This window comes from Megachile rotundata, chromosome 3 (genome assembly GCF_050947335.1).
Source record: "Megachile rotundata isolate GNS110a chromosome 3, iyMegRotu1, whole genome shotgun sequence".
Taxonomy (NCBI): Eukaryota; Metazoa; Arthropoda; class Insecta; order Hymenoptera; family Megachilidae; genus Megachile; species Megachile rotundata.
Genome location: NC_134985.1, coordinates 4,948,448 through 5,020,536, shown reverse-complemented (window position 1 = coordinate 5,020,536; position 72,089 = coordinate 4,948,448). Strand labels below are relative to the sequence as shown.

The following is a 72,089-nucleotide window of genomic DNA, read 5'->3' as shown; positions in this document are numbered from 1 at the left end:
TCCAGCTTCTTCGACTAGGAGACGAAGGCGTAATGGGTAAATAGGAACTTTCACGTCGGCCGTTCAAGTTCTTGAAGGTTGTCAATCTTCGACTCATTGTGCCCCCACTGTAATGGAGTTTATACATTGTATTATTTAGGCTTGATATTGGGGCAAGTATTGGCTAAGGACTTATAGTTGCTCCGGGACTTCACAATAGTATACTTAGGTCAACGAAGGTTGTAAATCTTCGTTCCACAGAAGGTGACAGGTATCCTTAACACCGTGAAAAGAGTTCGATTGTGGGCTCGTGGTGGCTCAGGGACCGTCACAAAAATATATTCAGATCAATGAAGGTTGCTAGGCTTCGTTCCACATCATACAAACCGTACCCTCGTGCCTTGGGTGATAACTGGTATCACTAGAATCTCTTTTAAGAATAATTCGTAAATGTGAATGCGCTTCTCAAGAGATTCACCAAGACTGTCCGAGTTACCCAAAAAGGAAGATCTGAAAAGAAAATTGTCTTGACGACGAAGATCTCCCAGGGATATGTTTATCATGCGAATCTCTGAGTCGAAGGGTCGTCGAATGAACTGAAGACACAACTGAGCGAATAGAAACGCAAGACCTTCACTCCTCGCGCACATGGTACTGAGTGCTTGAGCACGAGTGTGTCTGCCAGTCGTATGGACTTAGCTTTTGTAAACACTGTATACCGCAGGAGATGCACAGTTTAGAACACGAGAAAGAAACTTCTTTAAAGAAAAATATATTGACGTCCGAAGGATGGAATATATTTTAGTTCGTTAACAGGACTGTTGACAATAGTTTAGAAAGTTGAGTCAACTACCTGTTATCTTTTTGTGCGATTTATGTGTACATTGCTTCTCCTACACGATTATAATGACGTAATAAACTGGAAGCCTTTGTAGGTTCGAATTGGACACGTACGGCGAAAAGAGGCGATTTTATACAAGATTCGTCATGCACGAAATAATCCATTTGGCGCAATGGAGATAGAGGCCAAGATATTTATTAGTTAGCGATTTAAATTGTTTATAATATTCAAATGTTCAGGTGACGTCACGATATTCAGGGTTATAGCGACGATGCGATGCACATAATTTGCATGATTGCATTGTAAAGCAATGTTGGAAACCTAATTATTACTGGAATGAATACAATACCCCAAAAAAAGTCAGCAAACACCGAGCGCGACAATTAATGTTTATTCACTACGGTGTTTTCTTTATTGTAATTACCTGTGGTGCACTAAATTATTTTTCTCACGAGGCATCGACCCGATTGTATTTGGCTGCCGATAAAAGTAATATGCGTTACAAAATAATAGAAGTACATTATCAATCACCACTTCAGTTAATGATTTGCGAGTAACCGTCCTTATTGGTCCTGCGACAATGTACTTACGGGTTTAAGGATGTCCTACTACTGAATTAAAAAAAACACGATAAAATTTCGAAGTAATAATATAAAATGTAAGTGCAACAGTGATTACATTTTGGCAAATAAGAATAAGAATGGCAATAACAATAATATCACGCAATTCGCATTATCTTAACGTTCTCATCCAATAACTATTTTTTTCAGGTTTTTTTTTTTATAAATGGCGTATTATCGCCATCCTTTTTAACAACCGTGTAATTACTTTTTATAGAAATAAATGTCTTTTTTATAATGTAGATGTTTTTACTTTTTTGTTCCATATTGCAGTATAAACTGAATAGTTTACCTCCATTTGCAACAAACATTAAAGGTAGTTAGGTTAAAGAATTATATTTTATGAAGATAAATTAAAGTAGGGGAACTAGAACGGCTAAATTATCGCTTCTTTCTCTATTCCTTAGTCATATTTTAACATCTCGCATACATGTTCGTGTAACAATATAAACGTAGTATGAATTCAAGTGACAATAATGTTAAATATTATCATTACTAACATCGACACGTGAAATATTACCTTGCTGAACCTGTTAGACGACAAGAATTATTTTGTGTGGAAGGAAAAGGTTGAAGGTATATTGAGGTCCAAGAAATTCTGAAGAAGGATTCTAAGAAATCAAACCGCCGCGCCATCAAAACCAGAATCTTTCTGAACATCGGATTAACAATAAAGTATGGAATGAATGAGACGATGAGAAGTATGCAGAGAGAACTATTATTTTGAATACAATGAATAAACCACAACTGTTAAGGTATAGCAATGAAAGAAATACTGTTAAATTATGGAATTTAATTAAAAATAACATGACAATCGAAACTGAACAACTAAAGGCAGGATCTTTAGCTAAATTAACGATTTCTCGTACAAAGAAGGATGAAAGTGTGGATGTATGTATGAATAAATCTGAGTATAAATCTAAATATGACTAATAGGTAAGGAGATTAAAATAAGAAATTTAAGAAAAGCAAAAATTGTGTAGGGAACGGAGGTCCAGCATGGGAATAAAGCATTATATGTACACTAAAGATAAAATACAAAGTATTATTAAGGAAATATGAAATGGAAAAATTCAATACAATTACAACATCCATGGATATGAACGTGAAAATGGATAACGATGAAACAAGTAGAAAATGCAACGAAAAGCGGTGCTAGAAACTTATAGAGAATAAATGTATAGTGTGACGGATCGGTGGGGGGGGGGGGGGGGCGGGCGGAAGAAAAAGTCCCTGAGGTGGAGGGTGGCCAGGGAAAGCGGTCCTCCACGTCCCGATACGCACACCCACGGACGATTTCTTTAAAGGGGCGCCAGTGCAACGCACGTGTCCGGGGGAATCGCCCTTCCGGTTGCTCTTCCGGGAGCGATACTCAAGGGGGCACAGAAAATAAATAGAGAATCCACGAGTATCTATATAAATTTAACTTTATTGCGGGCCGAAGCGAGCCCTTCGAAAAGAACGAGAACGAGCCCCTTGTGGTACAGAGTTCGGTGAGGGAACTGGGTCGCGATCGCTAAGTGCGACGAAGGTATCGCGACACGGGGGCTCACGGTACGCGCGAGTGATACAAAATCAAAAAAGAAAAGAAAAACGTGGTACGCTTTGGGGAGCACGCCCTCTTGGGGGTCGTGGACAGCAAAGGGAACGCTGGATCTAGACGTAAAATACAGCGGGAAAAGAAAAAAGAAATAACCCGTACTGGGGTCAGCGGCCCAGAATCGCGGAAACGGAAGACGCAAATCGGTATACGGAATTTCCACGAGTACGGTCTCTAGGGTCCTCGTCGCCGGGGCTGGTGGTCCTATCACCAGGGACCACCCACACGCACACACGCTCGTAAACACGCTCGAAAATCTCACAGAAGGCAAAGATCCTACCTTTTCTTTTCCTTGGCGGATGGGTGTCGTCTCCTCCGTCGGACGGGTACACACGACAGCTCGGACATACGCACTCACGACACAAAAGAAAGGGGAAGAAAAAAGAAAAAGAAAACGAAGGGTTTGTCGCGCAGTGCAAAAAAACGAAAAAAAAATAAAAAGGAAAAGCGGTTGGTACTTTGCTCGCAGCGATTTTACAACTCGTTTCACGGCTCGCAGGCTTCTGATCTCCGTATCTGCGGTTCGGATCTTCGGTGCGCGGAGTTCCCCTCCCCGAGGATTTCGGCGCCGGGTATGGGCTAAGTCGTGTGTTTTGGCCAGGTCCTGGGGCCCCTTCGGGTGGCAGCTGGGGTGGCTCGTTCCCAGGCCTGGCGTCCTTCGGTGTTGTCTCGACCGGTCAGTAAGCGGCTTCCGTCGTTGAGTTCCATCCCGTGCCTCCGTCTCTCGAGTTGGGGTTTTCCCGCGACCGAGGCCGCGGATACCTCTTCTTTGGGTGCTGATTCTTCTGCAGGTGCCGGGGGAAAAGGAGGCGCGAAAATAATAATAAAACAAAATGAAAGATAAAACAGAAAAACCACTCTCACACTTCCATACGCCCCGCCGCGAGGGGTTGGCAGGGCGGAGGAGAGAGGCCGGCGGGCCTAGTGGCTACTCGTAACGAGGCATAAAAATATGCCTCATTTTAAATTCTTTATCACAACACAACAATGATCCTCGACAGTTTCATATAAAAAAATTAAAAGGTTTTTTGAAAGGTACCATTCAGTACATAATGAAATTCCAAAGAAATTCATATAAAAAAATTGAATGCGAATAGTCAATAGTCGCGTTAACATTAACAAAAAGCGAGCTAAAAACAATGGTGGAAGGAGTGAAATAAATTATATGGATTGAAAGAGTATTGAGAGAAATTGCTTTAGAGGAACGACTGACAAAAAATTGAATCGTAATTGTTCGAATGCAATGAAGTTGGCAAATGGAGACTAGTTTAAGACAAAATCAAACCTATTAAATTGTAGATGTTATTTCAAGTTGATATTATTTGATATAATTTTTCTAATCGTCTGGAGTGTGAGAGCGTGGAAAATTGTATGCCGTGAAACTAAGAGTAGTTATTATTTTTAAAATTGATTCGTTATTACTATTAACCTTAGTATTCAATCCTTAACATTTGTATCAATCTTTACGAAAGGACTTTCACTAGACCAAATTATCATTAGCCTTTAGATCGTTCACGCTATTCGGTGAGTAATTACTCATTATCAGCACTATAGTTGACACCAAAAAGGACAGTACGAATAGTATTCCTGGATAGTGTTATAAGATCAAGCAAAATCACGAGGTAATCAATAATAAATTACAGATACTTGGTAGAATGGAGAATTATTTGGCTGGTGATAGAAAAAATTAAAAAATATAATACCTAAGCGTAACAACAGTAAGTAACGTTAACATTTCAGTTCTAGAAGCATTATACAGTGGATATTCTATATAAGCAAATCTTTCGGGTCTGAGGTTTTGCGTATATCGTAGAGGTCCTACATTGATTGATGTCTTGCCGAACGTAGAAAAGGACAGAAGAGAAAAATATCACTGTCGCCGTTTGCGTATATCGTAAAGGTGCTACATTTCGAGCGAAGGAGACCGAACAAGAATAAAACTTTTTTATTTTTGATTTTTTTTTGTTGAAATTTTTTCCATCATATTTGTAACATTTTTCTCATTAAAATGAGATCAAACGATACAATTATATAACGATTAACGATTATATAACGATTAAAATGAGATCACGACATACTTCGGGACATATTTACTTGTAATTTCAAGTGTTACGTGTACATCGATGATTTTACTCTAATAAGATATTGCAAGTAAATATAACTCAAATTACGTCGTGTTTGGTCTTATTTTAATCGGAAAAATGTCAAGAATTAATTGGTAAAAGTTTGATAACGAAAAAGTTAAAAATAAAAAAGTTTTATATTTGCATTGGTATTGTCTCACGGATACACTAAGCCCCGGATCACGTTACATTTCCCGGCGAGCGAACCTCGGGCGTCTCGAGGGGTCTTCCCCCCCAGTGGTGGGAATAACATTTTTGCTTATATCGGAAAAGACATTTTTGCGTATATAGAATGAACACTGTACAATGCAACTAAAACTTATACATTCTTTATTCGCTTATAGTATTGTAATGACAATTTATAGTACTTTTAAGGTTTTATCATAGTTTGTTTTATGTACATCTTCGTTACATCATGTTACATGAAATGTATAGGGTGTTCGAAAGATTTACCAATATTAACTCACTAACTTAATGTTCTTACAGAAAAATAATTCGTTTATTTCACATTCATTTTGTTTTAGAATTGAAAAACAGATTGTTAAATATTAATTTATCAATTTATGATTTTCACACCGTATTTGATGACAAATTGCTTTACATTATAACACTGTAGAATTGGACATACTGTGGAATCAACATCGTGCAACAAGCCGAACATTATTATAAGGATAGCAGTACCGTGAAGTAAGATAACGAAGATTGAAAAAGCTGAAATATGAAGATCCGTTTTAAAATATTAATATAAGGGGTAAGTAATTTTTTAATAGAATTTATAATAACATACCACCGAGAAACCTCGTAATGATGCATCGAAGATATACAGCCTGATAGCAGCAATGTTGTTGCTTCTTAATAGGACCATCCGCAGTAATTTCTGTGTAGCTATAGATGTTTCATACCAGTTGGTATTGTATCTGTGAATATCAACGAATACCTATGTAATCATTCCACTGTAACAAATTGTTAGAAGTCCTTACTGATAATTTAAAAGTATATTACATTTATGTATTATATAGGGTGTTACCTGTAACGCTACTCACGATATTTCTCTCACTTGCAGCCTTATGAAAAAAAAGTTTACAACAATATTTGCAGGTTATGAAATGCGCAATAGATATTAGTAAAACAAATTTTGAAAACAATTTATCCTCTTCGCAAAGTCAAGGTCACCTTGGGCTGTTTAAATAGGAACATACACTTTTTTTTCTTTAAAGCTTTAAAGGACATCGAGACGAAGTCAAAACACATATTACATAATATTTTTATTAATATATTGCACGATTTGCAGAAAAGGAAATGTGAAGTACTTAGCTTTCGATTTTGGTAGTGTAACCATTATTTGATTCCGAAGAGATTACCGAATGTAAACACGTGACTAGAAATGTAAGAAAAATACACTTTATTTAATTACATGTTGCAAATGTATGCCGCCTTCCATTGCGCAATATTCCGGTCTTTTATTTCATATTTCTATTTCTATAAATCGAGTAATATGTTAATAACAATATCATGCAATATGTGCTTTGAATTCGTCTCGATATCCTCTAAAGCTATGAATAAAAAACATATATGTTCTTATTTAAAAAACCCAAGGTGACCTTGACTTTACCAAGAGAACGAAGTGTTCTCAAAATTTGTTTGACTAATACCCTGTAAATATTGTTCTAAACTTTTTTTCGTAAGGTGGCTGCAAGTGGGAGAAAAATCGTGGGTAGCACTATATGTAATACCCTGTATATTATACATACAGGATGTTTTACGACTAGTGTAACTTCCAGAAATAAGTGTTAACGGATGTGGTTCTGAACAACATTTCCCTTTGCAATAAACACATACCAATCAGAGAGCGAGAATTGCGCGCACAAAAGCGAGAGAGACAGCAGCAATAATGAACAAACACCTACGCACCGGGACAGTTCTAAAGAGAAGCTACTTTCGTCAAAACTCAGTTAAATATAATCGTTTACACGTTCTCGGTTGTTTACCGATCGTTATTTCGTTAGAAAATTAGTGACAAGTAACAACAAAATGTTACAGTAACGAATGCTAATGAAAAGTAATAGTGCAGTAAACGGATTGTGGCGTCAAGCATTGTGGGACGTGTATTACTTTTATAAATAGGTCAATAAAACGATCTACTTACAAGAATCTATTTTCAGTGATCCTGTATTATTTTTAAACAATGGTGTGTCTTATTTTAATAGTTTATAAATTTTGTGTAACTTTAAACATACAGATTAATTTCCTCGGTTTCGGTTAATTACACATAAATAATTCTGTTCCTTATTTATGAGAAATGAATTAGTGAACATTATTTTGAATTGGTCTGTTCATTATTTAACTGATATTTGATAGAGGGACTTATTATTATACGTTTCGATGGCTTCGGCGCGGAAGCACTTGATCATGAACACACGCTCACCAGCCAGGCTCGAAACTGTCGCCCTCCCTAATGGGCACGCGCAATTTTCGCGCTCTGATTAGCCCGTGTTTTTACTTAATAATTAAAAAATGAAGCTTCAAACCTTATTTTAGTAAAGGCAAATGTTGCTTATAACCACGTCCTGTACCTCCAATTTCTAGGAGTTATACTAATTGTTAAACACCCTTTTTATTTATATCTTGCTGAACCCTTCAAATTAAAATAAAAATAATGATTTATCAGATTACACATAATGTTATGTTACGTGTTTAACGAGAGAATGAAAAACCAATTAACATGTTTCGTGCTACTATGCCGCTTCCCGTATGCTTCACGCTAAAATTTCTGTTCATTTCATTCAGTATGCTCATTGTAAGACGTTGTAAATATTGAACCTCGTGTTTGTTAAAACAATTCCTTGAAACTTAATTGTATTACATTGTTGTCTTATGGAACTTAAACTCTTCCACGTTCCCTTGATAACTGTAGCCACTGTGTAACTGTATAAATCACAAACCCTGTATGTGAAGTAAAACTATTTAATAACACAGTATACAGGGTGTTCAGAGATTTACTAGCCAGCGTTTTTCTCGTAAACGACTGGTACGAGAAAAAAATAAAAGAGGAAAAATTGGTAGTGCTTTTTATAATCAACATAAAGAAGTATATATTTTTTTCGTGTTTATACTATTTTTTAAAATATGAAGGTAACATTCAGTTTTTTTAATGGAATGGTATATATTTTTTTATATCATATGAAAGAGCGTATCGAAACGAATTCAACGATGTATTATATCGTGACCTTGAAATCCATTCTGAGTCAAAAGCAAACGAAATATTTGAAATATATCGTATTACTGTACATACCGGTATTTCTTACTGATATGTTTACATTTCGTGTTCAATGTGGTTTCCATTATCATAACACCATTATCATCACCTAATCATAACATAAAACCACCGAATATGCTTTCTAGCTAATGAAAACCACATTAAACACGAAATGTAAACATATCAGTAAGAATTATCGGTAAGTACAGTAATACGAAATATTTCAAATATTTCGTTTGTTTTTGACTCTGAATGAGTCTCAAGGTCATGATATGGTACATCATTGAATTCGTTTCGATACGCCCTTTCATATGATATAAAAAATATATATACCATTCCATTAAAAAAACTGAAGGTTACCTTCATATCTTAAAAAATAGTATAAACACGAAAAAAATATATACTTCTTTATGGTGATTATAAAAAACACTACCACTTTTTCCTCTTTCATTTTTTTCTCGCACCAGTCGTTTACGAGAAAAACGCTGGCTAGTAAATCTCTGAACACCCTGTATATGAAGACTCGCTCCGGCATGGAATATGTTAAAAGGTCCTATATTTTAAATTCATTTTGATATTTTTGTAAAAATAAAGTAAATTAATTAATTCAAAATATAAAGGGTCAGCATTGATAAAATTAATTATAAAAGTTGCAAAAAGGACATGAATGGTTCCAATTATTTATCACCGAATATGTAACAAGTTATGATTAAAAATTCTGTATACATATAACATCAAAACATGTACACGGTTATAGGAATATTAGCAGCACCATCCACCACATACTGAACTGCAAGGTTTAACAAAAACATGTATTGCACTATAGCAATAACTAATATTAAGTGAAACATTGTTTCTCCGACACTTGCCGAATAGAGCACACATTGACACAGCTAAAAAAAAAACAACAAAATTAAGTAATACCATAATTCTCGTTTTTACTACATATCGTTTCTTCCGAATAACGCTGGAAACATAAGTTACTTACGAAAAATAAATTTATGCTCAAAGATGTCACTCCGAGTATTATAAGAGGAATATACGATAACTTTAAATAGGTACCACAGTCACTAAAAAACCTTCGAAAACAATTGTACTGATTCAGTAGAGTATGACCATAAGAATAAAAAAACGAAGTGAGCTAGTAATTCACACTGTACATGTTCCAAATGTACATAAATTACTTGGTATACTTTAAAATTAAAATAATTTAAATATACAAAATTTAAATGTCTTCTGTTCTGTTTATATTATGTAGTTTACTAAAACCGTTAAAATTTGTTAACATAGGTGTGTAAAGATACTTACTGAATTGTCTCTTGCTGCATAATTATACTTTTAATCAAGTGACTCATATTCTTATCATTCGTACATTTGCGTGAAATATGTGAGTCAGTTATTTCGATGGAAACAGCTGTATGGAAATAGTAACTGAAACAAGTTTTCTTATTAGCTATAAATTGCATCTTCCTTGAAACTATTCTTACAATTAATATTTTTGGATTTGTTTTTAATATTTTCAAAGTTTATATTTTGATCAATTTAAATGGGATATTCTAAACATGAATAACATATACATATTTAATTATGAATAATGTTTATCTGATTTAATTACCATATAATATTACCTAGTAACTTCAAATAAACTCGCGGCATGTAAGCAGATCATAATCGTTAATGATTCGGTTCCAATATATATAACCCCAATTATCATTACCCAAAAAAAGTGGAAAACAGTGGAGAGAATAGGATATCTCTCTGTATTGAAAAAAACTTTCACTTCTATTTCATACTTTATTGGATGAGATTCATTCAGGGGCGAAATTTTATCCAAAATAATAGGTGAAAGGTGATATAACATTATTATACCCTCCGCCATGTAAATAAATGCTGTAAAACATATAACATGTTCATTTTTTTACTTTCAAAATTACGAACCTTAAAATCTTTATTTACACGAAAAAAGTGTTGACAGCTGTTTTCCCAAATAGTTGTGTTTCTGCATAATTTGAAGTACCACATCGTTATTTGTTTTGAAATTGAATTTCATTCGATTCACAAGTCCTTTCACCTGCATTTTACAATGGTACTTATATTTGTAACATACTGTTATACTTTTTAAACTTACTATATTAGCTTGATACCAAATTGCATGATATTTTACAAGTGAACCGATAGACACTATAATACCCATGAGGTTTCGAATCACGCCATCCAGCGCCAATTCCATAGTGGCAAGAGCTAGAATCTAAATATACATGTATTATACTGTCAATTGTTACTTCAATTGAGTACGAACTATAATATATACAGTCGATTTACAATAAAAAAGTAGGTATTGTGTAATATCGTTACACAAAATAATGGTCCCATATGAGAAACAGAATCCGCTGACTTTTGATATAAATAAGTGCTTCCCTTAATTTAAAATTATCTAAAAGTGTGGGAACACTAAGAACACTCCGCATAAGATAACGATCAACATATGATAGTTCTTCCACATCCCTCAGAAAATTAGTTTTTAAACACCACATCAAATATTTATCAGCATATTTCTAGAAAATGTTATACTTGGACAAATGTCTTCTTTATTCTATAATTATAATAAATATTAATCACTCAGTTTCTATTATTATATTGCTAAATCCCCTCTTTTTGTCCAGTTTAATAAAAGTGTTCTACTTTCAAGCAAACTTTTTAGAAGATCGTGTCCGGAGAAGTACATAAGTAATTACTGATTTGTAAAGATTTGTAATTCTTCTCCACAGTAGATCCCTCAGTAAAAGTGCAATTAAAATATTTTTAACTGTAATGGTGTAAGACTTTTTCGGTTATTTTAATTAACATTCAGAGAAGAATGAAATAAACAATTGTTTACGAAAGAATTCATTTGCTTTACTCCACTACAGAAGACAAACTTTAGGGATATATGAATTAATAAACTAAACAAAGGTGATAATTGATACCTGAATAAATGTGCAAAACCAAACGTTAAGGCTGATAAAAATATTTTTAAGCAATCGGAACTGTTTGCTTCCATACGGCCAAAGTCCCAACCCTGATAAAAGAAATACACAAAGCTTGTCGCATTCGGTCAGCTCAACCATCGCATGTGTGGGCTCAAACACAACTGATCTCCGAGTTACTAATGCACCCTCTATTTTCCTTAGCTCCCCAAGAATATCACATTTTTAAAGAATATTTTTATAAAATGTTGCAAGAAATTTCTTGGCGAAGCAAAATGATTGACAGATTCTACAATTTTAGAATTACTTATTCATACTTAAAAAGAGCGTGAGAAAATCGATGGATATCTACAGCCTGAATCTATATCGTGGGTCATTAAAAAAATTATTAGTTGCAAAAAGTCGTAAGGGAAGAAACTTTCCCGAATAATGTTTATATTTTATATTTCTACGAAATAAGTCCAGGACGGAGGATATTGTTCGATCGCCTTCAGTCGATTGACTTCCTTCGAAGAGAGTAGACGTATTCACCAACAAACAAGCGTCAGTAGTGAAAAACTATGAAGACCGATACAAGTGATAGAAATTGGTGAATTTATATTGCATTACAACTATGTACGCGATATTAAATTTGAAGATTCTGCTAGGGATGCGCGCTATTGACAGAATAAATTCTGAAATTAGTAAGATGTACTTACTTCGTACAGAAATACGGTAAGTAAATAAGCTAGGAAATTGTTATTGTCATAAAATGAGAATTTTACTATTAGTAATAGTAATTACTGTTGTAGCTATGGTAACAAATATTTCACAAGATATTAGGTAATATTAGGTAATAGTAAATTAGGTTTTACAAAATTCCATAATTCCGTTTGCACATGTTGAAATCGCGTGAGGTTAATGAGCACAATGAACATATCTTTGTTAGGTTAATTATAATTATTATACATTTCAATTCTTATCTTCTCGATAACTATGACGTTCGCAATTCTTAATCACTCTCATTTGTTAATTCTAAATGATGTAAATCGCAACACCGACCACGAAAGGTCTCTATATGCATAGTCAAATTTATATTTCAACATTTGTTATACTAAATACATGTTTTGTTTGCTTGACTCGTTTTAATAAAGCATTCAAGAAATGTGTTGCATCGCCTTAGAGTGCAATGCAGCTATCTTTTCACAGTTTACAAGGTAATAGACCAAGGATCTTGAACTGACCGTACCGGCAATAAGTTTATGAAGCCATTGACCATTTTTCGGTAGATAAAATTACTTTCGCGTCAGCAACCCAAGTTTATTGCTTGGGACCAGCATGTTTAATTTCAAATTCCGTTATTTTCAACCATCGTCGTCAGGGTCAGAGTGCTTTTTCACCTTATTATCTGCTACGGGTTTTTCCCAAATCGCGGAATCCCTCGTGCGTCACCCCTTGGTCGCGACTACTTCCAGGGGTGACCATTTCTTGTACGAGGGCGGAAATTTCTTTAAAATCAACGACCAATGAACATATACACCCCCTTCCAAATCACCGATCCCGAAGTAACGTCGACAGCTACTTTTGCAGAAGACGTCAGAACACAATAATATCTCATACAACACATATCTAAATCACGAAGAGAATCTTTAAACATCTCAAACATCACATATCGAAATCACGAAATGAACTCATTTATATATCGAATAATAAACACTTAAAATACGAACCGAATTTACTAATATCTTGAACATTATAACACGAAATAAATCGAATTGTAACTGTAAATAAATCGAGTTATAATTGAATCAAGCTCAGAGCTCATTAAGTTGTGACTGAGTCAGAATAGTGTCGGATGCTCGAATCCGCGCTGTTCACGCAACAAAATGCTATGTCCTTTCTCTATCGATAGAAGTCGAGACATTTTAACCGAAATCTCCATGTCATGAACGTTCAAGAACAAACTTCAGCATTCCCCTCCTATTCTCCAGGCAGGTACCCAGGTATTATCGCCACTTTCTGTTACCGGAATATAATTAATTAAGTATTCTTTAAGCATGTGTCCAAGGTATTTTCGTCGAAGTCGCCTACCGGAGTCTCTAAGCTGGTCCAAGAGTGACCGTTGTTGCACATCCTGACTCTCGGAACAGCGAATTGTACCTAATTACTATATGTGGCTTCATAGTCTCCTGTTTCACGACATATAGGCTACGACCTCGCTTAGCCTACATTATACACACTTCTCTGGTCTTTCCCGAATTTTCGACAATCGCATTATTTACAATTATCTGCACCGGTACACAATTGAAAATAGCGGATTGCATTCGATTTTTAGATTTCTGTACAATTTTCTTTCTGCATACTATACTAACATATTGCTGCCTTAATGAACCACGTTACTGTTTGTAAACACTTCGTTGTTCAAAATATACATACATTTATTGTTAATTACATTCCTGTTTGGACAGAATACATTACCGATGCAAATTCGGTTCTTTATTTAAGCGATTCACGAACATAGGATGGACAAAGTTTATGCATCATAATAAAAATGAGATCAAACACGATGTAATTGAGGTCATATTTACTTGCTAAGCTCAGCTTTTAGAATTGTTGGAGTACGGCCTAATTTATGGTAGGGACTAAAGGTTTCCAGGGGTGACGAAAAACAGTTTTCTTGGGACTCTTAGTTTCGCCTTGGGTCCAACTTTCGCCTACTCTGGCTTTCGTCTTCTCCTTCCATAAGGAAGAGCGCTAAGGGCACACTGAAAGGGAAAGTTACAAGGAAACTAATATTTTCCAGTTCAGCTATTTCCGTAAAAATCGTCAACCAGATTAGTCGGTTAAAATCAGTCAGTCAACCGGATCAGTCGGTTAAATTACTTAGTTCAGGAAACACAAACAGATTGTAATTAATACTTTATACACACACAGCTACACACGTATACACGACACCACACACTAAAGACAAATAAATAGTTATCTAAGAATTAGCTTGGATATCATTTGTTCCCAATTCAGCTACTGGGTGGTCTTTGAGCTTTATACGGCACTACTGTGCAAATAATTTTCAGGAGTGCTTAGACCACTCCTTTCCAAGAATTACAAATAAATACATACCGTATTACGTCATCTTCGGTTAATTTTAATAAAGAAAATGCCACAAATTCGTTGGTAAAAATTTGATGAAAAAAAATTTGTTAAATGTTTTATTCTGGTATTAGGATTGTCCCACCGATACTGTTTACGTTCGGTTTCCTTCGTTCCTTATCATTTACTACGTACGGCAAAACATTTATCAATGTAGATCCTCTACGTTATAAGCAACTGTTCAGATCCGAAAAATTTGCTTATATTGAATAATTTAATAACTTTTTTAACTTTCAATGGATTAGAGACCAACATCATTGTATGTTAATTAGGAGCCACAGTTTCAAAGGACTTTTCCAAGAATTTATCTTTTACCCATCGTAAGTCGTGAAAAGGTGTTGCATTTTTGATGATTCTGAGCCATTTTTGTCTTTACAAAATGAGATTTGAAGCTTAGTTTTTCAATTATTAACGAAAAAGAATGACTGGAGCCTACATAACTGCGAGAGTGACAAGTATCAGTATGAAGTGTAACTGTGTCATGAATAAGTACCTTTGCCCTGGGGTAGTGTAATTGTTCAATATGAAGCTGTTGTGTAAAAATTCAGCTAAATAACGAATAAAACAATTCAGAATAATGTTGCGGAATTATTCCACACTCAAGAGATTTCTTTTTGATGTCGCTATTGACGATTTTATTTTAATTAGATTATGTTGCAGCCCATGTGAAATTGGGGGGAGGGGGGAGGTTACTTCATCATTTTGTCGGTTTGGAATTTGTTAAGGATTGTCTTTTGGCAAAAACGTATTTCACTTACAACTTTTTACCTCCAAAATTACTTATCTGATTTAGCCACGTCTTTTTCTTTTTAACCGACTTCGAAAAAGGAGGAGGTTACTCAATTCGATCAGTATATTTTTTTTTTTTTTTTTCTATGTGTGCCCGCCGATTACGCCTAGCTGGATGGACCGATCTGAACGAAACCTTTTGCATCTGGTAGGTTCTGACTCCCCATTGGTATCATTATCAAAAAATTTTTCATTTTTTAATTGCAAAATATTGTTATTGCAAAAAAACCGGCAATTTTTGAAATAAACTTTTCTCGATTTTAGTGCGCTTTTAATATCTTATCACGGACATGATTCTGAACAACTTTTTCCTTATCCACAATTAAGGGGAAGCTTTAGTTTTCGAGTTATTAGCGAAAAACTATTGTTACTAATATATTGAATTCTACGTATGCCTCCGTGTCTCTGGTGGTGAATGAGTCAACATGCAGTCGCCGATTTTCTACTGTTTCTACAAACACGTCTTGTCGGCCGATAAAAAGCGTGAAATAAAATAATTTTCAGAAAGAAAATATACAGACTTCGAAATGCACTAAAAAGTATAAAATAATTTCTATTTCCTAATGAAGTAATTTCTATTTCATTCAATCATACAATTACGTAACAGATATGAATGAAACCTATTTACTCGTTAGGTAGTATATTAAATACATTTCAACTTTTTCGGAGGCGGCGCAAAATTAAAAATACCTCAGTAAACGTTGCTGCCAATAATCAGTTGATTGTGGTATGGCATATTGGAAATTAATAAATCCTGAGAAAGAATACGTACCATTATATATATATCTGGTAATACACGTAAATGTAACGACTACATCTTCATTTTGCAACGTTTCTGATATAAATGAAATTGAATCGACTTCGTTCGCATGTGGAAGCCATGGATCTAAGAACCTATAAACGGAGCCCACGACGGGAATTACCAAATTCGCGGCAGATAGGCTCTATCTTTATAGAATATACGGCGATCGAGTCTTTCCGTCGCATACTCTATGAATCTAGATAGACCATAGTTACATTCTATACACACTAACACTAATACTTCGCGGCGTGTTGTCGAGTTATATGTATAGAAAAAAGATAGCTATTCAAGCTTTGCCTATGTTCTTTTAATTAATTTTGCGCCGCCTCCGAAAAGGTTGAAATGTACTTAATATACTACCTAACGAGTAAATAGGTTTCATTCATATCTGTTACGTAATTGTATGATTGAAGGAAATAGAAATTACTTCATTAGGAAGTAGAAATTATTTTATACTTTTTAGTGCATTTCGAAGTCGGCGTATTTTTTTTCTTAAAATTATTTTATGTTTGTACATGATTGCTTAAAAATATTTTTGTCAGCCTTGACGTTTGGTTTTGTACATTTATTCAGGTATCAATTATCAACTTGGTTTAGTTTATGACATAAATTGTAAACAAATATGAACGGCGCGGAAGTCCTAGCGAGTTCTCGCCGACCCGGTTGACACCTATATGGACAAGTATTTATAATGACAGTAAACGTCGAGGAACTAGGAAGGAAATAGGGCGTTTATTTTATGTTTGCTTCATTATGCGAGGTAATCTGCGTCCCACCTCGATGAGTCAGATTAACAATAAATCCGATTAAAAAATGGGCCCATGCCTACGCATTTACCCTGAATGTAAATTACTCATGTAAGCAATACTCTTTTTAGATGAACACCGAAGGCACTCACCATGATATTTCTTCCACGCAATACTGCACGCAAATAACATATGTTGTCCACATTCTCGGGATCTTGGCTCGGATACTAGGATCAAGTCGCGATACCTCAAACAACGGCCTCGTCATTGAATGACGAGCCTAGTCGCAGAAACGCCCAGTGGCACGCTTTTCTCATCCACCACACGTACATACCACTCTTTCTAGGGATCGCGGATTTTAGAGATTGCATAGCATTATGTCCAACGGTTTTATGGCCCATAGCAGTGTGGTCTGGCCATAGACTCACTTGACTTTGGAGTTATTCAGTATCCGGCCGACCGTAGGTGGACGCGGATGTGTTATCTCACCCGGTCGGGTATACGCTACAAACACCCCATTTCTGAACCCCGAGTTCACTACCCTTAAGAGTCCATCTCTAAATAGACATGGCACCGGTCCACATCCCGGTGGGGCTTTCCATACCGCCCTTAGTACCTGTGATAGCGAGAATGAACCTCAAGCAACGTTAGGCAGGTTACCGTCGAGGGCGTGGTCCCGAAGGGCCGGTATCCTCTACAGCACATCAATTTCTGCTGGTGACATCCGTTGCTCAGAAACCTAAGATTGGGTAACTCCGTAACGACAGTTTTATGGGTAGAAAGTCGTGCTGTCTGCTTCACGGACTCCCCTCGGATACTAAAGTGACTGGGTCCATCACTCCGACACCTCAGCGACGGTCGTGCATTCACTCAACGCACAATCCGATATAAGTAGGACTCCTCCTATGGCGCTTGATGAGGAACCGCCGAGGACACTCATCGCGACACCTTTTCCACGCAAATCTCCATACCAAAGGCATCTGCTACCCAGACATTCTGGAATTGGGTAGCCCCAAGGCGGCTTTTTAGGGTAAGCGGTGTGTGGTCTCCAGGATCTCGTCTCGGATACTAGGTTCAAACCCCAACAGCTTAAACGACGGCTCCGTCACGCAAACCCTTGGGTCCAAATTCGAATTACAAGAAACTCTACCACACATAATTATATTCTGTTGCAGTTTGCACTTTCTCCCAGAGTCCTGGAATCGTGCAACAATAAAACGACGAGGCGCCAGACTTGTGGATGATTTTCACTTGTTGGCGTCTGTTCCTAATTGAATTTTTTTGGTCCATCCATCCGATTACTCACTGGCAACGCGTTTTTTGGCGCCATCGTTCAGATGCACCGGGACAAAACTGTAATCTGACGATCATCTATGGGACCGCCTCCGCTTCCTTTCTGATACTTGGGGTTTTGAATAGCTGACAAGAAATCACTTCTCTCTTGGAGCTATTGCGCTGCAGAAACGCTGCTGACAATAAAAATAAAGCTTGAGAGCTCAGACGCAAGTTGATCGATATTCTCCAGGTAGGAGCCTCCAAGCTGAGCAAATGGGTTTCGAATTTACCAAAGTCCTAAGACCCCGCTAGAGTAGAAGGTTAGGGGAGGGAGATATTAGTCAAACTTAGAAACACTTTTTTGAGGGAAAGGGTGGAGGGGGAGGGGGTAATTTTTCTTCGCGGATTCTCTTATACTATTCCTAATACATAAAGATCGCTGCAATAACGATATATACGTGAATGCTTCGGACGAAATTTTTTGAGGAGTTGGCGGGAAGACAGAAGCGTATTTGTCTTGTATTAAATAGGAAGTGCAATGTGACGGAGGGAGGTCGCGGTCTTAGGACGGTACGTGCGGGTCGGGTGGCAGAAGGCAAACAGGTGGCGTTACAGGTTAAAGCTAGAAGTTAGAACATTCGTGCAAAGACTTCCTTGAGGAACTTGAGGAATCCACCTGGGCCGAGAGCCATCACGCACGTGCATCCTCCGTTCGTATGCAGAGCATACACGTGGCAGAAGGGAGGAGGGGGATCAGTCTCTGTTCAACGAATGCAAGCGGAGGCCTAGAGCGGGTGAACCATGTCCCACTGATGAGGAAGCTCGTCGGGTCTCCGCTAACCTCACCCTTGGGGGGGGGGGGGGAGAGAGTTTTAGTGGGTAGGCGCCGAAACCGCCCACACTAGGTGGGTGCCGGAAGCAAGATTCTCACACTACCTGGGCCATCTTCCCAGGTGTCCATTAAGGATTTCTCTCTTCCGCAAAAAAAGAGTCCTAAGATCCCGATGCCTCCGATGTCCACCTATTCCACAAATTGAAGGGGCTAAATACATTGAGGATCAGATAGAGACCGTAGGATGACACTCCGACGCTTCGGGTTATAAATCCCGTGAGTGCTCCCCGAATGTATACCAAATAATCCATCCTGTTTGACGCTAGTCTTTTTGATTCCTTCGGATGGGCCGCTCCAGTTGTAATCATTGCGAAAATTTGAATGCAGAATCTGTGGATGATTGGCGTATGATGAAATGACCTCCCCATCGAGGACACAATACTCTTCTGTGGTGTAACACTTCTTCCTACCCCGATTGGTCGAGCGAAAGAAGATGGACACGAGAGGAGAGTTCGGACCGTTTTTAGAATAGGGTTCGCGTTGAAAGATTTCAAGCCAAGAGGAAGGATAGCAATTCAGCCAATGACACACTCGTTGAAATCTGATACACACGAAATTTATTAAATTTTGGTATTGAATATGGGTGGTTTATAAATTCTTTGTTTTTATGCCCCGAGCGCTTGAATGTGGCCCCGCGATACTAACGGCGAAATTCTTCAAAAAGCAAATCCGCTGATGGGAGATTGCGATATCCGCTTTAGACTTGATTTCTGTTATTATTACTCCGGAAAGTTTACAAAAACGATTTTGGAATTCGCTAGCTACCGATGTTTATACCCAGACGAGCGTTCGTCACCTCGCGTGGTAAATATATATTCGGCCTTGACAAGGCCGCGGCAAGTGACACGCGAGATAAAAACCCCTTTTTTTTTTTGACTTTAACACTTTGTTTGGAAGTTATTCTAGCTAGGATGCTGGTGCTCAACTTGCGGCGCACTATCGTTAGACTACGCTCTTTAGAGCGTGTGACACGGGAATGTTCAAAATATGATCAGTGGGTTTTTTAGCCACTCAATCACATTTGACATTGGCCACGCTACTGTGGCTATGAGCTAACAGTAAGAGAAGGAATGCACACTCGAGAATTGTGTGGGTTCCGGCCCCTCTGTAACTCACAACACGCAAGGGTAACGATAGCTCCAAATCCTCAATTCTGGTTCCGAGTCACGCCAAAAAGAACTTCCAAATTGCAGTAAACTGCCCGAGCTCAGGAGAGAGTGAATAATGAACCTGAGGGTTTCTGGGGCCTGAAGGCTTCGTTATCACCCCTGGCTTTGCTCGTTTGTAATTCGTCTATACGTAAGATGGGAGAGGCACTCGTCTGAGCGAGCGGATCTCGTTTCTCCGATTTTCAAATTTACAATAACTTGGAAGTTTCCTGTCTATTAGAGTTATCACGTTACCTACTTCGCACTTCAAATTGCATTAAAATGCCTAAGCTCAGGAATGGATGAAAAACGAGTTTTTGGGATCTAGGGCCTCAAACACGTTATCACCATTGGCTTCACTCGTACGACATTCGCGAGTACTCGAGATGAGAGAGGCACCTTTTAGAAATAAGTGAGTCTCGGTTCTCGGATCTTCGAATGTACGTAAATCTGGAGTGGCTTCCTAATTGACTCTGATCCCCCGGTTGCAAAATCTCCGATTTTCCAAATCGCGGGAATAACGCGTAACCGTGCCGTGATACAGTTTGGATCAACGACTCCTCAGTTTGAGGCGCGAACAATAACTGCGAGCACCAGCCGTTTTACTGCGTGTTCGATAGTCAGTTTGACTCAAGCTATGTTCCGTTTTTCGCTAGGCGGACCCCCTTGTTAGGATTACGAGTGACCTAGAAGCCGATAGAGATCAGAGTGACGATCGATCTCACGGCTTGCGGGTCGATCGCTCACCTGTTACCTGGAGGGGATCACACGCATGCGCTATTTGGACGCGTGACGAAATAGTTTGCCTAATTGCTCTCTACCCCACACCGCAATCCGCGAACTATGAATCGCTAATATGTGAGCGTGCCTTGTACGGTTACAGTGGATACCCACGAATTGCATGAATTCTGCAACGCAACTAAACGTATTTATACGGCCGTCGCGCAACACAGAGTGCCCAAACGTCGAATTGCCAAAACCACAGCTCATATTGTTAAAACCAAGATGGCCCTCATTAAGACGATCAGCATTCCATGGCTGGAATTTACCTGTCACGATAACTGTGTGAACTCCAGCATTGTTTTGACCTGCATCCGTAAGTACGCTTCCCAGCAGAAACCTTTTATCGCTCACCGGATATCTGCCGTTCAGACCAATGTTTCCGTGGAACACTGGCGAAACATCAACTCCACTATGAATCCAGTAGATTTTGCTACCAGAGGCATCATCCGAATGAACTTGAGGCACTCTGATCTTTGGCAGCACGGACCGTCGCATCGCGGTTTCAAAGCCCTCAAAAACTTCGGTCGTCCCAGGTTCCACAGCCTGCTGAAGAAGCCGAGGCGGTAAGACAACAAACATGTGTTAACATCGTAGTCTACACTCTAAATAAGTTGTTATCGAGAGATTATCTTTTCTCTTGTGACTGGTGTCTGTTATCGCATGCTGTTTCAGATTTGTACTAAATACACACGACGGCGATCCTGCCACGCTGGACATATCAGAATCTCTGAACGATCATTTGCACTGCGGGTACTGTTGCAGATATCCCAGATGACGCACTTCAAGCCAGAGCTCTACCTGCTCCAGAAAAAAGGAGATCTTCGCAAGATTTTACTGTTGAACTCAGTAACGTTCATCATGAATAAGCATCTCCTATAGGGATCTCCTATAGGGAGGAGCATCCGGTGAACATTGCTGGAACCTGCATACTAGGAAGATTCTTGGTTCTGAATGCTTACCTGCAATCTCTTTACAGTGGTCCACAGCTTACTAGCATCATCCTCGTCCGGAAACATTGGATTCGATGTCGGTGACTGTGTCCGATATCGGCGCTTCTCTGACCAGCTTGACAGTCAGCTGATGGGCCAACTTTCAGCGCAACGTACATCTCAACCGTTCCTTCCAGATATCAAGGGTTGTTTACGCAAGACTTATCATGCTCCGCACGGAGCCAGGTCGTGGCTACAATGTTTACAAAGGATACATAGTGTTTTTCGTCTGTCTTGAGACAAAGGCGATTCATGGCAGCAGTATTTGATCTAATGGCATTTCATTGTTGCATTCCGTCGCTTCGTCGGTCGCCGAGGATACTGCACAGCCCTATTCAGCGACAATAACACAGTATTCCATGGCACAGATCGTGAATTATGCACGATGTTTAATCAAGCATCCGACTTTTACAAGGATATTGCTCGATCCCTGGCCGCAGACGACACCTACTAACAGTTTATTATGTAGGCCTGAGGGAAGCAGGGACTAATCAGCTAAGAATCATCTTAGATGAGACATCGGAGATACCAGACTCACCTTTCAGGATGTCTCTACGCTTCTTTGAAACTTTGCTAAAATCGTTGCGTAATTGCGCCACTGTGTTTTGCATCTACGATAATTACCGTAATATACAAGATGTCTCGTAACTAGTGTTACTCCCTGTTCCATGCAACGGTACATCTGGGTGAGGTTTTCGAAAGTTTATTTATGATCGGACCGTTAGGCAGCCGTTTTTGAGCCAAACATTTCAAGTTTTTTCCAGTTATTAATTTTACTGCACGTTCTTGTCATAAGTTTAGAATTAATTTTCGCTTCATCCTCAACGGCCACTTCTGGATCATAAACGCAATTTTTTCCGAAAGGTACTTTGGAAACGGTCGTGTACAGATCGAACGATAATTTATGATCGCCAAATGTAACTAGAAGGAACAATCGTGGCATTGCCGGACGCTCGGGCTCGACCACCTCATCGGGTTCTCCGCCTTTCCTAGACGAAAACGCTCTAAGAGAGCTATGAAGGGCGGGCATAATCTTCAAGAGGCACGCTGATTGGAATTTCACAAAAAACGGAAAAGCCAAATAATGTACGACCTCTGGCTCCATCGTCGACGTGGAAGTCAAGACGACAGCGAGTCGTCATATTCGTAATCAAACACTCGAAAGAAACGTCACAAAATTTCAATCGTTATTCCAATCGTATATGGATATTATTTCAATCGTATCATCGTTATCGGACGCACTTTGTTCAAAAAATTCTTAATCGCTGTACGATCGTTGCGATCAAGACAACCTCTCCCCAACGTTTGGGAGAAATTGAATAATTATTTGTAAAGCAAAGTTTTGCAAGCAAATAGCGTTACGGTTCGTTATTTTTTTTTCATGACGCAGTAGTGACACCGCTTGACACGTTATACACCCCCAAAAATGGGGCTTGAAGCTTCATTTTCGAATTACTAAGAAAAAACATGGACCAATTAGAGTGCGAGGATTACGCGCCCCCAGACGCGAGAGCGCTAGCTTCGAACCTAGTGGCTGAGCGCAAACATGATCAAGCGCCTACGCATCGGAGCAGTCAAAACGTTTAATAAGAAGCCCTTATATTAAATTTCAGTTAAATAATGAACAGAAGAGTTGCAAATAATGTTCACTTATTCGTTTACCATGAGTATGGAACAAAATTAGTTTGTGTAATTAACAGAAGTCGAGCAAATTAAATTTCTGTAATTTTAAAGTTACATAAAACCTATAAACTATTATCCTCGTACCTAGGCCGCTCATTCGTAATTGTAATTATTTGATTGTAATTATTCGTACAAATAATACGCAACCGACAATAGCTGATATCGCAACCGATTCACTTCGCTATCACTTTTTATTATCACTGTTCACTGTAATATTTTGTTGTCCTTCGTCTAATGTGTGGTTACCTACATGCAATATCTAAAAGAATTTGGAGTGAAGGATTTACAAACGATTGCCAAATTTAACCAGTTGCGATTGAGCATAAGAGCATTCCGATCATGCAATAGTAAACTCTCCGCAAAATTCCAAGTGTATGTAAGAATAGAATTTCCTTTTGCTGTATCCAAGTAAAAGAATGCTTATTATCATTATTTTTAAATTATTTTGTAAAATCAATTTCACAGAAGTTAAATATATTTCTCTGCAGTTTCCAAAAAGATTCGTTCTCACATTAACTGCCCATTTGAGGGACCTACACTATTTGTAAGGCACCCTGTATAACAGTCTATAGATACTTGTGCGAGTATAGGTTTGTCTGCTCAGTGACAGAGAATATTCCAAAATTTGTGTACATGACAGCAGTCAGTAAAGTTAATAGCTCAGTTGCAGAAGCATTAGCTAGTGCAATTGAAATTGATACGTTACTGATTGCTTGTAGTTTCGATTGTTTCACGACTAGTCCACTTGTTAGTTTAGAGCACTTTTAAACTTGTAGTGTGTCTTACATGCTGCTTCGTTATAACATGATGAAATTGTGTACAGTGGGGCAGAAAGATTAATTTTGACCTTATAACTTGGCTTTTTTACAGTAAAATAATTCATCGAATTCACATTCGATTTACTTTAGGTTAACACGTTCCGTGCCACGTGTACCACCGGTGGTACACGGTAAACTTGATCGTCAGGCCACGTGTACCACCGGTGGTACACGCAGTCATATTTATTCAATGCGCTGAAAACATATATTTTATTACAAATATAATTCTGTAAACTATATTTCTACCTAAAAAATGAAGCATTATACAAGATGCAGTATAGAACAAAAGAAAAAAAGAATTACTTATGTATTGAAGATGTAATGAAATATTGTGTGATAATACATTAATCTTTAATCAAAATATCAAATGGCCTGAACGACAAGTCAGGCAAAAATGGCTTGGCATGGAACGTGTTAATTAAAAAACAGTTTGCTAGATATTAATTTACTAACTTATAATTTGAACATCTTATTTTCTACTAAAAAATTACATAAAGCTTTACTATATAACATAACGGAATTGAGCATGCTGTAGAATTACAACTTTGCAATTAGACGAGCACTGTTATAAAGATGCCAGCACCGCAAAGTACGACAACGATGTTTGAAAAAGCTGAAATGTGAAATAAAATATCATTTTCAGGGGTGAGTAATTTTTTCATAGAATTTATAATTACGTACCACCGAGAAACCTCGTAGTGATGCATCAAAGGTATTATAAAACGTGACAGAAAAACCTCTGTTACTTTTTAACATAACCATCTGTAGTATTTTCTGCGTGTCTATAGATGTTTCATACCAGTTGGTGTTGTATCTGTGGATATTAACAAAAACTTGTACAATCATTCGACGCTATCTCCTCTGAGATATTTAAAAATATGTATATAATATATCAACATATGAATATCCTATACATATACAAGGGGTCCTAGGTAGATGAGACGATTCTGAAGAACTTTTCCCTTTGCCAAATATTAATTTTGGCTCCATTTCCGTGTTATTAGCAAAAAAAGAAAAAAATTAAGTCCTTCATTATTTTTAAATAGAAGATAATCTGTTTAGTTGTTGTTTATCTAGACCAAGTACACTGTATTTATTTTATGCTTTCCAAAACAACTAAAGAATAAATTCATGAAAATTAATTTTGACAACTATGTATTCCAACGAAGCAAACGAATAAATTCACGTTTTAAATTGAATGAGTATTTTCTTTAAGACATGTGATAGATCTCAAATGAGATAGAAATAAATCAGTTACTGTGTACGTTTACGTTTTAAAAATGTACACACATCTTAAATAAAATTTTCCGATTTATCCATAAAAGAAACTAGCTTTGGTGAAAAATGTTAATCCCCTTTGAGTTTGCTACAGCTTCTACCGAATGCGTACAAAATTATGGTGAAAAATTCTATATACGTATAACATAAAAATATGTACATGCTTATAGAAATGTTAGCAGCACCATCCACCAAATATTGAATTCCAAGATTTAACATAAACATATATTGTAATATTGTAATAACTATCAATAAGTAGAACATATTTTCTCCGATATCTGCTGAATGGAGTACGGAATGAGACAGCTAAAATAAATAAGAAAGTTTAGTAATCCTATAATGTTATTTTTTAACAACATCATATCGTTTATTTCAAATAATACTGGGAACATAAATAACTTACGAAAAATAAATTTATGCTCAGAGAAATCACCCCTAATATAATCATAGGCATATACGTTAACGCAAACTGGGCATCACATTTACTGGAAAACCTTAAAAAATAATAGCATTGATTAAGAAAAGTGTAATCGTAAGAATAAAGAAAATGAAGTAAGTTAGTAGTTCACAGTGTACACGTTCGAAATGTATAAATTACTTGCTTTAGTTGAAAATGGAAATATTTTAAGTATTGAAAATTGTAATACACTTTCTTGTCTGTACATTATGTAATTTACTGAAACTGTTAGAATTTGTTATCATAAGTATATAAATATACCCACTGAATGCTTTCTTTATGCATGATTACACTTTTAATTAAGTAACTCATATTCTTATTATTCGCACATTTGCGTGGAATATGAGAATCAGTTACTTCAATGGAAATAGCTGTTTGGAAATAGTAACTGAAAATAATTGTAAACAGCTCGATTAGATAAATGGTATAATACTCAACCGTGGTAGTATACATATCATCAATTCAGTTATAAACAGAACCTTCTTATTAACTATGAATTATATCCTTCTTGAGGGTATCCCTACAATTAACTGTTTTTTTACAATATCTCACCTTTGTTCCAAAGATTCTGTTTGGATCAGTTTAAGTGAAGTATTGTATACACGAATAATCAAACATAATTAATTATGAACAATATTTATCCCGCAATATTACCTAGTAACTTCATATAAGCTAGCAGCATGTAAGCAGACCATAATCGTTAATGATTCTGTTCCACTATATATAGCTGCAAGTGTTATTATCCAAAAAAAGTAAATAATAGTAGCGGCAATAGGATGTCTCTTCTCATCGAAAAAAAGTATCACATCTACTGGAAACTTTATTGGTCGAGATTCATTGAGGGGCACAATTATATCAAAAATAATAGGTGAAACGTGGTATAATATCGCTATGCTCGACAACAAGTAAACAGCTGCTGTAAGACGTATACCATGTTCATTTTTATACTTTTCAAGTCACCAACAGTAAACCGTTTGCTTACATGTAAAAAGTGTTGACATTTGTTTTCCCAAGTAGTCGTATTTCTTCATAATTTGAAGTATCACGTCGTTATTCGTTTGCCAATGTAATTGAATTCGATCTATATATTCTTTTACCTGTGTTTCACGATTATGCTTTATATTCGTAACTTACTGTTATATTTTATCACTTACTGTATTAGCTCGATACCAAATTACATGATATTTTACAAATGAACCCATAGATACAGTCATAAGCGTCAGGTTCCTTAACACACGATACAACGTCATTTTCATAGCAGTGAAGGCTAGAACCTAAATAATTTCATTATACAATTAATTGTTACCTCAAATGAGATAAAAACGCAATATATGTATACAGTTGATTTGCACTAAAATGGACAAATCAGAATTGTATGACATCGTTACACGAAATAATGATATCACGTGGGAAATAAAATTCGTGGATACTTTAATGAAAATAATTACTTACTTCAATTTGGAATTATCTAAAGTTATGGGAACACGCAAGGCACATTAAAATTTATCTGCTTGATAATAAGTAAAGTAAATGATTTCCTTATCCGCATAAGTAAGAAATTGATCATTCAAAAATAATTAGTTGTTGCTGATATGTACAAATTGCTGCATAACATAGTCATCACTAAATGTTACTTCCTCTAAGTTTCCGATGAAGCTAGTTTTCAAACACCTCATTAAATATTTAGCAATAAATTAAACTTAATTTTAATTTATCAATATCTTCCTACTATTGTATTACTTAATACCTTTTTTGCTGATGAGTTTAATAAAAATATCATGAATTAATTTAATTAAATATCATAAATTCATACATATTTTCACGAAACTGATGGCCTGAGAAATACATAAGTTGTTGTTGACACATAAATATCAATTAAAATACACTAGTCAAAAAAATTAAGGGAACAGAAAAATTCCTTAAATTTTTAGATCATTTTCAAATTGCTCTGGCTCCGCTGAAATTCATCACAGAAGACATCCAGAATAGTCATTTTGAAGCTTTTGAAGTCCTCAAATTTTTATTGAAATAAAATAATTTTCAGAAAAAAAATACACCGACTTCGAAATGCACTAAAAAGTATAAAATAATTTCTATTTCCTAATGAAGTAATTTCTATTTCATTGAATCATACAATTACGCCACAGATATGAATGAAACCTATTTACTCGTTAGGTAGTATATTAAATACATTTCAACCTTTTCGGAGGCGGCGCAAAATTAAAAATACCTCAGTAAACGTTCCTGCCAATAACCAGTTGATTGTGGTATGGCGTATTGGAAATTAATAAATCCTGAGAAAGAATACGTACCATTATAGATATATCTGGTAATATACGTAAATGTAATGACTGCATCTTCATTTCGCAACATTTCTGATATAAATGAAATTGAATTGTCTTCGTTCGCAAGTGGAAGCCATGGATCTAAGAACCTATAAACGGAGCCCACGACGCGGGAATTACTAAATTTGCGGCAGATGGGCTCTATCCTTATAGTACGAGGTCTGTCCCAAAAGTATCCGACCTTCCTTCATATTTCTCTGCTGGTGTTATCCTGCGTCATCAGGCTGGTGGCATCCTTCGAAGTAGTCCCCTATTGATTGTAGAATACTCTGCCAACGACCTTTCCACTTATGGAAACAGTCCTGGAACTTGTTTTTCGGAATAGCCTTTAGAGCTTTCGTCGTATTAGTTTCGACCGTTTCTTTATCGTCGAATCGGTGTCTTTTGAGTGGCATTTTCAATCTTCGAAACAACCAAAAATCGCAGGAAGCTACATCAGAACTGTACGGAAGCTGATGGAGCTGTATGACTTTGTGCTTCGTCAAATATTGTTGCACAAGATTCGATGCATGCGCTGGTGCGTTCTCGTGATGAAGAAGCCAATCACCGCTTGACCAAAACTGAGGCCAAAACTAGTTTTCGGTATTGCAAGATCACATTCTAGTTCTCGCACAGTCAATCGACGATTTTTGTTGATCGCAAGTCGCACACCTTCGATATCATTAGGTCTTGTCGTGGAAGGCCGCCCAGAGCGTAGGTTATTATCAACAGATGTGCGGCCATCTTTGAACCACTTATACCACTCTTTGATTTGTGTGTTGCTCATATACTTATCCCCAAATGTTTTCTTCATCATATCGATGTTTTCCGCACAACTCTTTTCGAGTTTTAAGTAAAATTTGATGCAAATTCGTTGCTCCGATCCTTCCATTATTTTTCGCAGCAGCAGAATGCGACGAACGTAAAAAACGCTTCGTAAAGAAATGCATGTTGCACATGAACTAAGGCGTCCCAACGAAAACTGCGATATCGTGGGAGTTCGTAAAGCTTTGCAGTTGATACTCATACACGGCAAATGACGCTAAAATTGTCAGGTGCGAAGAAATTAAAGAAGGTCGGATACTTTTGGGACAGACCTCGTATGTGTCGCACGTAAATGCGTGGATATGGCCGAGAAACTTAACTATATATGCGTTCCGTGAAAACAACTGATAGAGCCGAGAAACGCGTACATGTGTGCATGCACGTCAATCTGTGCATGTACATACTTATAATATGTCCAGAATTTGACTTGGAATGCTATGAACGAAAACCGCGTTTAAGCAGAAATATGCGCTGGCAATTTTTAATGACTATCGCGGCAGGAGCTCGGCCCCACGGTACGGTTCACTTCGAACCGTCCCACAGTGGCGAAAAACGGCGAAAATGTGGACAAAACTAATATCTTCGATTCTGAGATAAATTATTTAAATGTTTTTGGATAAAATGATTATATTAGTGTTACAAATTAATTTTTTGTGTTAAAAATCGAATTTTGATTTGTTAGTTAACTAATACGGTTAGTTAACTAGTACGTATGAATTTTTATCTCGTAAACTATTTATCGAAATTAATTAAATCTTTTTACATTTTAAACTTGAATGTTTGAACTATCATAATAATATTTTTTTCATTAGCAAATTCATTTTTTATTATCAGAAATTGCAAATAAATTTTTATTTTTTAAATTATTTAATAATGTTTAAATATCTAATATGTAATATATATGTATGGGTGTGGATATTGAAATCTCACCTACAAAACAAGACTTTTTGCAATGGTCAGCGACGACATATTTGAAAAACGTCCGAAACCGCTGTTATCACGTATGATAATAGGGCGCGCGCGTGAACATAAATGTGAATAACTCAGAAAACCGCAAATTACCGCAAGATATCGTTACAGATTCTTGTTCCGGAAGCTTCCAGCTTTCAATTAAGCCTATTTGGTAGGTGAACCGAGGTGGAATTCACAACTTTTCCCTTACATAAACATTAAGTACATTTATGGTTTATATCTCCTTTTTCAGTTTGTATCAGTGTTAAAGATAAACCTTTTGATGTGCAACCTACATAATTATTATACTAAAGTACCTTAAAAAATTCCAATAAAAGTGGATGAATATAATAGTTAAATACTAATTAAGTAGTATTATGTTAAACTTTGTTAACTGTGAAACGTCCGGGACTGCTGTTGTCGCGTGCGTTAATAGGGTGCGCATATGGACAAAAATAGGAATAACTCATAAGACCGCAAATTACCGCAAGATATTGTTACAGATTCTTGTTCGGGAAGCTTTCAGCTTTCATTTAAGCCTATTTGGTAGGTGAACCGAGGTGAAGATCACAACTTTTACCTTACACAAACATTAAATATGACTATGGTTTATATGTTTTTTCATATCAGTGTTAATAATAAACATTTTGTTGTGCAATTTACATAATTATAATGTTAAAGTATCATATAAACAGCCGATAATAGTGGATGAACATAATATTTAAAAAATAATGAACAGCATTATGTTAAACTTTACCCGGAAAAATTGACTTTAAAAAATGTTCATCTTTGGAGGCTCATATCTTCGAAATGGTAGTAATAAAGTCATTAAAACTGTCAAAACAGTATGCACAGATTCCTTATAAACTAATTCCATTAAACGGATTTCAAGAATTGCGATTTTCATTTTTTGACTTTTGTCCACGTTTTCGCCGTTTTTCGCCACTGTGCGTCCCCTCCGCAAAGGGCTAGATAGACCATAGTTACATTCTATACGCACTAACATCTACTTCGCGGCGTGCTGTCGAGTTATATGTATAGAAAAAAGATGGCTATACAAGCTTTGTCTATGTTCGGCTGTCCAAAGGTTGACATGTTCAAGGAAATCTTTTAATTATGCGCCGCCTCCGAAAAGGTTGAAATGTATTTAATATACTACCTAACGAGTAAATAAGTTTCATTCATATCTGTTACGTAATTGTATGATTGAATGAAATAGAAATTACTTCATTAGGAAATAGAAATTATTTTATACTTTTTAGTGCATTTCGAAGTCGGTGTATTTTTTTTCTGAAAATTATTTTATAACTGTTTGATCTTACCTTGAAGATGTAAACAAACTTATTGCAGAAGTAGGGGACTGTAATACGTACAATACCGATCAATCTGGATTCAATTTGGAAATGTGTACCGGACGAACCCTATCTTTTAAAGGAGAATGAAAAATTGAAATATTGGCCCAATCTTTAAATTCCATGATGCAAGTTACACAATCCAACCACTTATTTCTGCAAGTGGCTCTTCATTATCTCCATTATTAATTGTATTGCAAGAGAAAGATGGGATATTCCGCCCGCGAATAAAAAACAATTTATTCAATCCTGAAAATATCCACGTACTGGCCTCTAAATCAGGAAAACTTACATCAGAATTAGTGCAAGAACGGTTTAAAGAAGTTTTCCTGGCATCCACTAACGAGTAAAGTGTTCTACTGTTGGATTCTTGGAGTGGACAGAATTCAAAAATAATTAACACCTTACCAACGGCTGGAAGATCTGTTCAAATTAAGACCATTCCTGCTGGTACAACAGGAATAATACAACCCCTGGATGTCTTCTTCTTTCGTCCTTGGAAGAATTCTATAAGACATTTTTCAAACAATGTCATTTTACATAATTACTCCATAAACTTAAATCATAGAAATCTGTCATTAACAATAAGCTGCAATTACTGACACACTATCAGTTTTCATCCCCACGATTTCAAAATCTCATTAAATACTCATGGTACAAAAATGAGTATATAAAAGAAAAACCGTTGGAATTTCATAACTTCTTTGATTTCTTTTTCAAAAATTGTGAAACGTCTTGCGGGATCTGCAACATGTGTGCAGTAATAAGATGTGCTTCGTGCAAAAAATCTTTGTGCATAATATAATTTTTTAACGAGTACCATGTATGCAACACTTTTAGAAACTGATTTAATCGTTAAATCAGTCATTTATAAAATAAAAGTAATAACAGGAAGATAAATAAAATACAAACACAAAAAAATAAAATTGAAAGAACAACAAAAATAAAATAAAAAAAAATCAAAGGGATTAATAAAATATGTGATCAATGTTTCCATAGACATTTTTTGCATACAATGAATGCTGTCATCAGATTTTTTAAAATTTCATTTTTGAGCTATATTGTTCAAACAATTTTGTCATAAACAATATATAATATGTTCTTAACACGCTTTATTCACCTTACACACCTAACAATGAATGTCAGAAATTGTATTATATTTTGAAAATCGCATGTCACAGATATAGTCTATTTAAGTAGGTTTTCGAGTTTTCGTCCTCCATAATGGATCCGTTATATTGAATTTTGATTTTAGATTTTCACTCAGTAACGTAAAAAACCGATACATTAAAAAGATCGAACAGTTAAAAGATACAGTGCCAAACGAGCGCGGTAATTTAGAAGTTATTTATGTCCCAAATACTTATGTAAAAAAAAAAAAAATACGTGTTCCCCAATTAACTTTCCCCTTGATGTTTTACTAGATTTTATTTCGATCAGATCAAAACTAATTTGTTTGCAGCAAGAAATTGGTCACATTAAGGGTACTTCACCCTTTAATTTTCGTCCAACATATCTAGGCCAATTTTTGTCTTCTATCGAAAGATACCTTCATACCAAAAATCATCAAAATTGCTTCACTGATCTCAAAGATATCGCAATTTTTCCACTTTACCCTCACACTTTGGGGAGTTGTTTCATACCCTAAATATGTTCTACCGCAGATAAAAAAAAATACGTGTCCCCTAATTTTTCATGTGCTATAACATTTCCAAATTTCAGAAAACTCGGAGAGTGACACTTCGGTAGGTTTACTTGTTAGTAGGGCCATCTGTAGTAATTTTTTGTGCAACTTCGTGTATGTAAACTATGGACTAAAATAGAGGACACGTGTTTTTGGAATTTGTTGTTTGTAGCAATGTTTATTAGATATATCTAAGGCAATTAGCATTTTTATTAAAAATATCAATATTTTTGCAATCTTTTATAACATTCTTGACACTTATTACCTCTTCATATGCCATTAATTGATTTCTCAATAATTATTATAAGCGTCGCAGGTATGAGCGTGACGTGGTTCTTAGCACGGCCGCAAGAAATATAGTGTTGGATGACCTATCTTAAACAAATAATAAGTCATAGCCAAACCATGACTCTCTTGATGCACAACAACAAAAACAGCGTACATCCACTATTAGTCATAAGGGCTAAGGTCGTCCTCCCCCACTAGAGAGAGGATATATATATATATATATATATATATATATATCTCAATATATATATATATATATATATATATATATATATATATATATATATATATATATATATATATTGTCACTGACCACGGGCAATTTAGAAAGAGTTTAGACAGAGAATCAGCTTTGCTGCAAGTTAGCAAGGAGGTCGTTGTTTCTATTCTTCACACGATTTTCTGTTAAAGTTGAGTTCGGCGTAACCATAAAGGTTTTAAATCCAATAAACATTTAGTATGGTAAAGTGGTTTTATTCCTCAACTCGGATTCCAACATATTTTTGGTGTCAGAAGTGGGATAGCGTTCAACAATTATGTAGCAGTTGTTAGTACGGAGCAATATTCCGCACTGCGTGTAATTGCCAATTTCAATTGGGAAATTTGGACGCATCAGAAGAATTTCGTGAAGAAGAAGTCGTACTCCGGTAAGGGAACCGAGGGTAGACAGCATTGGAAGAAAATTAACGTAAGTACCATCCAGACTTGCAACAAATCTTGATCTCCAATCATTCATAATCCCGTATCGTTCTTATAAAGTGTATACATAAATCTATATATCATAATGACTGAAACAGAAACGTCAATGCACTCCACAGATCAATCTCCAACTCTTTCATTAGAATTTTTAATCAAATTAATACCAGATACGTTTGATGGTGATAGATATAAGTTACGTAGCTTTATAAAACAGATAGATTCAGCTTTTGAATTAGCTAAACCTTTTCAATTTCAACCGCTCCTGTTTTTTGTAAAAAGTAGAATTACAGGAAAGGCAAGAGAACAAGTAGATGTTCATTGTAATTTAACAACATGGCCAGAAATATCTGAATTATTAATAAGTATGTATCAGGCTAAGAAAAGCCTCGACCAATTATTATTAGAAGAATTAAATAGTATGAGACAAGAACGCCACGAAAATGTTAGTCAATTTTATCAACGCTTAGAAGAGTTAACTTCGAGAATTTTAGGAGTCCTGCATTCAGCTGACTCAATGATTGATACACTCGCAGGTAGATTAGCTATGATCAACGATATCACTTTAAATAGATTTGTTTACCACTCGCATCCACAAATATCGCAAATGTTGAGATATCGCGATTTGAAAACAATTAGTCAAGCTTTTACAGCCGCTGTGTGCGAAGAAAAAGCATTACGCTTAACGTACACGTCACAAGTTTGTAGAATTTGCAATAAAAACGGTCATTCCACTCAAGAATGTTATAGAAATAGGAAACCGCAATTCGCGTTCACCTCAAATCAAAGTCATTTTCAGAATACTAGTCGTGTGCCTGCATATCAACATAATCCTGTCCAAAATCGTATTCCAATCCAAAGAATGAATAATATTTCTAAATCAAATATGCAATGCAATTACTGCAAAAAATTCGGTCATTTAATAAGCGAATATCGGAAACGTGAATATAATAACTCCCAACGATCTTTTCAAAATCAACCTTCAACCAGTGCTTTACCAACTGAAAGACGAAATGTACATTTTGAACATCAAAATTTTCGCGACCTTCAACAACAGGCCAATCCTCCGATCATAAACGAGCCGAATTCACAATTAACAACGAATACGATCAATCACATCAGCCAAGACTTCGAGAAATTCCTAATATAACAATTCTTAGTTCATTCAATTCCAACGAGCTTAACTATGTATTATTCGAGTCAAAACAAGCAAATTCTGAAGACAAAATCTTGAAACTCTTAATTGATTCCGGTGCTTCCATTTCGTTAATTAAAGCCTCCAGTCTAAATCATTATGATATTACTGATCCAAATCCAGTATCATTAAATGGTATTTCTCTTAATTCTCCGGTTGTAAGTTTAGGGCAAACAAATATTGAGCTAAAAAATCGTAATAACAAAATAGAAACGCTATTTCATGTAATATATTCCCATACGAATATACCTTTTGATGGATTGTTAGGCAACGATTTCCTCCGTTTATCAGATTGCAAAATTGACTATAAGCAATCGACAATTTCTATAAACAATTTTCCATATCCAATTCCATTAGGTTATAATGTACCTCAAACATCCACATCTGAAATAACTTTAAATCCAAGAAGTGAGACAATTATTTCTATTAGAGTTCAGAATCCGTATAATTTAAGTGAAGGGATGGTTTTATCTCATGAGTTAAGCGGAGACCGCAATTTACTTATTCCAAATGCAATTGTGAAAGTGACAGATAAAAACCAATCATTAATCACCATAGTTAATACGTCGCATTTTAGTAAACGAATCCCTATCCCAGAATTATCTGTAGAACCAGTACCACGATAAGGAAGAATTTATCAGTTAGCTCCAGATCAAAGTAGGAATCAGTTAGACAATAGATTACGAGTCCTAAACGAACATTTACGTCTGAATCATCTAAACTCCGAAGAACAGACATCGATAAAATCTATTTGCACCGAATTTAGTGATATCTTTCATTTACCAACTGACGCGTTAACAAAAACTACAGTATGTACACACGGGATTAGAACAATTGATGAACAACCCGTGCACGTTAAGAATTACAGATATCCCGAGATACATAAAAAGGAAGTCGATAAGCAAATAAAGACAATGTTAAGGCAGGGAATCATTAAACCGTCAACAAGTCTATGGTCGAGTCCTCTTTGGATAGTTCCGAAAAAACTTGACGCGTCTGGTGAACGTAAATGGCGAATAGTGATTGATTATAGAAAGCTGAATGAGAAAACAGTAGGCGACGCGTATCCTCTTCCGAATATTGAAGATATTTTGGATCAGTTAGGACATGCGATATATTTCACCACATTAGATCTCGCGAGCGGCTATCATCAAATCCCTATGAATCCTCGTGATGCACCGAAAACCGCGTTTAGTACTCCAAATAGGCATTATGAATTCACACGTATGCCTTTCGGATTTAAAAATGCTCCTGCCCAGTTTCAGCAACTGATGAATAGTGTTCTGACCGGATTAAATAATCGTCAATATTTAGTATACATAGATGATATGATCATATATGGTTCGAGTTTAGAAGATCATAATAGAAAATTAAAAAACGTCTTTTCTCGATTTCGTGAAAATAATGTAAAGTTGCAACCGAACAAATGTGAATTTTTAAAAAAGTCTTGCGAATTTTTAGGTCATGTAGTTTCAGAAAAAGGTGTAGAACCCAATAAAAAGAAGGTCGAAGCAATTAATGATATCCGTCGAATATAAAACATATAAAAATGTTCTTGGGAATGGTTGGTTATTATCGTAAATTTATTCCAAACTTTTCTACTATCGCGAAGCCGTTGACAGTATTATTAAAAAATAATTTTCAGAAAAAAAATACACCGACTTCGAAATGCACTAAAAAGTATAAAATAATTTCTATTTCCTAATGAAGTAATTTCTATTTCTTTGAATCATACAATTACGTCACAGATATGAATTAAACCTATTTACTCGTTAGGTAGTATATTAAATACATTTCAACCTTTTCGGAGGCGGCGCATAATTAAAAGATTTTCTTGAACATGTCAACCTTTGGACAGCCAAACATAGGCAAAGCTTGTATAGCTATTTTTTTTCTATACATGTAATTCGACAGCACGCCGCGAAGTAGGTGTTAATGCGTATAGAATGTAACTATGGTCTATCTAGCCCTTTGCGAACGGGACAGTTCAAAGTGAACCGTACCGTGGGGCCGAGCTCCTGCCGCGATAGTCATTAAAAATTGCCAGCGCATATTTGTGCTTTAACGCGGTTTTCGTTCATAGCATTCGAAGTCAAATTCTGGACATATTATATGTACATTCACAGATTTATGTGCATGCACACATGTACGCGTTTCTCGGCTCTATCAGTTGTTTTCGCGGAACGCATATATGTGTTCTTCGACCAATTTGATGATTTACGCAGAACGCATATATGCGGTGGTAGTCCGCAAAGGGATAGATTCATAGAGTATGCGACGGAAAGACTCGATCGCCGCATATGCTATAAAGATAGAGCCCATCTGCCGCAAATTTGGTGATTCCCGCGTCGTGGGCTCCGTTTATAGGTTCTTAGATCCCTGGCTTCCACATGCGAACGAAGTCGATTCAATTTCATTTATATCAGAAACGTTGCGAAATGAAGATGTAGTCGTTACATTTACGTGTATTACCAGATATATATATAATGGTACGTATTCTTTCTCAGGATTTATTAATTTCCAATATGCCATACCACAATCAACTGGTTATTGGCAGCAACGTTTACTGAGGTATTTTTAATTTTGCGCCGCCTCCGAAAAAGTTGAAATGTATTTAATATACTACCTAACGAGTAAATAGGTTTCATTCATATCTGTTACGTAATTGTATGATTGAATGAAATAGAAATTACTTCATTAGTAAAAAGAAATTATTTTATACTTTTTAGTGCATTTCGAAGTCGGCGTATTTTTTTTCTTAAAATTATTTTATTTCACGCTTTTTATCGGCCGACAAGACGTGTTTGTAGAAACAGTAGAAAATGGGCGACTGCATGTTGACTCATTCACCACCAGAGATACGGAGGCATACGTAGAATTCAATATACTAGTAACAATAGTTTTTCGCTAATAACTCGAAAACTAAAGCTTCCCCTTAATTGTGGATAAGGAAAAAGTTGTTCAGAATCATGTCCGTGATAAGATATTAAAAGCGCACTAAAATCGAGAAAAGTTTATTTCAAAAATTGCCGGTTTTTTTGCAATAACAATATTTTGCAATTAAAAAATGAAAAATTTTTTGATAATGATACCAATGGGGAGTCAGAACCTACCAGATGCAAAAGGTTTCGTTCAGATCGGTCCATACAGCTAGGCGTAATCGGCGGGCACACATAGAAAAAAAAAAAAAAAATATACTGATCGAATTGAGTAACCTTCTCCTTTTTCGAAGTCGGTTAAAAAGAAAAAGACGTGGCTAAATCAGATAAGTAATTTTGGAGGTAAAAAGTTGTAAGTGAAATACGTTTTTGCCAAAAGACAATCCTTAACAAATTCCAAACCGACAAAATGATGAAGTAACCTCCCCCCCTCCCCCCAATTTCACATGGGCTGCAACATAATCTAATTAAAATAAAATCGTCAATAGCGACATCAAAAAGAGATCTCTTGCGTGTGGAATAATTCCGCAACATTATTCTGAATTGTTTTATTCGTTATTGAGCTGAATTTTTACACAACAGCTTCATATTGAACAATTACACTACCCCAGGGCAAAGGTACTTATTCATGACACAGTTACACTTCATACTGATACTTGTCACTCTCGCAGTTATGTAGGCTCCAGTCATTCTTTTTCGTTAATAATTGAAAAACTAAGCTTCAAATCTCATTTTGTAAAGACAAAAATGGCTCAGAATCACCAAAAATGCAACACCTTTTCACGACTTACGATGGGTAAAAGATAAATTCTTGGAAAAGTCCTTTGAAACTGTGGCTCCTAATTAACATACAATGATGTTGGTCTCTAATCCATTGAAAGTTAAAAAAGTTATTAAATTATTCAATATAAGCAAATTTTTCGGGTCTGAACAGTTGCTTATAACGTAGAGGATCTACATTGATAAATGTTTTGCCGTACGTAGTAAATGACAAGGAACGAAGGAAACCGAACGTAAACAGTATCGGTGGGACAATCCTAATACCAGAATAAAACATTTAACAAATTTTTTTTCGTCAAATTTTTACCAACGAATTTGTGGCATTTTCTTTATTAAAATTAACCGAAGATGACGTAATACGGTATGTATTTATTTGTAATTCTTGGAAAGGAGTGGTCTAAGCACTCCTGAAAATTATTTGCACAGTAGTGCCGTATAAAGCTCGAAGACCACCCAGTAGCTGAATTGGGAACAAATGATATCCAAGCTAATTCTTAGTAACTATTTATTTGTCTTTAGTGTGTGGTGTCGTGTATACGTGTGTAGCTGTGAGTGTATAAAGTATTAATTACAATCTGTTTGTGTTTCCTGAACTAAGTAATTTAACCGACTGATCCGGTTGACTGACTGATTTTAACCGACTAATCTGGTTGACGATTTTTACGGAAATAGCTGAACTGGAAAATATTAGTTTCCTTGTAACTTTCCCTTTCAGTGTGCCCTTAGCGCTCTTCCTTGTGGAAGGAGAAGACGAAAGCCAGAGTAGGCGAAAGTTGGACCCAAGGCGAAACTAAGAGTCCCAAGAAAACTGTTTTTCGTCACCCCTGGAAACCTTTAGTCCCTACCATAAATTAGGCCGTACTCCAACAATTCTAAAAGCTGAGCTTAGCAAATAAATATGACCTCAATTACATCGTGTTTGATCTCATTTTTATTATGATGCATAAACTTTGTCCATCCTATGTTCGTGAATCGCTTAAATAAAGAACCGAATTTGCATCGGTAATGTATTCTGTCCAAACAGGAATGTAATTAACAATAAATGTATGTATATTTTGAACAACGAAGTGTTTACAAACAGTAACGTGGTTCATTAAGGCAGCAATATGTTAGTATAGTATGCAGAAAGAAAATTGTACAGGAATCTAAAAATCGAATGCAATCTGCTATTTTCAATTGTGTACCGGTGCAGATAATTGTAAATAATGCGATTGTCGAAAATTCGGGAAAGACCAGAGAAGTGTGTATAATGTAGGCTAAGCGAGGTCGTAGCCTATATGTCGTGAAACAGGAGACTATGAAGCCACATATAGTAATTAGGTACAATTCGCTGTTCCGAGAGTCAGGATGTGCAACAACGGTCACTCTTGGACCAGCTTAGAGACTCCGGTAGGCGACTTCGACGAAAATACCTGGACACATGCTTAAAGAATACTTAATTAATTATATTCCGGTAACAGAAAGTGGCGATAATACCTGGATATCTGCCTGGAGAATAGGAGGGGAATGCTGAAGTTTGTTTTTGAACGTTCATGACATGGAGATTTCGGTTAAAATGTCTCGACTTCTATCGATAGAGAAAGGACATAGCATTTTGTTGCGTGAACAGCGCGGATTCGAGCATCCAACACTATTCTGACTCAGTCACAACTTAATGAGCTCTGAGCTTGATTCAATTATAACTCGATTTATTTACAGTTACAATTCGATTTATTTCGTGTTATAATGTTCAAGATATTAGTAAATTCGGTTCGTATTTTAAGTGTTTATTATTCGATATATAAATGAGTTCATTTCGTGATTTCGATATGTGCTGTTTGAGATGTTCAAAGATTCTCTTCGTGATTTAGATATGTGTTGTATGAGATATTATTGTGTTCTGACGTCTTCTGCAAAAGTAGCTGTCGACGTTACTTCGGGATCGGTGATTTGGAAGGGGGTGTATATGTTCATTGGTCGTTGATTTTAAAGAAATTACCGCCCTCGTACAAGAAATGGTCACCCCTGGAAGTAGTCGCGACCAAGGGGTGACGCACGAGGGATTCCGCGATTTGGGAAAAACCCGTAGCAGATAATAAGGTGAAAAAGCACTCTGACCCTGACGACGATGGTTGAAAATAACGGAATTTGAAATTAAACATGCTGGTCCCAAGCAATAAACTTGGGTTGCTGACGCGAAAGTAATTTTATCTACCGAAAAATGGTCAATGGCTTCATAAACTTATTGCCGGTACGGTCAGTTCAAGATCCTTGGTCTATTACCTTGTAAACTGTGAAAAGATAGCTGCATTGCACTCTAAGGCGATGCAACACATTTCTTGAATGCTTTATTAAAACGAGTCAAGCAAACAAAACATGTATTTAGTATAACAAATGTTGAAATATAAATTTGACTATGCATATAGAGACCTTTCGTGGTCGGTGTTGCGGTTTACATCATTTAGAGTTAACAAATGAGAGTGATTAAGAATTGCGAACGTCATAGTTATCGAGAAGATAAGAATTGAAATGTATAATAATTATAATTAACTTAACAAAGATATGTTCATTGTGCTCATTAACCTCACGCGATTTCAACATGTGCAAACGGAATTATGGAATTTTGTAAAACCTAATTTACTATTACCTAATATTACCTAATATCTTGTGAAATATTTGTTACCATAGCTACAACAGTAATTACTATTACTAATAGTAAAATTCTCATTTTATGACAATAACAATTTCCTAGCTTATTTACTTACCGTATTTCTGTACGAAGTATGTACATCTTACTAATTTCAGAATTTATTCTGTCAATAGCGCGCATCCTTAGCAGAATCTTCAAATTTAATATCGCGTACATAGTTGTAATGCAATATAAATTCACCAATTTCTGTCACTTGTATCGGTCTTCATAGTTTTTCACTACTGACGCTTGTTTGTTGGTGAATACGTCTACTCTCTTCGAAGGAAGTCAATCGACTGAAGGCGATCGAACAATATCCTCCGTCCTGGACTTATTTCGTAGAAATATAAAATATAAACATTATTCGGGAAAGTTTCTTCCCTTACGACTTTTTGCAACTAATAATTTTTTTAATGACCCACGATATAGATTCAGGCTGTAGATATCCATCGATTTTCTCACGCTCTTTTTAAGTATGAATAAGTAATTCTAAAATTGTAGAATCTGTCAATCATTTTGCTTCGCCAAGAAATTTCTTGCAACATTTTATAAAAATATTCCTTGAAAATGTGATATTCTTGGAGAGCTAAGGAAAATAGAGGGTGCATTAGTAACTCGGAGATCAGTTGTGTTTGAGCCCACACATGCGATGGTTGAGCTGACCGAATGCGACAAGCTTTGTGTATTTCTTTTATCAGGGTTGGGACTTTGGCCGTATGAAAGCAAACAGTTCCGATTGCTTAAAAATATTTTTATCAGCCTTAACGTTTGGTTTTGCACATTTATTCAGGTATCAACTATCACCTTTGTTTAGTTTATTAATTCATATATCCCTAAAATTTGTCTTCTGTAGTGTAGTAAAGCAAATGAATTTTTTCGTAAACAATTGTTTATTTCATTCTTCTCTGAATGTTAATTAAAATAACCGAAAAAGTCTTACACCATTACAGTTAAAAATATTTTAATTGCACTTTTACTGAGGGATCTACTGTGGAGAAGAATTACAAATCTTTACAAATCAGTAATTACTTATGTACTTCTCCGGACACGATCTTCTAAAAAGTTTGCTTGAAAGTAGAACATTTTTATTAAACTGGACAAAAAGAGGGGATTTAGCAATATAATAATAGAATCTGAGTGATTAATATTTATTATAATTATAGAATAAAGAAGACATTTGTCCAAGTATAACATTTTCTAGAAATATGCTGATAAATATTTGATGTGGTGTTTAAAAACTAATTTTCTGAGGGATGTGGAAGAACTATCATATGTTGATCGTTATCTTATGCGGAGTGTTCTTAGTGTTCCCACACTTTTAGATAATTTTAAATTAAGGGAAGCACTTACTTATATCAAAAAGTCAGCGGATTCTGTTTCTCATATGGGACCATTATTTTGTGTAACGATATTACACAATACCTACTTTTTTATTGTAAATCGACTGTATATATTATAGTTCGTACTCAATTGAAGTAACAATTGACAGTATAATACATGTATATTTAGATTCTAGCTCTTGCCACTATGGAATTGGCGCTGGATGGCGTGATTCGAAACCTCATGGGTATTACAGTGTCTATCGGTTCACTTGTAAAATATCATGCAATTTGGTATCAAGCTAATATAGTAAGTTTAAAAAGTATAACAGTATGTTACAAATATAAGTACCATTGTAAAATGCAGGTGAAAGGACTTGTGAATCGAATGAAATTCAATTTCAAAACAAATAACGATGTGGTACTTCAAATTATGCAGAAACACAACTATTTGGGAAAACAGCTGTCAACACTTTTTTCGTGTAAATAAAGATTTTAAGGTTCGTAATTTTGAAAGTAAAAAAATGAACATGTTATATGTTTTACAGCATTTATTTACATGGCGGAGGGTATAATAATGTTATATCACCTTTCACCTATTATTTTGGATAAAATTTCGCCCCTGAATGAATCTCGTCCAATAAAGTATGAAATAGAAGCGAAAGTTTTTTTCAATAAAGAGAGAAGTCCTATTCTCTCCACTGTTTTCTACTTTTTTTGGGTAATGATAATTGGGGTTATATATATTGGAACCGAATCATTAACGATTATGATCTGCTTACATGCCGCGAGTTTATTTGAAGTTACTAGGTAATATTATATGGTAATTAAATCAGATAAACATTATTCATAATTAAATATGTATATGTTATTCATGTTTAGAATATCCCATTTAAATTGATCAAAATATAAACTTTGAAAATATTAAAAACAAATCCAAAAATATTAATTGTAAGAATAGTTTCAAGGAAGATGCAATTTATAGCTAATAAGAAAACTTGTTTCAGTTACTATTTCCATACAGCTGTTTCCATCGAAATAACTGACTCACATATTTCACGCAAATGTACGAATGATAAGAATATGAGTCACTTGATTAAAAGTATAATTATGCAGCAAGAGACAATTCAGTAAGTATCTTTACACACCTATGTTAACAAATTTTAACGGTTTTAGTAAACTACATAATATAAACAGAATAGAAGACATTTAAATTTTGTATATTTAAATTATTTTTATTTTAAAGTATACCAAGTAATTTATGTGCATTTGGAACATGTATAGTGTGAATTACTAGCTCACTTCGTTTTTTTATTCTTATGGTCATACTCTACTGAATCAGTACAATTGTTTTCGAAGGTTTTTTAGTGACTGTGGTACCTATTTAAAGTTATCGTATATTCCTCTTATAATACTCGGAGTGACATCTTTGAGCATAAATTTATTTTTCGTAAGTAACTTATGTTTCCAGCGTTATTCGGAAGAAACGATATGTCGTAAAAACGAGAATTATGGTATTACTTAATTTTGTTGTTTTTTTTTAGCTGTGTCAATGTGTGCTCTATTCGGCAAGTGTCGGAGAAGCAATGTTTCACTTAATATTAGTTATTGCTATAGTGCAATACATGTTTTTGATAAACCTTGCAGTTCAGTATGTGGTGGATAGTGCTGCTAATATTCCTATAACCGTGTACATGTTTTGATGTTATATGTATACAGAATTTTTAATCATAACTTGTTACATATTCGGTGATAAATAATTGGAACCATTCATGTCCTTTTTGCAACTTTTATAATTAATTTTATCAATGCTAACCCTTTATATTTTGAATTAATTAATTTACTTTATTTTTACAAAAATATCAAAATGAATTTAAAATATAGGACCGTTTAACATATTTCATGCCGGAGCGAGTCTTCATATACAGGGTGTTCAGAGATTTACTAGCCAGCGTTTTTCTCGTAAACGACTGGTGCGAGAAAAAAATGAAAGAGGAAAAAGTGGTAGTGTTTTTTATAATCACCATAAAGAAGTATATATTTTTTTCGCGTTTATACTATTTTTTGAGATATGAAGATAACCTTCAGTTTTTTTAATGGAATTATATATATTTTTTATATCATATGAAAGGGCGTATCGAAACCTTGAGATTCATTCAGAGTCAAAAACAAACGAAATATTTGAAATATTTCGTATTACTGTACTTACCGATAATTCTTACTGATGTGTTTACATTTCGTGTTCAATGTGGTTTTCATTAGCTAGAAAGCATATTCGGTGGTTTTATGTTATGATTAGGTGATGATAATGGTGTTATGATAATGGAAACCACATTGAACACGAAATGTAAACATATCAGTAAGAAATACCGGTATGTACAGTAATACGATATATTTCAAATATTTCGTTTGCTTTTGACTCAGAATGGATTTCAAGGTCATGATATAATACATCGTTGAATTCGTTTCGATACGCTCTTTCATATGATATAAAAAAATATATACCATTCCATTAAAAAAACTGAATGTTACCTTCATATCTTAAAAAATAGTATAAACACGAAAAAAATATATACTTCTTTATGATGATTATAAAAAGCACTACCAATTTTTCCTCTTTTATTTTTTTCTCGTACCAGTCGTTTACGAGAAAAACGCTGGCTAGTAAATCTCTGAACACCCTGTATACTGTGTTATTAAATAGTTTTACTTCACATACAGGGTTTGTGATTTATACAGTTACACAGTGGCTACAGTTATCAAGGGAAGGTGGAAGAGTTTAAGTTCCATAAGACAACAATGTAATACAATTAAGTTTCAAGGAATTGTTTTAACAAACACGAGGTTCAATATTTACAACGTCTTACAATGAGCATACTGAATGAAATGAACAGAAATTTTAGCGTGAAGCATACGGGAAGCGGCATAGTAGCACGAAACATGTTAATTGGTTTTTCATTCTCTTGTTAAACACGTAACATAACATTATGTGTAATCTGATAAATCATTATTTTTATTTTAATTTGAAGGGTTCAGCAAGATATAAATAAAAAGGGTGTTTAACAATTAGTATAACTCCTAGAAATTGGAGGTACAGGACGTGGTTATAAGCAACATTTGCCTTTACTAAAATAAGGTTTGAAGCTTCATTTTTTAATTATTAAGTAAAAACACGGGCTAATCAGAGCGCGAAAATTGCGCGTGCCCATTAGGGAGGGCGACAGTTTCGAGCCTGGCTGGTGAGCGTGTGTTCATGATCAAGTGCTTCCGCGCCGAAGCCATCGAAACGTATAATAATAAGTCCCTCTATCAAATATCAGTTAAATAATGAACAGACCAATTCAAAATAATGTTCACTAATTCATTTCTCATAAATAAGGAACAGAATTATTTATGTGTAATTAACCGAAACCGAGGAAATTAATCTGTATGTTTAAAGTTACACAAAATTTATAAACTATTAAAATAAGACACACCATTGTTTAAAAATAATACAGGATCACTGAAAATAGATTCTTGTAAGTAGATCGTTTTATTGACCTATTTATAAAAGTAATACACGTCCCACAATGCTTGACGCCACAATCCGTTTACTGCACTATTACTTTTCATTAGCATTCGTTACTGTAACATTTTGTTGTTACTTGTCACTAATTTTCTAACGAAATAACGATCGGTAAACAACCGAGAACGTGTAAACGATTATATTTAACTGAGTTTTGACGAAAGTAGCTTCTCTTTAGAACTGTCCCGGTGCGTAGGTGTTTGTTCATTATTGCTGCTGTCTCTCTCGCTTTTGTGCGCGCAATTCTCGCTCTCTGATTGGTATGTGTTTATTGCAAAGGGAAATGTTGTTCAGAACCACATCCGTTAACACTTATTTCTGGAAGTTACACTAGTCGTAAAACATCCTGTATGTATAATATACAGGGTATTACATATAGTGCTACCCACGATTTTTCTCCCACTTGCAGCCACCTTACGAAAAAAAGTTTAGAACAATATTTACAGGGTATTAGTCAAACAAATTTTGAGAACACTTCGTTCTCTTGGTAAAGTCAAGGTCACCTTGGGTTTTTTAAATAAGAACATATATGTTTTTTATTCATAGCTTTAGAGGATATCGAGACGAATTCAAAGCACATATTGCATGATATTGTTATTAACATATTACTCGATTTATAGAAATAGAAATATGAAATAAAAGACCGGAATATTGCGCAATGGAAGGCGGCATACATTTCCAACATGTAATTAAAAAAAGTGTATTTTTCTTACATTTCTAGTCACGTGTTTACATTCGGTAATCTCTTCGGAATCAAATAATGGTTACACTACCAAAATCGAAAGCTAAGTACTTCACATTTCCTTTTCTGCAAATCGTGCAATATATTAATAAAAATATTATGTAATATGTGTTTTGACTTCGTCTCGATGTCCTTTAAAGCTTTAAAGAAAAAAAAGTGTATGTTCCTATTTAAACAGCCCAAGGTGACCTTGACTTTGCGAAGAGGATAAATTGTTTTCAAAATTTGTTTTACTAATATCTATTGCGCATTTCATAACCTGCAAATATTGTTGTAAACTTTTTTTTTCATAAGGCTGCAAGTGAGAGAAATATCGTGAGTAGCGTTACAGGTAACACCCTATATAATACATAAATGTAATATACTTTTAAATTATCAGTAAGGACTTCTAACAATTTGTTACAGTGGAATGATTACATAGGTATTCGTTGATATTCACAGATACAATACCAACTGGTATGAAACATCTATAGCTACACAGAAATTACTGCAGATGGTCCTATTAAGAAGCAACAACATTACTGCTATCAGGCTGTATATCTTCGATGCATCATTACGAGGTTTCTCGGTGGTATGTTATTATAAATTCTATTAAAAAATTACTCACCCCTTATATTAATATTTTAAAACGGATCTTCATATTTCAGCTTTTTCAATCTTCGTTATCTTACTTCACGGTACTGCTATCCTTATAATAATGTTCGGCTTGTTGCACGATGTTGATTCCACAGTATGTCCAATTCTACAGTGTTATAATGTAAAGCAATTTGTCATCAAATACGGTGTGAAAATCATAAATTGATAAATTAATATTTAACAATCTGTTTTTCAATTCTAAAACAAAATGAATGTGAAATAAACGAATTATTTTTCTGTAAGAACATTAAGTTAGTGAGTTAATATTGGCAAATCTTTCGGACACCCTATACATTTCATGTAACATGATGTAACGAAGATGTACATAAAACAAACTGATAAAACCTTAAAAGTATTATAAATTGTCATTACAATACTATAAGCGAATAAAGAATGTGTAAGTTTTAGTTGCATTGTACAGTGTTCATTCTATATACGCAAAAATGTCTTTTCCGATATAAGCAAAAATGTTATCCCCACCACTGGGGGGGAAGACCCCTCGAGACGCACGAGGTTCGCTCGCCGGGAAATGTAACGTGACCCGGGGCTTAGTGTATCCGTGAGACAATACCAATGCAAATATAAAACTTTTTTATTTTTAACTTTTTCGTTATCAAACTTTTACCAATTAATTCTTGACATTTTTCCAATTAAAATAAGACCAAATACGACGTAATTTGAGTTATATTTACTTGCAATATCTTATTAGAGTAAAATCATCGATGTACACGTAACACTTGAAATTACAAGTAAATATGTCCCGAAGTATGTCGTGATCTCATTTTAATCGTTATATAATCGTTAATCGTTATATAATTATATCGTTTGATCTCATTTTAATGAGAAAAATGTTACAAATATGATGGAAAAAATTTCAACAAAAAAAAATCAAAAATAAAAAAGTTTTATTCTTGTTCGGTCTCCTTCGCTCGAAATGTAGCACCTTTACGGTATACGCAAACGGCGACAGTGATATTTTTCTCTTCTGTCCTTTTCTACGTTCGGCAAGACATCAATCAATGTAGGACCTCTACGATATACGCAAAACCTCAGACCCGAAAGATTTGCTTATATAGAATATCCACTGTATAATGCTTCTAGAACTGAAATGTTAACGTTACTCACTGTTGTTACGCTTAGGTATTATATTTTTTAATTTTTTCTATCACCAGCCAAATAATTCTCCATTCTATCAAGTATCTGTAATTTATTATTGATTACCTCGTGATTTTGCTTGATCTTATAACACTATTCAGGAATACTATTCGTACTGTCCTTTTTGGTGTCAACTATAGTGCTGATAAGGGACATTACCCAATCGCCAATCGCCGATTTTGACGCGCTTTGAGTATGATATAGAACGCAAAAAAATATTTGACACGTATTTTTTTTTATCGGCCATCGCCCATGCTGAAGGGGTGAAAATGGCCCCCAAAGTTGGGGTTGCAAAACATATTTTCTCGAATATCTCAGGAACTATTAGGCCTAGACAAAAAATTAAAAGTGCAAATTTTTCTGTTTTAGGAGGCCAATAATATGGCCTAAGTGGATTTTTGAAAAATTTATTTGTTTAAAAAATATGTACTATTTTGATCAAATTTCACGTATGTAAACTATAAGTCGAAAGACAAAATACGGATAAATTGGAATTTTTAATTTCGCTTGTGGAAAAAGTATTATTGTCGTTGAAGTTATACGTACATTTTATACCTTCCGTTCGGTGCACAACTGATTTCTATACGTAATATTCTGGAAATTGTATTATATTACATTTTTTACACTAACTTATTTAAAAAAAGAATTTGAAGGCCCAAAGGTACCTGTATAAAAATATGTCGTTCGAGTCAGATATCACATTTGATCCGTGCTATGGGCGCATACTAGTGACAGTATTCGACGCACGGAAGATCTTAACGCATAAATTGTACTTGTGCGAAGTGTAATATCTTCATAACGATGTAGAATACATGTAATTAAAGAAATTACATCTGTTGATCAAGAATTGCTTCACGATTGTAAAAATAATTTGGATTATTCATTTGTACACCTAATACTATAAAGATAGAGCCCATCTGCTTCAAATTTAGTAATTCCCGCGTCGTGGGCTCCGTTTATAGGTTCTTAGATCCATGGCTTCCACATGCGAACGAAGTCGAATCAATTTCATTTATATCAGAAACGTTGCAAAATGAAGATGTAGTCGTTACATTTACGTATATTACCAGATATATCTATACTGGTTCGTATTCTTTCTCAGGATTTATTAATTTCCAATACGCCATACCGCAATCAACTGGTTATTGGCAGTAACGTTTACTGAGGTATTTTTAATTTTGCGCCGCCTCCGAAAAAGTTGAAATGTGTTACATCCGAGGAATATTCCTTTTCCGTCGGTATTCGGGTCGCGACCGAATTGACTCGCAGGAATGCATTAACGCGGCATTCTGCGAAGGCGATCGCGTAACTCCAAAATGTGCATGAGTGACAAATGAGAACTCGATTTGGCACACTTTCGGGTACAAAAACCGCCGACAAGCGCGAGTAAAGAGTCAATGGTTGATAGTTGATAGTCGATGGTTGATGGTTGGTTGTAGTTGATTGTTCGTGACTTTACACTTCGAGGTTTTCTTCGCGCTCGGCCAGCGGTCATTCGCGTATCGTATCTCCGGGTCTGATAATACAAGACCCGTAAACAGTTAATTCCGGGAGTGCGTGCGCCATCGCGTAGGTCCACCGCGAAGGATAAGACTATCATCGACGTCTAGAGGGGCGAAGCAGTACCCGAAACCAAGCCACCATCAGTCACGAGTGTAAGTGCGTGTGAGAGAGAGAGAGATCATCATTGTAAGTAAGGAACATATACAATAAAATCTAATATAACCAACAAAAGGCTTAGTAAGTTCGGAAATAGCCTCCATCGAATTCCCCTGATTAGGCTAGAAATCGGAAACCGGCTAAGGTCAAGGTGTGCGTCAGCACTTTAAGGTTAAAGAACCGCAGAATAGTCAGCGACGTAACAAATGTATTTAATATACTACCTAACGAGTAAATAGGTTTAATTCATATCTGTGACATAATTGTATGATTCAAAGAAATAGAAATTACTTCATTAGGAAATAGAAATTACTTTATACTTTTTAGTGCATTTCGAAGTCGGTGTATTTTTTTTTCTGAAAATTATTTTATTTCACGCTTTTTAGTGGAATGGGGAGAATTATATAGGATACTGTGAGACAGTTCTTCCGGGCTTTTTTTTGTCTGCGTAAATGCCATGAACATAATTAAGTAAAAGACAACATGGATATTCGTTTTTCAACTTTTTTTGCAACAATAATCCTTTGCAACTAAAAAATGAAAAAATTTTTGATAATGGTATCAATGGGGAGTTAGACTCCACAAGATGCGAAAAGCTTTGTTCCGATCGGACCACCCACCTAGGAAAAACCGCCGAACATGCATAGAAAAAATAATCCTTTGCAACTAAAAAATAAAAAAAATGTTTGTTAGAACGGTAGGGAGTCTGTACCAAGCAATGGGAATAATACACCAACGTCAACGTGAACTCATCTTGCTGCATAAGTTGCGTGTCAAAGCGGCAAAGCTTAGTTAGTGTTTTGGTACAGTGCATTGTAATTGCCCTTTCTTGTCTTTCCCGTGCATAGCACGGGGCGTTCCGCTAATAATAATAACAATAGTTATTCGCTAATATCACGAAAACTAGAGCTTACCGCCGATTATGCATAAAGAAAAACTCGTTTAGAATCATGCTACTAATAACGTATTAGAAGGACATAAAAATCGTTCGAAGTTGGCTTCAAAAGTTAACAACAATTTCTGTAATATCTCGAAAACAAAAGCTTTCCGTCAATTTCGCAAGAGGAAAAAGTTGTCCAGAACCACGCCCCTAACAACATATTCAAAGGACATTAAAATCGTTCGAAGTTGATTTCAAAAGTTAACAACAATTTTTGCTAATATCTCAAAAACTAAACATTTCCGCGAAATTTGTATATGAACAAAATTGTACAGAATCATGTCCGCGATAAAATATTGAAAGCGCACTAAAATCGAGAAAAGTTTATTTTAAAAGTTGCCGGTTTTTCTGCAATAACAACACTTTGCAATTAAAAAATGAAAAATTTTTGGACAATGGTACCAATGGGGAGTCAGAACCTACCGGATGCAAAAGGTTTCGTTCCGATCGGTGCATCCAGCTAGGCGTAATCGGCGGGCACACATACAAAATAATAAAAAAAAAAAAAAAAAAAATACTGATCGAATTGAATAACCTCCTCCTTTTTCAAAGTCGGTTAAAAAAGGATCAAACCTTTGTATGGTCTCATGAACAAGAAGAAGCATTTAATTTATTAAAACAAAAATTAGTAGAAAAACCCTTACTTCAATATCCCGACTTTTCAAAAACTTTTACTTTGACTTGCGACGCATCTAATGTAGAAATTGGGGCAGTTCTTTCACAAATAAAAGATGGCAAGGTTTTACCAATTGCATATTATTCAAAGACATTAAACAAAGCAGAGCAGAATTATTCAACAACCGAAAAAGAATTGTTGGCAATTGTAACGACTCTGGAACCTAAGTTCAGATAGTTACTAGCGCTAAGAAGGTAAAGAGCGGCTTTTACCAATTAAACGACTCGTTTTGGAAAATAACTAAATCTAAAGATTGTGGGATTCGTGTGGTGTGCGGTTAAGGAGTGAAATCCACAGGCCAATATCTTTCAACAATAAGGGTTTATTCAATAAAATAACGAAGATGATGAATTTAACAAATAACAAGTAACAAATAACAAAATATGAAAAGTATACTGGTTTGATTAAAGAAACTAGAATAGACTTGATATAATATTAATAATAGAAATAACAGAACTTGGCAAATTAAGCAATACGTAATAGATAATTATGAATCTAACTAAATGACTCTCGCTAGGTAATACTTTATATTAGATCGTACCTAAGTCTGTTTTCGGATGAAGTTAACTTCGCTTTTATATAATCAATTGAATTCGATATTCTATATTATTCAGTTCTCGTCTCGAACGTTATCGCAATTACAAAGTTTATATTGATTAATACGTTTATAATTTATATAATGAAAAGTCTTTTACGAAATTATTAATACTAGCGCGTGATAGTCTACCGCAGCGAGGAACACGACCTAAGTGTGATTCTCTAAGTGTACCTAAATACGCTTTCGCAAAGTTAGACAGATTAATGATTTTATCTGATATCTAACGCGGTGTAGTCGACTACGGAAATTACGCTGATGACAGAACAATATTCTTTTACTAATTCAAAATTCCAAGATTTGTTTGATTCTAATGAACTTTACTCGGAACAGTTACTCTTTCTTAATTTGTCTCGACAACTAATTGTCCATGACCCTTTTTGTCAAAACGAACACTGACAGCCAAAACCAGATCGCTTAATTGGGGAGCCTGTTGTTCACTGGCTACTAGAACGACCCAACGATACAGGAAAAGGGTGAACAGTATAAGTTCAACAGGGTAGCAAATCAATCGATTCTAACATAAAATCGTAATTGCTGAACTGCCACCCAAAAGACACGGGCTTCAGAGACCAAGCCGCTCAAATGGGGAGCCTGCGTTAGCTGGCTACGAAACTACCCAGAGCGAACTCCGAGAATCTGACGGCGCGTTAGCAATCCGACGAAAAATCAAATTTGAGTAGCTGAGAGCTATCGTTTCGATATCTTAGCCTTTCTTGGCGCTAAGTATAGCACTCTCCTAAAGGAGTTTCAGATACGAGACCGTTTGAATGGGGAGCCTGTTGTTCACTGGCTACTAGAACGACCCACGACCAAGTATCCAAATGGCGTATACCCGCTTTACCAGTCAAGTATTAAGAATCGTTGCGGCTCTTCACAGCGAAAACTGTTCCGGTTATACTTATCTGTAGACTTCTAGTTCGCTCGACTTCGAAAACTGTTCTGCGATTTAGGCGAGTTTCGCTCGGCCTTTTATACTCGCCAGTCTGGCAATTTCTCGGAAAACCCCCATAACGTCGAAATATATAATTGTCGTATAAATTCGCAATTAGGCATTAATTATGAAAACGAACGATTTAATTACATTATCAATATCGCATTCTACTCAATGGTTTATGTTGTTGATATAAAAGTAGTATTTTAGTAGTGTTTTAATGAAATTGCATTTTCTGTCTTCCTCCATGTACTACGCACGACTTCTATACGGATCGGAGCTAAATGTATAAGCATACGGTGTTTCTAGAACATTCCATTTAACAATATTATAATTTACAATATTTACTGCAATAAACTAACATCTGACTCTATTTCCGGATAACATAATATTAGTACGCTCGATCTGTATTGATTGATTTGTTTAACTAATAGTTTTTAATAATTAATAATGTCTGAATTGTAAAATGTATTGCTATCCTTCTCTAGGATTACGCGAGAATACTAGGAAATTCGGGGCGAACATCGCGGCACGTAGGCACATCGCATTACGGAATTTTCCATATAGAATTATACATTTATTCGAATGACTATAAAATAATACATTAATTTTGTTTTTAATTGTTCTAACTTAACTTGATTGTCTTTGTAAATTACATTATCCTTTCTAAATTGAAAATATAAAATAATTATTGAAAATAAAATAAATATATATGTATTGGTTACCGACCGCTGAACTGAATACATAAGGTAATTGGTATATAATGTACTGTCGGTAATAGTCTATTATCGTCGGTAACTAAACTATTTCTATCAGCGGGTAATGAAATTGAACATAGGACTGCCACTTTAAAAAAAACTCTTCCCGGGATGTTACACAATCGTAAATTCAACAGAACATTTTCGACCTTATCTATTCGGACGTATGTTTACGATATATACTGATCATAGACCATTACAATGGTTATTTAATTGTAAAAATCCAACATCAAAACTAGTTAGATGGCGATTACGTTTAAACGAATACCAATACGAAATTAAATACAAACCAGGTCGTGTTAATTCTAACGCAGACGGTCTCTCGCGACTTCCCTTACAAGACAAATCGGTAAATATTAGTATTCCAAATCAAGTAACTTATCAAGATTTTATTAAATTTCATTATGAAAATCAGGAGCTAATAACGTACGAAAATGAAACTAAATCATTAGCTAACATTAAAGATCCTATAGTATTATTATGGTCGCAGGATTTAGATGAAGGTGTCAAAATTTACCAAGAAGGTTATGGTTACGGTTACGAAGAAAGAATTGATACGTGTTTTAGTTTATTTAATACTATAAATACTTTATTCAAATAGAAGGAAAGATCTTTAACGATAACAAAATAAAATTAGTCAGGTAAATATAATTTGTAATCGCAATATAACTCAAAAATAAATTTTATTTTATAATAACGTCCGCACGGGTGTGTCCCACTTGGACGCCGACCGATTGGACGGTCCCGATTCGATGCGGTGCCGATTGGACGCGTCCCAATTCGAAGCTGTTAAATTTGGTTAGGTTAGGTTCTATAAGCTCTGACGGTGCTACCTGGGAGTGATACGACCTACTCCCAGGTAATTAAGAGGGCGATGGAAACTGTCGACAAGGAGCAGTTGAAGCAAATGGAGATTAAGGAGTTCCGCATCAAGAAAGCGGCAACGGGCGGACTCATCCTCGGCATCCCCGGGGATGAGTCGAAGGAGAAGGCCGGAAAGCTGGCCGAAAAGTTAAAGACAGCCTTCGACGGGACGAAGGTCAGGGTGGCCAACCCCATTCAAACGGCGGAAATTCGCCTGCTTGAGCTCGACGATTCCATCGAGTCCAAGGATGTTGTGGAGGCGCTGGCCACACTGGGAGGAGTTGGACCCCAAGAAATAAAAGTGGGCAACATTAGGAGATCCCCCAGAGCTATGGGGACAGTGTGGGTGAAATGCCCTGTTGCAGTGGCCCGGAAGGCCGAAGCATCCAAAAGGATATGCATTGGATGGTCGTCCGCGAGGGTTGATGTGTTGGAAGCAAGGCCGAAGCATTGTTTCCGTTGCCTGCAAAAGGGACACGTGGCGGCATAATGCGACAGTGACGTCGTAAGAAAGGGGCGATGCTTTACATGTGGAGGAACGGACTACGTTGCAGCCGCGTGCACGGCGAAACTCAATTGCCCACTCTGTTCGGACCTGGGCAGGCCGGCTGCACATAGATTGGGCACGACAGATTGCGCGCCGGCCCCTTCTAAGAAGAAGAAGAAGCACGGCGACAAAATTCGCGAGACGGGGGAAGTTGCGGGGAACGTGCCGAAAGAACCTACGAATGCGTGTGAGAATGTGGATATAGCATAACCTGAGTCACAGAGTGAGGACGCCATGGAGGTGGCTGCTGAGGGGACCGCGTGATGGGGCCGCTGAGCCCCATGATATAGGCTAACGTGAACCAATCGGCGGGGGCGCAGGACCTACTGCTCCACACCCTCGCCGAGTGGGACTGTCCGCTTGGGGTGGTAGCGGAGCTCTACCGTGTCCCGGACCAACCTAACTGGTTCGCGGATGCGGGGGGCTCCGACGCGTCGGTCGCTATCGTGGTAAGGGCAAAGCCGGGTTCACCCCCCTGTTCCGCAATAGCCGCGGGGCGTGGGGCCGTGGCCGTCAAGTGGGGGGAAACAGCGGTGGTGGGCGTCTACGCACCGCCTCGTTGGCCTCTCGCGGAGTTCGAGGACATGCTTGATAGGGTGGGGCAGATAATATCTCAATGTCCCAGTCAACACGTGTTAATTATGGGAGATTTTAATGCCAAGGCGCGAGAATGGGGGTCCTCAAGAACTGACGCGAGAGGTGAGGCGACCCTGGATTGGGCGGCGGCACACGGCCTCCTGTTGGTTAACAGGGGCCAGGTGAGCACGTGCGGAGGAGGACGGCTGGCCGTCGTGGCGAGCGCACGTGTTCGGGGGTCGCTCCGCGATAAAGTTCAATTTTGGTGGGAAAAAGTGGTTAAAGTGTGATAAATAATGTTGTGAAGTGAGGGGAGACCGTGGGGGAAGTGAGCGGTGAAGTTTTGTAAAAATCGGTGGTGAAATAATAAATCTATAAATAAAAATCGAAATTTCGGTAATGGCGACCTCCACGCGACGCGAGGGAAAGCATGGGGTGCAAACCCATGAGTAATCGAAAGCGAAGAAACAAGTGTTCGGACCGACCGCGGAATAAAATAAATATGTGCGTGACTTAAATACGATTATTTTTATATATCGCGAGTGAAAATAGTGCAATTTAAGGGTGAAAGTTGCCCTCGAAGAAGGACTTGCGCGAACACGTGGTCGTGCGACATGTAGAAGTTGCGAGAGAAAGTCGCAGAAATTAAATTAATTAATTAATAATGTAAATGTCATTAGGGATTTAGAGTGCGGGAAAGGGCGAATGAAGCATACTGAATGCACGTGGTGATTAGTTTTGGCTATTTTCGTATTTTCATGATTTGATAGTAAATAAATAATGGCGTCGGTCAAGCATGCTTCGATATATCGTACGAACACGTGGGCATCTCCGCGCGAGGGAAAGCGTAGAGCGTAAAGGCCGGTTCGCAAACATCCAACATGGCCGGGGAAGGGTCGCTGCAGGCGCATGGAGAGCAGCCCTTAAGGACGGAGCCTAAGGGCGAAGCGAAGGCACGCGGCAACAAGCAAGATGGCGGAGGAACGATCGCCGCAAGCGCATGGAGAGCTGCCTTTAGGGACGAAGCCTATGGGTGAAGCGGAGGCACGCGGCAACAAGCAAGATGGCGGAGACATGGCGCGTTTTTCAAATGGTAAGCGGATAGGTTGAAGCAAGAAGACATTGAGGAGGAGAAGAGGAAGAGGCGAGACAACACGGAACGAAGTGAAGGAAGGAAGTAATTAATTAATTACTAAATAAATGAAGTGAATGAGATTAATAATAATAATAATAATAATAATAATAATATTAATTAATTAATAATTAACGAATAAATTATTATAAATAGTGAAGTGATTAGTAGATTAATAAATAAATAAATAATAAATAATAAATAATTAACAGATAGGCAACTAATTCGGTGTAGTGTTAGGAAAGTGTTGTGAGAGTGCAGTGAAGTGCTAGGAGTGTTGCGGGTATAGGGGAATATACGTGACCACGTGCGCGAGTGCAGAGGAACAGTGCAAAGCGGGAAAATGGCGGAAAACTGTTGGAAAAACTGCGGAAAACGCTCCAGCACTCTGGAAACTCCGAAGCCACAACGATGGTGGAGAAAAGGGCCCGCATTGAGAATATCCAGCATGGCGAAGGCAGGAACACTGCAAACACTTGGAGAGCGGCCCTAAAGGGTGAAGCGAAAGGATGCAGCAACAAGCAAGACGGCGGAGGCATGGTGCGCTTTTCAAACGGGAAGAAGCGGGAGGACAGCGAGAGGGAGAAGAGGAAGAGCAGGAGTGGAAGAAGCGGAGAAACAAAAATAGACACGACCGATCAAACGACTCAAACCCGCAAGGGAGGAAACCGGTGTCAGCCTGGTCATAGCACCATTAGGGGGCACAAAACAGTGATCGACGGAGCGGGGGAGAGGAGGGAGAGAGGTCAAATTGAGCAGAGGATCCTTCTGATCAACTGTTGATTCAACTAGGGACCCAGTCGTCAGCCTGGTCATGGCACCATTAGGGGGCGACAATGGGGACCGAGTGGGATCGGCGGGAGAGAAGAAGGAGAAAGCATAAGACACGATCGATCGAACGACTCAAACCTGCGAAAGAGGAAACCGGTATCAGCCTGGTCATAGCACCATTAGGGGGCACAAAACGGTGACCAACGGAGCGGGGGAGAAGAGGGAGAGAGATCAAATCGAATCGAGCACCCTTCCGATCAACTGTTGATTCAGCAAGGAATCCAGTCGTCAGCCTGGTCATGGCACCATTAGGGGGCGACAACAGTGACCGAGTGGAGTCGACAGGAGAGAGGAAGGAGAAATTTTTACCGAGAGCAATGGGCTCATGTAGCGTTGTGGAAGAAGACTGAGGCGTAATAGGAAATGCGGGGAAAATCGGTAAGCGGCGATAACGCAAAGGGTTAAAAGGGCGCAAGGGAAGGGGAAACAACGCGAAAACGCGACGGAAAGCGGTGTGTGGAAATTTAAAAACATGAGCGGAAAATCAGATGTCGGAAATAGCGTAGGATTTTGACAGGATATACTAAGGAGGCAACTTTCTTGTTGGGAGAGGGGCGTGGGGGTGGGGGCGGGGAGCCGAAATTTTCGAAACGCGAGAACAAAACAGTGACAAAACAGGTAATTAGAAAGTGCGATGAATTAGAATTAAGCATAGGAAAACTATGAGACTTAGGTGGGAAATGGTGGGGAGAGGTCGCGGTTTTTTGCCGTATGTTCGAGCCCACCGGGAGGCGGTGCCGAGGGGGCGTTACAAGTTCAGCTGGAGGTCAGCGCATTTTGCCCGGGAGCCTCCCCTAGATCTTGACGCAGCCCCTAGAACCAAAACCCTTTGGTTGAGAGCATCCATTCCCCACACATGGAACACATGCGCGAGGGGTGGGGGGCGAGGGGGAGGGGGGTAGTCTTTCTTTCACAACTGCGAGCGATGGCCTAGACCAAGGGGACTATGCCGGGGGTTGCCGCCACCCTCCGTCCCTCAGGGCAGGGGCGGGAGACAGTTTTAGTGAGTAGGACGTGGAAACCGCCCCTCTTCTAGGGGCGCCGGAAGCGGGAGTCTCACACTATCTGGGCTATCTTCCCAGATGTCCGTTACTGAATTTCTGTCTTCCTTAAACAAAAAAACAAAACAAAAAAAAATCTGTGACGTAGCAATGCCCCAGGCCACTCCTCACCCGCGTCGGGCCGCATACTGGCGGACGCCAGAGATTGCCTCGCTATGCCACTCGTGTCTCCCTAGGCGCCGCCAGTATCAGCGTGCCCGACGTAGGCGCAACCGCGACCCTGCGCGGGAGCAGCTCCTTCGGGACGTATATCGGGGGGCAGTTATTGCCTTCCGAACGGCAATCCGGGAGTCCAAGGACCGGGCCTGGGATCAATTCCTCGGTTCTCTGGAGCGGGATCGCTGGGGGCGCCCCTATAAGCTCGTCATGAGCAAGTTACGACCGTGCCCCCCCCCCCCCCCCCCCGATAGCAGAGAGCCTCGACCCCCAGACATTGGAGCGTCTTTTTCCGGGTGATAGTAATCCCCCGGCGCGCTCTGAGTCGTCGGCCCACCTTCTGTGGACCGACGATATGGGAGTCTCCGAGGGGGAGCTCATCGATGCCGTCAGGTGGGCGAGTGCCCGGAATACGGCTCCGGGTCCTGACGGCATACCGGGCCGGGTCTGGTCTTTGGTGCTCCCCTTCTTGGGGGATAGAATGTTGAGTCTCTTTAGCGCCTGCCTGCGAGAGGGGAAGTTTCCAAGCATTTGGAAATCCGGGCGGCTGGTCCTCTTAAAGAAAGAAGAGAAGAAGGTTGGGGATCCTTCAGCGTACCGGCCGATCGTGTTGCTCGATGTTATCGGGAAAATTTTCGAACGCATCATAGCGTCGCGATTAGTAGGGCACCTCTCCGAAGATGGTCCGGACGTGGCCGACTGCCAATTCGGTTTTAGAAGGGAGAGAAGCACCGTGGACGCGGTAAATAGGGTCCGCGCCATCGCGCAGTCGGTCACGTCCAGAGGCGGGGTGGCGATTGCTATATCCTTGGATATAGTGAATGCCTTCAACACCCTGCCCCACCGAGTGATTCAGGATTGTGACGAGAGGCTGAATGTGCCTCCTGTTTTAACGGGTATAATCGGGGACTATCTCCGGGAGAGGTCCATTCATTGCACCGATCAGTCGGGCGCTTTGAGCAGTTGGGGGGTTGAGCGGGGCGTGCCCCAAGGATCGGCACTCGGGCCGTTCCTGTGGCTCGTGGGGTACGACCCCGCTCTGTGCGCCCCGTTGCCGCCGGGGGTGTTTATCACCTGTTTTGCGGATGATACGCACATCCTGGCAACGGGGCGTACTTGGGAGGGGACCATCCGCTTCGCGGAGTTAGCAGCCTCGGTGATTCTTTCCGCGATCCGAGGTCTTGGGTTGGAGGTGGCTCCCCACAAAACCGAGGTGATGGCCTTCCGCCGCACACGCGGGGACTTGCCTCCGGCCGGAGCTCTGATCCGGGTGGACGGCGTCGAGCTCCAGATCGGGTCCGAGATGCGCTATCTCGGACTCCGACTGGACAGCCTTTGGAGTTTCGTTGGCCACTTCAACGCGCTGGCCCCCAGGTTGGAGCGCGTGGCGGGCGCGTTGGCGCGCCTATTGCCCAACCTGCGGGGCCCTAGCGAGCGGGTTTGTCGACTCTATATGGGGGTCGTGCGGAGTATGGCCCTATACGGCGCCCCAGTTTGGGCTGCCGACCTGGCCGCCAGGCACCGGTCGCAGATAGTTCTGCGGCGTGTCGAGCGGCGACTGGTGATCAGGGTGGCGATGGGTTACCGCACGATCTCCTACGAGTCGGCGATGGTCCTGGCAGGAATAATTCCCTGGAAGTATCAGGCGGAGGTGGAGGCGGAAGTGTATATACACCGAAGCGCCCTCTGCCTGGTGGGGGTTATCGGGGATGTCCCGCCGGGGCCCAGCGTTGAGGAGGTCTGGCTCCAGGCCCGCTGCGTCGCTGTCTCCCGCTGACGCGTGGAACTTACTGCCAGCGGGGCCGCGGGGAAGTGCGCGGTCGGGGCGATCCTTCCACGCCTGGAACAGTGGATGGATCGTGGCCACGGGCGGCTCTCGTTTCGGCTCACACAAGTGCTGACTGGGCATGGGTGTTTTGCCCAGTACTTGTGCCGGATCGGTCGGGAGGAGTCACCGAGCTGCCACCATTGTGGGGTGGGGCCGGACACGGTGGAGCACACCGTGGAAGAGTGTCCAGCGTGGGCTTGGCCACGCCATTATTTGGAATGCGAGGTGGGTTCGAATGTGAGTGTGAATGTGCTTGTTGAGCGAATGCTGCATAGTGAGAATGAGTGGAAGGCCGTCGTCTCCTTCAGTGAGACGGTTATGTCCCTGAAGGAGGCGGCGGAGCGTGAACGTCAGCGTCGCGGGGGGGTTGTTGACAGTAGAGTTTTGAGAAGGAGGAGAAGGCGGCCGGGGAATCCGGACCCCGTTTCCCGGGCGCCTTCCTGAGATTACCGGGGCGGCGCGGGCTCCCCGCGTCGCCCGCATGGGCGTGAATGAGTGAGTGTGTGTGTATGTATGTGTGTGGTGAGTGTGTTTGAGTGGAATGAGTGTTTAGTATTGTAAGTGCGAGGGGTGAAGGTACTGCCTAGGGGTTGGGTCATGGCCGCAGAGGTCATGGGCGGGTCCCATGACTCCATTGCACGCGGCCGCGGGGTCGAGTCGATGGCGGGCGTGATGACTTCGTCGACTCGGAAGTAGGGGGTTGGAATAATTCTTGGGGTGGGAGGCTTCTCCTCCCCCCGAGTTGGGCGCTTTCAGCGCAAATCGGCTGGCGGGTGGTGGCGCCGTTTATGTGTCAGGTCCCATCACCCATCAAAGTCGTAGAGGGTGGGCATCACTGAGGGGTTTTAGTGAGTAAGAATCTCACACTGCCCCCGCTCCTCCCCCGGGGGGGGGGGGGGGGGGGGGGGGGGGGGGCTGTGAAGATTTCTCCTCGTATAAAAAAAAAAGAAAAAAAGGTTCTATAAGCTCTGCTTAGAATTGGAACGCGTCCAATCGGCACCGCCTCGAATTGGAACGCGTCGAATCGGGACCGTCCAATCGGGACGCGTCCAATCGGTCGGCGTCCAAGTGGGCATCACTCCGTCCGCACGCTTACCTATCTACCGAGACAAGAGAACGAGCCACGGGCAACGTGTGCCCACTTCATGGCCTATGTTCGCAACGACCTCTCACGCTCTTTTCAAAACGTGAGCCGCGTGATGATTATTATTTTTAACAGAAAGCAATCAGTATTCAGAATATATCCTTTCAAATTTGGATGTATCCGGAATAACACCTAGTATTAATGGATTATATAAACTTGAAAATAAAACTGAAATATTATACTTACTTTTTGCAATGAATTTACATTTTGATAAAATCGAGTATAAGAACATATTTTCGTCTTTACTGAATTTAAAAGCAACTATACAAGATACTAAATTCATTTTTGTACTTCCGGAAAAGCATCCTAATATTAAACCATCTCTTTTATATGAAATGTTAAGGTTTATTTTTTCAAAGACCGAAATTAAAATAATTAATAAATCTAAAGTTATTCCTAAAACCCGACAAGAAATAGAGAAAATATTAGAAGAAAATCATGATGGTAAATTATCAGGACATAGTGGATTTCAAAGAACATACTCCAGAATTAAAGAAACGTATTATTGGCCAGGTATGAAAGCAGACGCATGGAAATACGTTAAACAATGTCATTCGCGTCAGTTGAACAAAACTAATTTTAAGCCAACGAAACAACCAATGGAAATCACTACAACCGCAGAAAAACCATTTGATAGTTTAGCCATTGATATAGCAGGACCGTTACCTTTAACGGAACAAGGGAATAGATTTATTTTAACAGCCCAGGATGATTTGACAAAATTTTGTATTGCAGAACCTCTTCCTAACCACGAGGCCGAAACGATTGCAAAAGTTTTAACTAAAATATTTATGCACTATGGTATACCTAAATCATTTCTATCAGATCAGGGGCCTGATTTTATGGCAAATTTAATAAAAAATCTAAGTAATCTTTTTAAAACTAAACATATATCCACCACACCTTACCATCCTCAAACAAATGGCGCACTTGAAAGGTATCATTTGACATTAAAAGATTATTTAAAGCGTTACATTAAGCCTAATCAAACAGATTGGGACGAATACATTCAATTTGCAATATTTAGTTATAACACGCCAATTCATAAATCAACTAATTATACCCCTTATGAACTTTTATTGGGTAACAAGCCTTATTTACCCTCATCTATCATTCAAGAACCACAATTTCACTACACATACGATGATTATATACGTTCATTACAACATAAATTGAATACTTCATTTAAAATAGCTCGTGATAAGATTTTAGATTCCAAAACGAAAAGCAAAGAGTATTATGATAAGAAAAACAGTTCTGTTGTATTCAAACAAAACGATCTTGTATGTATTTACCAACAACAAACAAAACCGGGTCAGAATAAAAAGTTAGCTTCTAATTTTAAGGATCCATATAGAATAACAAAAATTTTTCCTAATAAAACTGTAGAAATTCAAATCGGTAAAAAGAAACAAACATATCATTCTAATCTATTAAAACGCTATTTTTCAGATGAATCCGACACTCTGTATATTCCTCATACTTACAATCCTAACATCTTGTCATTATTTCTCTTATTAAACGCTAAATCGAATTCTAATAAATTCAATTTTTTATGGGGGAAGGTGTTGGATGACCTATCTTAAACAAATAATAAGTCATAGCCAAACCATGACTCTCTCGATGCACAACAACAAAAACAGCGTACATCCACTATTAGTCATAAGGGCTAAGGTCGTCCTCCCCCGCTAGAGAGAGGATATACAGGGTGCTCGGCTACTGGTGGGCATAATTTTAGGGGGTGGTAGCTGGAGTGATTCTGAACTACTTTTTCCTTTACCAAAATGCTGGTTAAAGCTTAGTTTTTGAATTATTAATGAAAAACACTGACCAATGAGAACGCGTATAGACCGGTCGCACAACAGCGTGAGCAACAGCTACGAATATGACGGCCGATCGTCGTCGTGAACAAATGTATCGATACTGTCGGTATAACGTCGATATAACGTCGGTATAACGTCGGAATAACGTCGGTATAATAGAAAGCTGTTAGATGAAAGTTACATTAAATAATGAATACAAAAATCTGGATTATTGTTGAATTATCATTCATTCATGAATAAGAAATAACAAAATTAGTCTCTACTCACGTAATCAAAGTAAATCGAATTTATTCAATACGTTTATTCGTTATCGCAAAGAAATAATAGCTAAAATATGGAAAATTATTTTCGTTAGATATTGTAATGATGAAAAAGAACAAATTCTCATTTTTAAAAAATTGAATAACTTTTCTATTCAACAAATAAAAATGTGAATTGAGTAATTAACAAATTTAAATGTAGCTCACCCATTAAACCGCAAATAATCACAATAAAAATGCGTCTCTGTCACCGGTCCGATCCACCGGTCCTTACTGTTAATATAAATCAATCACCATACAGAAACTCTCAAAAAACTCTCAAGAAACTTCATTGTCACCTATCACTTTCATCTTTCATTATGAGTTTTCATTATCATTTTTCTTTCTCATTTTTCACTAATTTGCACTAATTTTCACTGTGAGTCCGACACGTAAATAGGACGAATGAAAACACGTGAACGAAAATTCATAAATGATTTAAACTATACTATCTTGAAAGCAAGAAAACGGAATTTTCGATTAAAAACAACGATACATTTTTAACCGACTTCGAAAAAAAATTCAATTCGATCAGTATTTTTTTTTTTTTTTTTATTATTATTATTATTATTATTATTTTTATTTTCTATGTGTGCCCGCCTATTACGCCTAGCTGGATGCACCGATCGGAACGAAACCTTTTGCATCTGGTAGGTTCTGACTCCCCATTGGTACCATTATCAAAAAATTTTTCATTTTTCAATTGCAAAGTGTTGTTATTGCAAAAAACCGGCAACTTTTGAAATAAACTTTTCTCGATTTTAGTGCGCTTTTAATATCTTATCACGGACATGATTCTGAACAATTTTGTTCATATACAAATTTCGTGGAAATGTTTAGTTTTTGAGATATTAGCAAAAATTGTTGTTAACTTTTGAAATCAACTTCGAACGATTTTAATGTCCTTTTAATATGTTATCAGGGGCACGATTCTGAACAACTTTTTCCTTATCCACAATTAAGGGGAAGCTTTAGTTTTCGAGTTATTAGCGAAAAACTATTGTTACTAATATATTGAATTCTACGTATGCCTCCGTGTCTCTGGTGGTGTATGAGTCAACATGCAGTCGCCGATTTTCTACTGTTTCTACAAACACGTCTTGCCGGCCGATAAAAAGTGTGAAATAAAATAATTTTTAGAAAAAAAAATACGCCGACTTCGAAATGCACTAAAAAGTATAAAATAATTTCTATTTCCTAATGAAGTAATTTCTATTTCATTCAATCATACAATTACGTAACAGATATGAATGAAACCTATTTACTCGTTAGGTAGTATATTAAATACATTTCAACCTTTTCGGAGGCGGCGCATAATTAAAAATACTTCAGTAAACGTTTAATTTTTCGCCGCCTCCGAAAAGGTTGAAATGTATTTAATATAATACCTAACGAGTAAATAGGTTTCATTCATATCTGTTACGTAATTGTATGATTGAATGAAATAGAAATTACTTCATTAGGAAATAGAAATTATTTTATACTTTTTAGTGCATTTCGAAGTCGGCGTATTTTTTTTTCTAAAAATTATTTTATATTTCGACACGTTTCTTTCGACAATAAACGATGACTGTCGATCGACGCCGCAGTCGTTCAACAGATCATCGTTGCATGGCAACCGTTCGCGACGTATGCCTCGCGATCGAGAACAAAACCGCGATCCGTAGCCAGTCTAACAATGTCTTCTTATAAAATATAATATAATTTCGATTCCTCAATTAGGATATCTTATAATTAGAATAGTGTATCGTTAAACATACATATCTATGAATAATCGTTCACGCGTTTTCATTCGGTCCGTTTACCGGTCGTGCTTATGTTGTGCAATTATTATTAGAAAAAGACAGTGAAATAAATTGAGAGTGCATTGACCCTGCCAGGACATCAGCTGTTGATGCTCTGATCGGTGGATCTACCCGGTGACACAAATATTTTTTATCGAAGCTAGTTTTTCCATGAATCAATGAGTAAGTGTTATTTAAGTTACTTCTGTATTTTTTAAATTAAACGTACGCAGCAATAGATTTATTTCACTTCAATGAGGTACTGCATTAGATATTCTATTCCAGTTCGATCTCATTTCATAGGCAAGGTACTCCGTTTTGAAACGTGAATTTATTCGTTTGCTTCATTAGTATAGTTGACAAAATTAATTTTCGTGAATTTATTCTTTTTCCTTTTTGAAGGCATAAAATAAATACAATATACTTCGTCTGGTTGTTGTAAACTGTTAAGGTTATTTATTTAAACAAAAATAACAATGTTTATTTAATACAGAAAGAAACAAATAATATTTAACCGAACGCTTCGTACTTTTGAACTAGTCCTTGCTATCTGCTCTGCGCTCTCGCTGAACCGGTATTTATATACACAAGGGTAACAAAAAAAACACTCTCCTTACTTCTTACATATAATAGAATCTATGGTGTTAAAGTTTTCAGTTTTATCGATATCTTTAACACTCCCCCTAAAACTTTACACACTTCACTTAACTTAATTACAAATGGTTTCATGTATTTTTATTTCCAGTTCACTTTTGCTTCTTAAACCTAATTTATTTCTTAATTCTAGAAATCGCGGTTTTGACAGAGCTTTCGTAAATACATCTGCTATCTGTTTTTCAGTTCGAATATACTTTACATTAATTTCGCCTTTTTCGTATAAATCGCGCACGAAGTGATATTTCACATCAATATGCTTACTTCGCTGATGGAATTCTGGATTTTTTATTAATTTTATCGCGCTTATGTTATCTACATAAAGTACATAATTCTCATCATTACCGCACTCAGTCAATATTTTTTTCAACCAGATGATTTCTTTGGCAGCTGATGCTGCACTGACATATTCAGCCTCAGTTGTAGACAACGCTACGGATTGTTGCCGTTTACTCTGCCATGTGACGGCCGCATTCGCGTATTTACATACTATACCCGAAGTCGATTTTCGATCCTTTTTGTCGCCTGCAAAATCCGCATCGCTATATGCTTCGAAAAACCCTGTCCTGCAATAAAGCAGACCTACATCTTTGCTTCCTATAAGATATCGCAGTATACGCTTAATTAATAGCCAATGTTTTTTGCTAGGATTTTCTAAAGCTCTTGCAGTTACATTAACGGCGTATCCTATATCTGGTCTACTAACTACTTGTAAGAACATCAAATTTCCAACAGCTTCTCGGTACGGTACATCGCAATTCTCTTTTTCGGACGTATTTGACTCCCATCCCGTATCAATTGGAGTAGAAACGCTGTTTGCGTTATTCAACTTAAACTTTCCTAAAATTTTCATAATATATTTACATTGACTTATAAAGATTGATCCGTCGCTTAATCTATTAATCTCTATTCCGAGAAAACTATTTACATTTTTTGTAGCTGTCGCTTTAAATCGTTGATTTAATTCATATAGGAATTTGTCCAACAGAAAGTCACGTGTAGCAGCTAGAAGTCCGTCATCTACATAGATGGCTAGAAGCAGTTTTTCACTATTCATACTATATATATAAAAACAGGGATCAGCTGTGCTTTGTTGAAAACCAAAATCTTTTAGGAATTTTGAAAAATATTCGGTCCAACATCGCGGTGCTTGTTTTAGCCCATATAAACTTTTCTGCAATTTGCATACCCTCGATGTCCCATCATCAAATCCTTCAGGTTGTTTCATATAAATATTTTCGTCTAATTTACCATATAAAAAGGCAGTTTTTATATCAAACTGTGCAAGACATAGTGCGTCGCGAGCTGCAATACTCAACAGTATTCTTATCGTATCGTAACGAACTACTGGACTAAACGTTTCTTTATAATCTAACCCTTCTACCTGATTGTAACCCTTTATGACCAATCGTGCCTTATACCGTTCAGTACCGTCTGAATTAAGTTTTTTTGTGTAAACCCACCGATTGTTGATAATCGTTTGATTTTCTGGTTTTTGTACTAATACCCATGTTTGGTTTTCACGTAGAGATTCAATCTCATCCTGCATAGCTGCTCTCCATTTATAATTGTCTTTAGATTTGATAGCATCTTTATAACTAGTAGGCAATTTTTCTGCGAAATACGTTATTGGACATCCGTAAAAATCTGTTGGTCTTATCATTTGCCTATTTCTCAACTGTCGCGTTGAACTACTGTTATCTACACTTAAAGATTTGATATTTTCTACCTGATTATCCTCAGCATCATCCCTCGCACTAGTAAACGAGTCCTTATCTGTTTTAATGACTAAATCATCCTTACTTGTACTTGCATTTTGCATTTCAAGAATAGTCTCTCTCGCAATCAACCTTTCCTTCGTAAACAAAACATCGCGGCTTAAAACTACGTCTCTTAAACTAGGAATATAAACGCGAAATCCTTTACAGTTATCTACGTATCCAACAAAGAAACCTTTAACAGCCTTTTTATCAAACTTCTTCCGCCTCTCGTCTGGTATATGAATGAAGCATTCCGTACCAAAGACCTTAAGATTATTTACATTCGCGGTTTTGCCGTACCATAGATCATACGGAGTTTTTCCTGTTTGTTTTGATGGACCTGTACGATTTATAACGTATACCGCTGTATTCATTGCCTCTGCCCATAGAAATAAAGGTAGATTTGAATTTGAGTAAATCATAGATCGTGCAGCCTCGGTTATAATGCGATTGTCGCGTTCCGCTACACCATTTTGTTGTGGTGTATAAGCAATGTTTACCGAGTGTTTTATACCTCTACTATTTAAAAAATTTTCTACCTTTTTGTTCATGTACTCCTTGCCACCGTCGCTATGAAGTTCTTTTATGTCTCTACCAAACTGGTTCTTAATCTCTCTGCAAAACATTTCTAGTTTTTCAAAAACTTCTAACTTCTCGCGTAGAAAATAAATTTTTCTAAAACTTGAATATTCATCTTTGAAAATCAAGGAGTATCGCTTTTTACCTAAAGACTCTACCTGCATTGGTCCGCAAACATCGGTATGTATAACTTCTCGAACCTCGGTTGCACGTTCCATTCTTTCATGAAAAGTTAATCTATGCATCTTTCCATACGCACATCCTTCACAAAAATCATTATCAACTTCTAAGTTTACCCCGCTATTACCTAGAAACGATTTGACGTGTCGTTTGTTTTGATGACAAAGTCGTTCATGCCATAGTTGAAGAGTATCTACTTTATCGACAACGTAACATTCTTTCGGTTTTACGACACGGGCATCTAATTTGTACAAGTTACCGCTATCCGAACCTGTCGCTATGACATTATTATTACGCGTAAATGAGCAACGCTTTCCGCAATTTGTAATAGAAAAATTCACGCCTTTCTTCGCGACTACTTTTACCGAGAACAAATTTTGTTTTAAACACGGTACATATAAAACATCATACATAGTCCCTGGAATCCAGTCATTGTTTACAAAAGTCTCTATTTCAATATTACCTTTCCCATATGCGCAAATTTCTTCTCCATTTCCAACCTTGATATTTATTGGACTCCCGAACTCTTCAAAATCATGGAACCAATCCCGTCGGTGCGACATATGATCAGATGCTCCTGAGTCTATCAGCCAGCCATCTCCAGTGATAGTGCCATTGACACCTACGAATGCCTGCCTGGTGTGCATATGTTGTGTTGAACTCCCACCATCCAGCTTTGCTATTCTCCTTCCTTTCTTAGGACAATTTCTGCTAACGTGATTCTTTGAACCGCACGAATAACAACCCGGACAGTTTTTTTTCAAATGATCTCCCCGTCCACAAGTATAACAGATTATCTGTTTATTTCTCTGTACATACTCGTCCTGACCTTTTCGATCATTCCTGTTATTCGTCGAACTTTTGTGTCTTGAATTTGTAAACAGCGCAACCGTTGTCTCACATGATTCTTCTTGTGTTTGAATTCTTAATTCTTCCGCCATTAGCCTCGTGGTTAAATTTTCCAACGTTTTCTTCTGTTCGTCTACTGAATCCCACGCGCTATGAAAATGGTTGAATTTTGCTGGTAGAATACACAACACTCGCGTTAGCACCATGGAATCAGGAATTTCACCACCAAGACTTTTCATTTTTGTAACTAAGTTTTCCAGTTTAGATAAATTATGCGCAACACTTTCACTTGATTCCCACTTATACTCAAAGAACTGTTTCTGTATCAGAGATAGAGTTTCGTTAGATTTCATATCATATATGGAATTCAATTTCGTCCACATATCCTTGGCGGTTATACAGTTCAAAAGTAGATCCAACGGCTTTTTCTCAACCGTCGTCACGATTAGTTTCCTAGCAGCTCTGTCGGCCTTTTCAAACCTTTTAAGCTTCACGTCCCGATCCAGTACACTATCTGTAGGTTTTATCAGTTTTCCCTCACAGACATCCAATAGATCGTCCTCATTCTCCAGCAAGGTACGAATAATGAACCGCCATTGATGCCAATTATCTTTGTCACGTAGCTTCTCAATTTTCAGACTTGAAACATCCATCTTGGATTTTGCAACACTCTTTCACCTTTAGTAATTCACTTAATATTCACTAAAGACGCGATAGGCTGGGCCCATAACCTGTTAAGGTTATTTATTTAAACAAAAATAACAATGTTTATTTAATACAGAAAGAAACAAATAATATTTAACCGAACGCTTCGTACTTTTGAACTAGTCCTTGCTATCTGCTCTGCGCTCTCGCTGAGCCGGTATTTATATACACTAGGGTAACAAAAAAACACTCTCCTTACTTCTTACATATAATAGAATCTATGGTGTTAAAGTTTTCAGTTTTATCGATATCTTTAACATAAACAACAACTAATTGGTTTATTTCTCATTCACGAATTACGAAGAATTTAATATTATTCTTAACATGTTAATTCATTATTCGATTTAACTTTTACGTAATAGCTTCCTGTTATACCGACGTTATACCGACAGTATCGATACATTTGTTCACGACGACGATCGGCCGTCATATTCGAAGCTGTCGCTCACGCTGTCGCGCGAC

General features: G+C 37.4%; 2 protein-coding genes across 2 annotated transcripts; both read left to right on the top strand.

The window, feature by feature from the left end:
* The first annotated feature begins 20,777 nt into the window (after positions 1 to 20,777).
* LOC143264159 (uncharacterized) lies at positions 20,778 to 23,605 on the top strand. The gene is made up of 2 exons (XM_076530019.1): positions 20,778 to 21,512; positions 21,622 to 23,605. Exons 1-2 carry the CDS (start codon positions 21,172 to 21,174, stop codon positions 21,722 to 21,724), a joined length of 444 nt encoding a protein of 147 aa, XP_076386134.1. The 5' UTR covers positions 20,778 to 21,171; the 3' UTR covers positions 21,725 to 23,605.
* Positions 23,606 to 43,832: 20,227 nt separating this feature from the next.
* Positions 43,833 to 48,380, top strand: LOC143264047 (uncharacterized). The gene is made up of 4 exons (XM_076529331.1): positions 43,833 to 44,005; positions 44,203 to 44,325; positions 47,944 to 48,073; positions 48,150 to 48,380. The coding sequence occupies exons 1-4, from the start codon at positions 43,920 to 43,922 to the stop codon at positions 48,195 to 48,197; spliced, it is 387 nt and encodes a 128-aa protein (XP_076385446.1). The 5' UTR covers positions 43,833 to 43,919; the 3' UTR covers positions 48,198 to 48,380.
* The last annotated feature ends 23,709 nt before the right edge of the window (positions 48,381 to 72,089 follow it).

What these genes read in the sequence shown, in the direction of transcription:
- LOC143264159 (XM_076530019.1), top strand. Translation starts at nt 21,172, where the DNA reads ATGGCCCTCATTAAGACGATCAGCATTCCATGGCTGGAATTTACCTGT. An exon ending in CTGCTGAAGAAGCCGAGGCG is followed by an intron (nt 21,513 to 21,621) that starts GTAAGACAACAA and finishes ATGCTGTTTCAG; the next exon opens with ATTTGTACTAAATACACACG.
- LOC143264047 (XM_076529331.1), top strand. Translation starts at nt 43,920, where the DNA reads ATGATAATTGGGGTTATATATATTGGAACCGAATCATTAACGATTATG. An exon ending in AGTTTATTTGAAGTTACTAG is followed by an intron (nt 44,006 to 44,202) that starts GTAATATTATAT and finishes AACTTGTTTCAG; the next exon opens with TTACTATTTCCATACAGCTG. An exon ending in ATGCAGCAAGAGACAATTCA is followed by an intron (nt 44,326 to 47,943) that starts GTAAGTATCTTT and finishes TGATATTCACAG; the next exon opens with ATACAATACCAACTGGTATG.